At 36.4% G+C, this 72089-nt stretch overlaps 3 protein-coding genes and 1 long non-coding RNA gene across 4 annotated transcripts; all 4 read right to left on the minus strand.

Annotated features, from left to right (window-relative positions):
• Window positions 1–15757: 15757 nt before the first annotated feature.
• LOC147475916 (uncharacterized) lies at window positions 15758–16117 on the minus strand. Its single transcript, XM_086585574.1, has one exon. The coding sequence runs from the start codon at window positions 16115–16117 to the stop codon at window positions 15758–15760; it is 360 nt and encodes a 119-aa protein (XP_086441700.1).
• A 169-nt stretch (window positions 16118–16286) lies between these two features.
• On the minus strand, window positions 16287–17484 carry LOC147475917 (uncharacterized). Its single transcript, XM_086585575.1, has 3 exons — window positions 17050–17484; window positions 16940–16961; window positions 16287–16813 (listed from the first exon to the last, which is right to left on the minus strand). The coding sequence occupies exons 1-3, from the start codon at window positions 17482–17484 to the stop codon at window positions 16287–16289; spliced, it is 984 nt and encodes a 327-aa protein (XP_086441701.1).
• Window positions 17485–24386: 6902 nt separating this feature from the next.
• On the minus strand, window positions 24387–28190 carry ABCG9 (ABC-2 type transporter family protein). The gene is made up of 4 exons (XM_086582493.1): window positions 27994–28190; window positions 26033–26825; window positions 25503–25819; window positions 24387–25378 (listed from the first exon to the last, which is right to left on the minus strand). The coding sequence occupies exons 1-4, from the start codon at window positions 28084–28086 to the stop codon at window positions 24725–24727; spliced, it is 1857 nt and encodes a 618-aa protein (XP_086438619.1). The 5' UTR covers window positions 28087–28190; the 3' UTR covers window positions 24387–24724.
• A 19749-nt stretch (window positions 28191–47939) lies between these two features.
• On the minus strand, window positions 47940–51187 carry LOC147475919 (uncharacterized). The gene is made up of 3 exons (XR_015208452.1): window positions 49614–51187; window positions 49193–49362; window positions 47940–48815 (listed from the first exon to the last, which is right to left on the minus strand). It is a non-coding gene; the product is annotated as an uncharacterized LOC147475919 (long non-coding RNA).
• Between the last annotated feature and the right edge of the window lie 20902 nt (window positions 51188–72089).

Consider the following 72089-nt stretch of genomic DNA (forward strand, 5'->3'; position numbering starts at 1 on the left):
CCCCAAAAATGTTGATTTATGAAAAGTTTGTTAATCCAATATAAAAATGTTGATTTAAAAGAGTACCCTATTCGGCTGAAGGAGAAGAAGTTACGAATCACGAAGAGAAGTAGAGAAATAGGGGTCTATTCGGCTTCTCAGTTTTTCTTCAAGTTAGGCTTTGTTTTGGTGGGGGGTGTATTGGCTCTTGGTAGTGCCCAACAAAATTACAGGCCCCAAGTTGGGCCGAGCTGGCCAGGGCTGCGCAACACAATTGTGAGGGTGTCAATAATATGACCCTACATAAATCGTTGTCCCTCATTCCTAATCTTACAGGAACGCTGTGGCTTTGGGTTTGACTTCCGGGTCTAGCTCAGATTTTTAATTTGTGGAAACTTGACTTGGTTATGCATCTCACTTTCAATCCCTTGCCACGACTTGACTTCCACACAAGGAAGAGAGTCTAATGGAACTTCAACCCTTTGTTCATCTCCCTATTGTTGAGGTCCCTCACCATTTAGCTAGAATGACCTCATGGGATTGGCTTTGAGGAGCTTGATCGGTCTACATGTGTTGGTTGAAGAAATACTTATGGAATTTCAGTTCTCCCACGATCTGCTCACATCGGTTGAACTAATGCTCCTAAAATTTTGGCTCCCGAATGATCTGACCACAACGAACTAAAAGAAAGTAACTCTATGTCAGGGCGTCGAATGGAAGCCGATATCTCGACACCACCATGTCAAATGGAATTGAGATTTTGCAGCTCATCAAAATTTCATAATACTATAAATACAAATTTAGGTTTTTGACCTAAAGAAGTTTTTTAGATAAACCAATTTTGAGTATGTGCAACCAAAATTGAGAAAAAACCCTTGCAAAGAGAGAAAAGGCTTGTAAGTTGAGAGATAAATGAGGAGAAATCTAGTAAGTGTTGGAGATACTTAAGAGGAGTGATTGTAATCTAACTTCTCATATTTATAAAAGGATTGGCCCTTATAGACGTAGGCATAATTGGCTGAACGACGATAAATCTTGTCTCATTGACGTAGGCATAATTGGTTGAACCACAATAAATCTTGTCTCATTGTGTTATGTTTTTACTTTACTTTGCTATTGCTTGTTCTGTGATAGTTATTAATTCCATTGCTTATAATAGAGGGTGTTGGTTATAGTGAAAACTTAGATTTCGATTGGAGTTTAGAGTGTCTATATACAAACTATCATAGTGGGGATCGATTGGTATTGTTTTCCCTAACACCCATGCTTATCGATTGTTGTCCTAAGAATGTTCCCTACTTTCCCTTCCCGGCCGATCACCAACTTCAATAGTTAAATAAATACAGGAGGCGCACTAGGAGTGGCCAGGAGTTCTTATTGGAATATAATTTCTGCAACAAGAACAAACTATGAATACAAGATGGCTGAGGCATGAATCAGTACGCTCTCTTTAATGTTATTTCGCATATGTTCTTCTCTATGCAGACAGACCACGTCAACCTCCAGGATACAACAGCCAATTATTACTCTTCTCGGTTTACTACACACAAACCAAAGAAGAAAAGGACAAACAACGAGACTGATATTTTGACTGCCCAAAAATGTAGTTTAGAAAATAAGGTTTTGCAGATATTGTATAGGCTGCTGGTATAGGAGTATATATAAAGGGGAAAAACGTGGAGCACTAGTAAATCCAAAATTATAAGGAACTGCTTCAGTTTCCCGATAAGGATTGGAGTTCACTACGTTTTTGTTTCGCAATCCATATCCAATTCTGTTTCCAAACCTATCAGGAAATAGTTTTACCAAAAAGAATATAAGGGATCAAAAAGCCCAAGCCCAAGCCTCAAACAACAAGCCACTTGTTTTATACAAAATAAAACAACAATCCCCCACTTATTTTTGATAAAAACAAAATATAAAATATATTTAAGGGCAATCTATATCAGTTTCAACATGTTATGCATAGATGAAGGTGTTTAAGACTTAAACTTTTATGTAGTGAAAATTACTCAAAGTATAAGAGCCATAAGTGACGAAGTCTTAAACTTAGGTCTTGAGTATACAATAAGTTAGAATCACACATAACACATCCAGTGTTCTCCTTTCATGTCCTACACATTAAAGGTCATGTGCTCTCTTCCTGGATTCGTGAATGATCTAGATAATCAGCCCTCATTCTCATAGAAAGCGGCCTGTACTTTCACATTCACTAAGTGAGTCTATCAAGAGTGCTCCTCTAGCTATGCACTCCACCCATAAGGACCATAGAACTTCATTAAAAGTTTTTCCCAGAAAACCTCAACCTTTATTATCGCTTTAGGATCTTATACATTTTACTATCCAACTACAGGACAGAGAAGTAACAATGTATGTCTCACAACCAACATTCTATGACTTGTTCTTCCCTTTGAACCTAGTTCTTGGGATCTCCAGTCCTTAGATTAGGTTACTATCATAGATGTTCATCTTTCAATTAGCTTCAATCCCATGCTAGTAAAGCAGCCCACATTGTATCTCTGGCCAGAGCTTTGGTTTGTGAATCTGCAAGGTTATCTTTAGATCTCACAAAATCAAAATAATATGGACTCTCCCAGTAATAGCTGTAATGTTATCAACAAAGTATCATTGTAACAAATACCGTCTATCTTAGACTAGTATATGAGTAAGAAGACCTTGTACTCAGCTAGCTTCTTCACTTATACTAGCCAAAGAAATAATTTTAGACTCCATAGCATACTATGCTATAATGGTCTGTTTCTTGGACTTCCAAGATACAACACCTCTACCAATGCTAAACACATAGCCACTGGTGACCTCATAGTCTTCTGAAAGGATGTTCCAATCCGAATCTATTGTCTGCTAGTGTACCTGCAAATAACACCTACTGCATAGGCAATGTCAGGTCTTATACAATTTGTAGCATATCTCAAACTTCAAATGATACTTGCATGTTTCTTCTGATTCACAGGTTCACCATTATTCACAAATAATTTAACACAGGGATCAAAAGGAGTACTCACAATCACGCAATCGAAGTAGTTGTACTTCTTCAACATTTTTTCAATGTAGTGTGACTGATCCAACCATATGCCATCAGATGATCTTGTAATTTTGATTCCCAACTTACATCAGCCTCACCTAAGTCCTTCATATCAAAGTTAGAAGACAACATGTTCCTAGTCTCTTTCATAACATATAAATTAGAACCAAAGATTAGTAGATCATCAACATATACGCATATGATGACACATATATTCCATCAAAATACTTATAATAAATGCACTTGTCACTTTCATTTATCTTGAACTCACTGGTAATGATAAAGTTATCAAACTTCTCATGCCACTATTTAGGTGCCTATTTTAACCCATAAAGTGACTTAAGTAATATGCATACCTTTTTACCAGTACCTGGTTCCACGAAACCTATTGGCTGATCCATGTAAATCTCCTCTTCTAAATCCCCATTTAGAAAGGCTATCTTAACATCCATCTGATGAATAACAAGATTATGAACAACAGCAACAGAAAATAATACTCTAATGCATGTTACCCGTGTAACAGGTGAATATGTGTTAAAGAAATCAAAGTTCTCTCTCTGTCTAAAGCCCTTGATAACAAGCCTTGCTTTAAATTTGTCCACTAAACCATCGGTTTTAAACTTCCTTCTTAAAACCCATTTGATTCCTATAGTTTTATAACCAATAGGCAAATCAACAAGTTTGCAAGTTTTTTTTTCCATGAGAGAATCAATCTCACTCAAATGACTTCTCTCCAAAACTCGAAATCAAAATATATGAGAGCTTCTTCAATGGAAGAGGGATCTCCTTCCAAAATGTAGTGACAAAGTCAAGTCCCAAGACCTTACTGACCCTAAGCTCTTTTATATCATCTAGGTTCATCTTCTATGTCCATGATTCTATCATGCAATCTAGATATGTCAGTGTCAGAAACATCAATATTAGGGAGCTTGGAGGATAATACTCCCACAAGCACCCCACTATTTCTAGATAAATATGGAAATCTATTTTCAAGAAACTCAACATAAGATGATCAACAAAAGACATTACTCTTCATATCTAGGAAAAAAAAATAAGCATTTCTATCCATAGTATTGCCTAAAAAGAGACTCAAAAGCATTACTCTTAAGCTTTGAGATTTTGGGATCATGTTTTTACAAAAGCCAGACATTCCCATGTTCTAGAATAACTCAAAGTAGGTTTCATGTTCTTCCATAGCTCATAAGGTGTAACCTTTGTTTTAGAATTAATAATCCTATCCAACACATATATAGCCTACAATCAAAACAACTTCCCCCACAAATTTGAGAGTGCTCCAGAAATAAGCAACATAGCAACAATTAATCCCTTAAAGTGCTCTTTTATTACATTCAGCTACTCCATTCATTTCAGATGAATAAGGAGCTGTCGTCTCATGAATAATACCATGTGATTGCAATAAAAAGATTAAAATCATTATAACCATATTCAGTACCTCAATCACTTTGAATTACTTTAATGTTTCTATCATGCTGATTTTGAACATCAAGCACATAAGCTTTAAAAGCATAAAAAACACCACTTTTATTTTTCAGCAAATAAACATATGTAAGTTTCGAACAACCATCAATGAATGTAATAAAATATATTTTACCACCTTTAGTCAGAACACATTCAAGCTCACAAATATCAGTGTATACCAAGTCTAAACAGATTTGTACTTCTTTCAACTGACTTGTGAGGCTTCTTTGTGATTTTGGTCTTAGTGCAAGATTCACTGTATACAAAATTATCATCATTCAAATTAAGAATTAAACCAAGTATGCTCATGTTCTTAATATATTTCCTGTTAATATGACATAGTCTACCATGACAAACATTAACAGAACAATAAATCATGTAAGTAGATGTATAAGATTATTAAGATCAACAATATCCAATTCGGTTCATACACCTAACAATCTCTACCTTGGACCGAAATAGGTCTAACTGAACCATCGGCTTTGTCTCACTAGTCAGGCATGACTAGGGCCAAGCCTAAGGACCATATATGGTACCCTCACAGATAGGGCTGTCAATGGATCGGTTTGGGTCGGGTTTTGGAAAATCCGAACCCGAACCGATAAGAAAATTGGGAACCCGAAACCAAATCGAATCGATAATATTATGTTTAATCCGAAACCGAACCAAACCGATAAGATATATTGCAAACCGAACCCGAACCGACCTGAACCGAAAACTATAAAATTAATTAAATTTTAAATTAAATTAATTAATTTTAACCACACAATTGATAAACATATACAAAATTAATCATAAATATTACTAAAATGATATCTTATCGGTTCGGGTTCATATCGGTTCGGTGGAGAGCAAACCCAAACTAAACCAATATCTTATCTGTTCGGTTCGGTTTCGGGTCGGTAGAGGGAAAACTAAATTATCAAAATCCAAACCGTTTTTTATCGGTTTGGTTCGGATCGGTTATCGGGTTATCGAAACCCATTGACAGCCCTACTCGCAGATCTCTCACTCAAGACTGATGTTGTCCCCAACCTTAGCCATCACTTGGCCTAATTCTCAGTTGGAACTCATCTAAGGTGTGGGGTTCTATATCAATAGAAGTGTAGCTCCATTACTATTTGATGTGGGATCAACAAACTTCAAAATCTCCTTACATGCATATCCCTTACCAATAAAGACACCAAACTTGGTGATCATATATGTAAAAAAGATAAATTAATCTCAAACAATTAAATCTAGTCAATGAAAAAACTTTCAATGCATGTTAATCAACACCCAGTGCCACAACATATTGACAAGATAAATAATTAGAACATATAGTCTTAGGTTTTAAAACTTTCTTAAATTAAAAACCCTAGAATGTAATTCTAAGTTTCAAATTATCTCACAATATAAAACAAATAATTACATGTATATGGTAAAGAGTACGATACCCTATCCGATTGAAAATTCGGATTATCACGTTTCGTTATTCGGCTGAAAACTGGCCCATAAAGAACTGTAAAACTAAATAAGTTCTAGATGAATTATGCTTCAAGCCATACACCGTTTGAAACATCTCTGAGTTAGCTTTGTAACGAAAAAAACAGTTTGCAAATCCGACGCTTGAGAAGAAAGTTATGGCCATTTTCGTTGAGCCTGTCATAGCAATACGAATTTCAAAGTTGAACATATCACATAAACATCAGCACCTTATTTACTTTCATTGAATTCTTCTTTTCTAATAAGAAAGAACCTACACGCTTAAAAATCATGGAGTTGCAGCAACTGTTGGGATATTTGGCTTTTACAAAGCCAATGAACATTTATTATTTATACATGATGATTAAATACACAAATCTTATTATTATGCATATAGGTGAACTAATATCATATGATGAAATCATAAGTTCCATAGGTAATAGAATTAGGATAATCAAGCATATGAAGAGTCATGTGCGGGAGATTTGATTGTATCTATTTACCTAGAATGCTCACAGTTAGGGGTGAAGTCGGACGCTTCAGTTATAAGACTATAATATACATAACTGTTATATGATAGGATGATGATATCTCAATTATTTGAGTATGACTCTAAGTTTGTATATTGGTGTAGTCATATAACTGACACTGAGGGGATCAAAGTGAGAACACACTATAAATTCACTGTTAAGGTTAGTGTGCAAATCTCACTCTACCAATTAGTCCCTGGACTTGAGGAATTGTGAAAATTCATTGTCTCAAATTTATTACTTTGAGACATTAAAAAGTAATGTCTATTCATAGACTAGACTTGACGTTTTGGGTAATGAATGTAGGACGTCTTGAATCACGAATTCTAATAAAGGATCCACCACTCTACGGAGTTATGTATTAGGAAATTGTGACATAACTAATTGAGCTCAAACCTGGTCGGTATAAGAAATAGTTTCTTAATGCTCGATTGATGTTAAATGTCACATTGGGTCAATTAGACATGGGTGTGACAATGAAGAACAAATTCCCAATGGTCTAATTGTCAATACAAGTAAGGTGGAGGGACTTAGATATAATTAATGGTAGGAAAGGACTTTCTTGAAATTTCCAAGGGTCTTATTGTAAATATGGATTTGTTAATAGGCACTTTCCATATTAAAGAGATATATATTAAAAGTTTGTTAGTATATCAATTATAAGTACTTGTATGACAAGGAGTTGTCCTTTTAAGATAAGGCTTGGAATCCTAAGTGGATCCCACTACACACACACTTACGTATTCTCAAAGTTTCTCTATATAAGAGAATGACTTTTTGGATAAAGGAACCATTAGTCTTTCCAGGAAAGTACAACTAAAAGTAGGAGAAAAGCAAAAATGTTTTGTGGTGTGTTGTGTGGTAAATACTACTAGAAGGCTGAAGACTAAGTGATTTGGATTCAGCTTTGGAAAGTTTATCTTTACTGTCAATCTCTAATTCCGGCTTTAAAGGTATTTTTCTTTGAATTTCTTTTTTGATCAATAATATATTAGCATGTCAAAGATGTAGGATTAAAGTAATCCCAACAATTGGTACCGGAGCGGGTCATGTTATTATCTATTTTTTATTTGCTTTTAAAAAGAATAATCACATCTAAAAATTTTATATGAGATATATGATAATTTCATATCTGTATGTTCTAATTAATAAAATTGTTTTTTTAAGGGTTTTTTAGACTTTGGTCCTACGCATAGTTGGTTTATTAGACTTTAGTCCAAAAAAGCTTGAATATTAGACTTTAGTCCTAGTTCTGTTTGTTCACCGTTAGTCAACTCAGTTGACTAACAGTCAACATGGTCAATTTTCTTACATACGACTGAGTTGACTGTTAGTTAACTAAGTTGACTAACGGTGAACAAACAGAACTAGGACTAAAGTCTAATATTCAAGCTTTTATGGACCAAAGTCTAATAAACCAACTATGCGTAAGACCAAAGTCTAAAAAGCCATTTTTTTAAGTATTGATACATACTATAAAATAAAAGAGGGTGACATATATCACATACTGAATAGTGTATGCAATATTAGTAATATATGATTGCTTCCGTTGGGTATTATTATTTTCATGTAATTCAGTTACGTGATAAAAAAAAAATTTATTGTTAAAGTGGTACTGTAGTTGGAATCTAGAGGATCAAAAGTCTGATTTCGATTGAAGTACCAATTTACTTGTTGATGTAAAGCATATATAATATGCAATAAAGGACAAAACTACTATTCACTAAAAGATGGATACAATTGTTTCATACAGTTTGTTTTGGGCCGCCAGTAATAGTAATCTATATGCCTAGTCTTGTTTTGTCCTATTATTACACATGATATCTTTGCACTAAATACAAGGATGATGCATAAGGACTTGACACGTGGCATGCAATGTTTCTTTTCCAGCACATGTACATGCATACAAAGTGTACTAATTATTAGTAAAGGAATAAAGCAATAGTAAGTAATTACGTTTGTGTTTGTGAGGGAGAATTGACATGTAATAGTACTGACAAGGACCTCTTTTAAACGTTAAGCAAAAAGTTTTCATACACTGTTTCACATGCATACAAAGTGTACTAATTCTTAGTAAAGGAAAAAACACAAAGATGGAAATAGTGATTAGTTAGTAGACTATTTGGTCAACACACTTTTATCTACTAACATATGCAGGAGATGCTTGTAAGGCTTCTAAGATTTGTACAGTAAACATGACTAACATTTTTTTTCGTTATTGAGATAACTGAATATGCTTTTATCAATATATTAACGATAAAGTAACAGTTGGAATTCATGTGCTATGGTATGCTACTATTAGCAATGTTAAGGTACACAAATTGCATGCTAATTAATCTGATGTTTCGGTAAGATGCATACATGATCTGTACCAGAGGATTTCAACATGTATATGATTCTGGCGGTTAGCTAATCCACTATTGATTTAGTATCACAATGATATATTTACACTTATTTATTGTTGGCATGAGATGCATGGTCCTTTAAATAGGTAGTATATCATTGTTAATTAGTGACATATACATAATGTTACATTCATATTAAGAGTTGTCGATATATGTTGATCATTAATTGTTAATACCCTCGGTTTATATAAAGCAAGTGGTAAAGGCATTTAATTTATGAATTGAATCCCTTGCTACACCATTATCAATTCAATAGGAATTATATTTTTAGATGTGATTAATATGATCCCTACAGATAAATTAATTGCATGCTAAAATATTTTTGTCTATTGTCTATTCTTAAGAAGAAAAATTCATATATGGCTAGTGAGAGTGTTTTCCCTTACGGATTCATTATCTCGAAGTTACATTAATGAATTATGATGATGGTACACTTGGTTGAAATATAGTTGACAGCCCTACGCAGTTTGTGCAATTATGTTTTAGTAGCAAAAGGAATAATAATGGAAATCATATTATATGTATGTAAAATTGATGGGTCTAGTAGAACTCGCCTGATTAAGTTGAATAATTTTGATGCCCTACAGATAAGAGATTATTCATAAATATTAGGTTTCTATTGCTTATATTTGTCTTATTGATACAACATGGAGGGTGTTGTATTTTTATTATATAAGTGGGTAATTGGTTTATTAAATTCCCAAAACCAATATTAAATGTATTATAATAATTTTTATGTATATATAAATGTTCCAGATATGTCTTAATCCCTTAGCATCTATCTTGACTGCTAAAAGTTGGGCTAAAACAAAGGGTAATTGTTACCATTGTGAAAAGCCTGGTCATTGGAAACGGAACTGTAGGGAGTATTTTTTTTTTTTTTTTTTTTTTAAACAAATAGATAAAGAATGTATGCAATCCTTTATTCTTGAAACCAATTTGTTGGTTTTTCTTTCTGACACCTGGTGTGTAGACTCAGGGGCCACTAACCACGTTTGTAATATGTTACACGAGTTTTTTAAAAAAAAAAAAGGTGAATGAATGAGAGGTGTACTTAACACTAGGTACAGAGGCAAAGGTTGTCGCAATATCAATTTATTGTTTAGCATTAGGTGAGAAAGTGTTGGTTTTAGAAAATTGTTACTATGTTCCAGAGATAAGGAGAAATTTGGTTTCTATTTATGCACTTAATAAGTCAGGATATTCCATTTCGTTTGATTCAAAAGTTGTAATCATACTAAATGGAAAAATTTATTGACTCTAGTACTTTAGTAAATGGTCTCTATATACTTTCTCTTATGCAAGAAATAAATGATACTGTTATTGGTAATTCATCAAAGGTCTTGCCTCAAAAGAGGAAGTCAACTTCTTTTAATCCAATGTACTTATGGCATTTAAAAATTAATCATATCAATCTAAACAAGATTGATAGGTTGGTGAAAGATGGAGTTTTAAATTCACTCTCTTTAGAACCTTTCCCAACTTGTGAGTCTTGCTTAGAAAGAAAGATGACTAAGAGATCCTTTAAAGCTAAAAGGTCAAGAGCCACAGAGTTATTGGAGTTAGTATATACCGATGTATGTGGACCCATTAATGTGAAAGCAAGAGGTAACTTTGTATATTTTATCACTTTTACTGATGACTATTCAAGGTATGGTTATGTGTATTTGATGCACAAAAAGTCTGAATCTTTTGAAAAGTTCAAAGAATTCAAAGCAGAAGCTAAAAAGCAAACTGGTAAACCAATTAAAACACTTCGATCGGATTGAGGTGGCCGGTGAATACCTCTCAGATGAGTTCAAATAGTATTTAATGCAAAATGGGATTTTGTCTCAATTAAGTGCACCAAGAACTCCACAACATAATAGGGTTGCTGAAAGAAGGAATAGAACCTTATTGGATATGGCTCGGTCCATGATGAGTTATTCCACTCTACCTATATCTTTTTGGGGATATGCCTTAGAAACAACGATATATATTTTGAACTTGGTTCCTTCTAAGTCAGTTCCTATAACTCTTAGGGAGTTATGGTCAAGGCGACAACCTAGTTTACACCACATACATGTATGGGGTTGTCCTGCGCATGTACTAAGAGGAAAGACTGACAAGTTAGAATCAAGAACCGAAGTATGTTTGTTTATTGGGTATCCAAAAGAAACTCGAGGTGGTTTATTTTATAATCCAAGAGAAAAAACAGTGTTTGTGAGTACAAATGTTAAGTATTTTGAGGAAGATTATATTGGGAAACGAAAACCTCGTAGTGCAATGGTCATTGATGAAATGACGGCAGATATTCTTGATCATGTTCAATCAGAATTAACTCCTAGTTTAGATGAAAACCTTCCAAATGAAGTTTCGAGAATTAATTACCTGGACCTAATTCAGTACTTCGTCGTAGTGGGAGGACAATTAGACCTCCAGAAAAGTTAACCCTATTATTAAGGGAAACTTTATATGTTATATCATATGACAAAGATGTAGATCCTATAAACTACGAAGAAGCAATTTCTGACATTGAGTTGAGTAAATGGCTTGAATCAATGAGATGATAAATGGAGTCCTTATATTTCAACAATGTCTGGGAACTTGTTGATCCATTGCCAAATATTAAGCCTATTAAGAATAAGTAGTTATTCAAAAGTTAAAGAGGAGCTGTTAGAAAGGTAGAGACTTTTAATGCGAGACTGGTGGAGAAAATGTTTACTCAAAAAGAGGGTATCGATTATGAGATAACTTTTTCGCCAGTAGCCATGAAAAGTTCATTAGAGTCCTTCTAGTGATTGCTGCTCATTATGACTATATGATTTGGCAAATGGATGTAAAGACCGCTTTTAAAACCTGGAGGCTTTACAATTCCTACAAGCTTTAAGGAGTTGGAATGTAAATTTTGATCAAACAATCAAATCGTTTGGTTTTGATCAAATGTAAGGAAGGAACTTGTGTTTTACAAAAAGGTTGAAGGTAAGATGGCTATGTTTTTGGTATCATATATATATGATACACTATTCATTATGAATGATATAGTCTATGAGGACCAAATACTATATATATTAGTATATATGTATGTGCAGATCCTTATATAAATATTATGGGTCTTAGAATAGTTACTAAATGGCTTTGAAAGCCAGTGGGAGATTGTTGGGATATTTGGCCTGTACAAAGCCAATGAACATTTATTATTTATACATGCTGATTAAATACACAAATTTTATTATTATGCATATGGGTGAACTAATATCATATAATGAAACCATAAGTTCCATAGATAATAGAATTAGAACAATCAAGCATATGAAGAGTCATGTGCGGGAGATTTGATTGTATCTATTTACCTAGAATGCTCACAGTTAGGGGTGAAGTCGGACGCTTCACTTATAAGACTGTAATATACATAATTGCTATATGATAGGATGATAATATCTTAATCATTTGAGTATAACTCTAAGTTTGTATATTGGTGTAGTCATATGACTGACACTGAGGGGATCAAAGTGAGAACACATTATAAATTCATTGTTAAGGTTAGTGTGCAAATCTCACTTTACCAATTAATCCCTGGACTTGAGGAATTATGAAAATTCATTGTGTCTCAAATTTATTACTTTGAGACGTTAAAAAGTAATGTCTATTCATAGACTAAACTTGACATTTTGGGTAATAAATGTAGGACGTCTTGAATCACGAATTCTAATAAAGGATCCACCACTCTACGGAGTTATGTATTAGGAAATTGTGACATAACTAATTGAGCTCAAACCCGGCCGGTATAAGAAATAGTTTCTTAATGCTCAATTGATGTTAAATGTCACATTGGGTCAATTAGACATGGGTGTGACAGTGAAGAACAAATTCCCAATGGTTTAATTGTCAATACAAGTAAGGTGGAGGGACTTAGATATAATTAATGGTAGGAAAAGACTTTCTTGAAAGTTCCAAGGGCCTTATTGTAAATATGGATTTGTTAATGGGCACTTTCCATATTAAAGAGATATATATTAAAAGTGTTTTAGTATATCAAGTACAAGTACTTGTATGACAAGGACTTGTCCTCTTAAGATAAGACTTGACTTTTTGGAGAAAGGAACCATTAGTCTAGGAAAAGTACAACTAAAAGTAGGAGAAAAGCAAAAGTGTTTTGTGGTTTGTTATGTGGTGAATACTACTAGAAGGCTGAAGACTAAGTGATTTGGATTCAGCTTGGAAAGTTTATTTTACTGTCAATCTCCAATTCCGGCTTTAAAGGTATTTTTCTTTTAATTCCTTTTTTTATCAATAATAGATTAGCATGTCAAAGATGTAGGATTAAAGTAATCCCAACAGCAACTTCACACATAAAAATAAGCAATTTATTATGGTGTTCACAAGGTGGTCAGGAAGCATCTCAGCATGTGCATCAAAACTTTTGCTACACTTTATTCTACTTGAATAAAGAGATTCAAAAGCAAGAGCTAGCCCAACTAATTAATAGTCGAACACGATGTTTTATATGTTTTTTAGTCATCTGGGACAATTTACCTTATGATAATGTATTTGTGAACAACTAACTATATTATCTGTCCTTTAAACAATTATACTTATCATCAGTGTTCTAAAAAATGCTAGGCGGTAGTCGAGTGGTGGGAGAGCGCCTACCGCGTAGACCTTCTAGGCAGTGCCTAGATGGGCTAGGCGCTAGGCGATTTTTTTTTCCTAATATATAGTAATACACACCTATACTATAAGAAATGAAGAAAATCATTTACCATAACTCAAAAAATAAACACAAACAAATATACTTATTACAAAAATGCGTAATAGTTAAAGAATATCGACTTCATATAAAAACATACTCTTTGTTATAGTGGCATATAATTTACATTAGACTTTAAGGTGTGTTTGTTAACTGGCAAACTTCTAGTGGGAAAATATAAGATTTGCCAGTATTTTCCCACTATAGATTTGCCAGGCTAATTTGTAGTGGGAAAATTTCAGTTTGCCAGTGTTTGTTTGCAAAAATTTCTAGTGGGAAAATATGGGATTTGCCAGTTTTGCCCATGTTTGTTTACATGGTTTTTTTTCCCGTGGCAAATAACTTTTCAACTTTTTGGAAATATTTTTTTTTTGTTTTCAAACTCAATAGAAATAGAGTCTTAAAAAAACTAGAAATAAAATACAAAATAAAGATAATTTAAGACAATACAACTCAACATTAATAGTAATAGTGTCTTTTGAAACAACCATAAAATCAAGTTCAATTATTTTCCCATTCCTGTGATCATATTTGACAAGTTGGACTAATCTGTTATTGATGATTTTAAAACAAAATTTGATCATTGTCTAACGCTAGGACCATTCACCCTCGATCACCTCCACATCAGTATCTAGTAATGATCCTTACGGCTGCCTTTCTTGGCTGGATAGTAAGAAACCTATGTTCGTGGTCTATCTTAGCTTTGGGACCGATCCACTCATCCACCACCCGCTAAACTGGTGGCCTTAGCTGAAGCTCTACAAAAGAGTGGAGTGTCATTTTTGTGGTCCCTCAAAGATGGTCTAAAAGCTAACCTGCCAGAGGGGAGTTCTACTGAGAATATCAATACGTTGTTAGAGATGGTCTTTAAAAGCTAAGTACAATTGAAAGGTTAAGGATTTTTTTCAGCTATCAAATAATTTCATCAACAAATGGAGTCATGGAGAGATTTGTTAACACATTATCTGTTATGAATGAGGTGCATATATAAGAGATTTGTTAACATATTATATGTTATGAATGAGGTGCATATGTTTTTGTTTAAGCTAGGCAAAAGGATAATGAATGTTATTTAGACTGCACCATTTGGTTGAAGGACAAATTGATCGAATGTGTCTACTTTATAGCATAGTCAGAAGCTCATGTCTGCATCCACAAATGGGTAGCACATGCATTTTCTACCAACACTTCAAAGTTTCTCTATAAAAGGGTAAAGGAGATGCACCAAGGGATAGGTGATGAAGCAAGTGTTGCAACCAATGCACAGCAGCAGCACCAGCAGTAGCAGCAGCACACCACCACCACTCCACCACAACTTAACAATAATATATCGGTCCACCACTTAACAGCAATGCCACAAAAGCATATAGTTCAAACAAAGAAATAAACCAAAAATAATGTGGCATCAACGCCCTACTTGTTCTAGCCTCCTAAACAACCATGAAGCCTTGATATCCTCTTTAAGGCCCAAGAAGACCTTAATAAGCCTATCATTCTCGACCAGCAAGTCAAGCGACCTTAAGAAAAGCTCAGGATTCATATCAGGAAGAGATTGCAAAGCATCCTTCAACAAATCTATTTGGTCTACTTCTTCTTCTTGTGGTTCTGGTTTGAGGGCCTCGGCAATTTTCGCCACCGCTTCAGTTAACACCTTAAACGAAGGGGGTTCGGGTATATCCTCAAAGAATCAAGACTTCCTAGTCTTCTTAGAAGTTGGTGTAGTGCTTCTAGGACCACTCTCGGTTTGAGAAGTATCCCCACTAGCATCTGAGGGAGCACCAAAAGCAGAGGACTCACCAGCATCAGAATCGTCACCCCCATCTCCTTGGGTTTGCCTAGAATCATCTAAACAAAAAGTTGAAACAAAAAGTTAATTTCAAAACTAGTTAGACACACAAAATTCAACTCTATTTACATCTAATCAACTTACCTCCATCCACCATGTCATCATCGAACCCACTATTGCCCCCTTCTCCAATTGCATAATCTGTCCCAAAAATGAGACAACATTCGTCATAGTAAGGAAACGATTTCTGCCTGAGAGTTTTTGCCAACGGATGAGCCTAAATCCCACAATATACCAATTAATATGACATCCAAAACCAAATCCTAATAAAAAAAAATGAGATTATTTTATTACCTTTACATAACTCTCCCATGCATTCTCATCTACATCAATTCTCTTGGTCTCTTTGTTGAAAGACAAACCAAACCCACTAGCATCAACTGCATGTTTCGCAACTTGCCAAGCAAGTCTCATTGTTTTCAACCTTGACCTGACATTGTCTAAAACCAAATTCATTCCAAGTCGCGTATTGATCTCATCAGCAGTACGCTTCAAGCTCTCTTTCCTCCACCCATTATCTGCCCTCTTGCCCCCAGTAGCTAACTTCTCTAACAACACCTCTACCAAGATGGCTTCCATGTTGGGATACCATCTAACTTGGGGCGATCTTGTTTTCACAACTTCTTTTTGTTTTCCAGCCATACCAAAGAACATAGCATAGTAACATATCAAGGTAACAAATAAGAAAGATTGCATATGAATAAAACATTATAAGTAGTTGAAACATAATAGTGTCTATTACAAAAACAGTCTAATAAAATCATAAGTCTACTACAAAAATATCACTCATATAATCATAATATCTATTACATCACTCGTTATCTGCCCACATTGCAATTGACAACTCATCCCTAAAATTAGTCCACCTAATGCTTGGCTGCATATCAATATTCATATTTGGAGCATTCAGAGAGTTGTAAGCCTCTTCCTCATCATCAGTGAGCTCCTCATCACTTAATGTATTATCAGGATCTTCTTCTCGCAAGAAGTTGTGCAATGCACAACAGGCAAGGATAACCTTTGTGTGTGTTTTGACATCGTGGAAAACTGCATGCCTTAGATAGGCAAATCGCTTCTTCAAGAGACCGATTGTCCATTCAACAACAGTACGCAAAGATGAATGGCGAAAGTTATATTGTTCTTTATGATTTTGAGGTTGAACTTCACCGATCTCTCTAAGATGGTACCGTACACCACGGTAAGGCGTGAGGAACCCTGGCACTAAAGCAAATCTAGCATCCGCAAGATAGTACTTGCCATTTGGAACAATAAGCTTATGCCCAGGACGAGCCACAGCACTCCTCAACAACCGTCCATCATGTGATGATCCCTCCCACCCTGCTAGCACGTATGTGAACCTCATGTCAAATGTGCAAGCTACTAACACATTTTGGGTCACGACACCTTTCCTCTTACGATACCTAGCCTATTGCGCTAGTGGTAAATTGGTTGGAAAGTGTGTACCATCAACCGCACCCACAGCATCCTAACATAAAAAACTTCATAAATATTTATTGAACTATTAAACATTGAAATCAGAATGATCCTATCCATTTTCTAAAAAGTTGACTGACCTTGAAATAACAATGCCAATAATGTGTGTTGGTACACTCGCGAGGAGAGTTATCAGCGGTAGCATTTGTTACTAACTCTCTGAATAAACAAAGGATTGCATCTAACACAAGATGGAAATAACGGTGAACTGTTTCTCCTGAACGGAAGAATTGAAATGTTTCATTCCGATTACGCATGTCATGCCCAACAGTGTTAAGAAATAGAGCAACTTGCTCTTCCAATGTAACATGTCTGCTTTCACGTAGACCATGACCATGCAAACGAGTGCACAAGCAACGAAACATTGATCGCCTCATCCTTAATTGCTCGTGGCAAAATCTGTCAGTGCTTGTATACATCCTACCCAATACAGTTCTCCTCACTTGATCCCAATTCCTACGAAGACCTCTAATAAGAGCGGGGGGAGCCCTACGCCTAGGCCTATACCTCCCCATATACATTCTCCTATACCACCATGTCATCATCATATATGCACTTATAACTATAAGTAGAAATGTCACTAACCTACGCTGACGTTCGGTAATCATTCTACAATATCTCAAAATGAAAAAAAAAATTAATGAAGTATACAAATTCATGTACTCAATTAACGAAACAAACAAATTGATACAAACATACATGCATGAACAATGTAGAGGAAATATTATAGGGGACGAATGCAGGTAACAGTAATCTACTGAATCATAAAGGAGAACTAACGAGGTTATTACTCATAAAACAAATTGAACCAATTCTGAGTCTCAAATGTCATTCCACTAGAACAAATTATTCTTTTTCTGTGCAAGTGTGCAACACGAAATTTACCAATCTGTCTATCAGATTGTATGGTACTGAAGGTGCAGATAAGTGCGCAAGTAAAAACATATAAGCACACATGTATGGTGAAACTTCTACTGAGTATATGCTATAGTTGTGGTTTATGACTTTCTATAATTCTATAAACTATTACCGATTTCTTTAATCATTCTGGACCCACTGAATGATCCAAAAGGTCTAGTTTTTCTTGTTTTGAATTTAGGTGGAAACTTGAAGATATTTCTATTAGATTAAGATTAGTTAATATCTTTTGTGGTATTATTGTTCATTGCGAACCAAGTTTAGCTGAGGCCAAATCAACTAAACAAACAGTAGCACTATTGTTAGCCGGGTGGACACTTATAATTTGTTGCTGCTACAATACCAATCTATGGTGATAGTGGTGGCTGTGACACGGTCGGAAATAGCAATGAAGTCAGGGGGACTGACATTTGTGTCCAAGTGTCCATGTGAAAGCTGTTTTCACCATTGGAACACAATTTGGACATGCACCATATGCATTTATTACATGCATGATTTCACTAAGGTTGAAGGTCCAAGCCCTTTCTTAGTGCCGTATGTATATCAATAACAAATGCATGATTCCAACAAAGGGGAGTTTGTAAATCATGGTGCTATATCTGGATTGGGAATCATCAAAGTTTTGAGGGTGCAAATGAATGTTTTCTTAGGATATATAATTTGTTCTTGTAGTATTTGTTACAAATTGTTATTACAGTTGCTATCATGTTAGGAACCAGTAAAGAGAATAAATATTATCAACTCTTGGACTTGTATATCACAAAGCTTTCTATTTTCTTCGGTAGGGGAAATGTTTGTTGCGAAACAAACAGATAAGAGAAAGAAAAAGAAGTTGAAGAAGGTTGAAGACAGGACTATCACTTCTCATTCAGTGATATGTTGAAGAAGGTTGAAGACAGGACTATCACTTCTCATTCGGTGATATGTCATGGTTCTCCTGGAGATTGTTCTACTTGCATCAATCTTTAAAGTGGCTCTAGTTCGTGAAAAAGAAGTCTGCTCTCTCAGACCAAAGTGCAAAATGACTAAACGAAATGACTCGACTCCATATACATTGAAGAAATGACTAAACGAAGTCCCAAAAATCACTGATAAAAAAAAATCCAAAAATCAAACAAGAACCAAAAACAACACCCACTAATCAATTAATAGTGAAAAAAGAGATTGAGAGAAGAGAGATAAAAGATAAGAGATAAGAGATAAGAGATAAGAGATGAGAGCGAGAGAGTATACCTGAAAAGAGAGCGAGCTGATGAGAGGCGGTAGTGAGAAAGAGAGAAGAAAAATCGAGTGGGAAAATTGTTTCTATTGGCAGTGAGAAAGAGAGAAGAGAGATCGAGAGGGAGAGTTGTTTCTATTTTCCTACCATAGTGGGAAAATACCGGGTGACTAATTCAACTTTGGGGGGAGGTGTTTTCTATTTTTCCACTTCTAGTGGGATAATTTGATTTGCCGGCTAATTCTAAATAGTGTTTGCTAGGGCCCTTAAATACACCCAAACACTGGCAAATGGTACTTCTAGTGGGAAAATACAATTAGCCACCCTCATTTGCCAGTTAACAAACACACCTTTAGTATTTTAAACTCATTCAAATCTTAACCCTACACGAGCCTTTAATTTTCGACATTTAATCATTCAAAAAGAAAAAAAACTTGACTCGACCGCCTAGACCTACCTAGCCCCGCCTAATTGGTCCGCCTAGGTCCGCCTAGTCAGCCCACCGATTTTTTAAACGACTTGGGCCTAGGCGAGTCGGTTGGGCACCACCTAGCGCCTAGAGGCCGCCTAGACCGATTTTTAGAACAGTGATTATCAGCCGACAAAGAAACTTTTTCGCTAACGAACAAAGATCATCACCAAGTAATGACATTTATAGTTTTCACATGCAACAATATGGATGGTCAAAAGTAATAAACTTTGATTACAATACTTATCACCGTCCACAACAGTTAGTAGTAAAACAATATTAAACGATAACATATAGTATGCTCAATAATCTCGTAATCATAACGAAATCACATATCTCGTAATCGCTTACCCATTAATAAAAAAACTATGAAACAAACCTTAACCATTCTTCGTAATCATTGTCGAACAACTTTAAAATTATTGGAATATAATTTCTTCAACAAGAACAAATTATGAATATAAGATGGCTGAGGCACGGATCGGTACGCTCTCTTTAAGGTTGTTTCGCATCTGTTCTTCTCTATGCAGATAGACCACGTCAACCTCCAAGATACAACAGCCAGTTATTACTCTTCTCTGTTTACTACTGCACACAAACCAAAGAAGAAAAGGACGAACAAGTGAACAACGAGACTGATATTTTGACTGCCCAAAACGTAGTTTAGAAAATAAGATTTTGCAGATACTATATAGGCTGCTGGTATAGGAATATATATAGAGAGTAAAATGTGGAGTACTAGTAGATCTGAAATTGTAGGAACTGCTTCAGTTTCCCGAATTGGAGTCCACTACGTTTCTATTTTCCAATCCATATCCAATTCTCTTTCCAAACCTATCAGGAAACAGTTTTACCAAAAAGAAGATAAAGGATCAAATAGCCCAAGCCTCAAACCACAAGCCACTTGTTTTATACAAAATAACACAACAGGTCTGATCAAAAATCCCTTTTGCATTAGATTCTTGGTTTTCATTCACAGTATTTAGCACCTCAAATCTGTTATGGGATAGCATAAGCTGCCCCTCGATTGATTCACTTGAGAATTGCTTCCATATCCTCCGTTTGTGCTGCGTGTGTCCTAAATACTCTTTTAGTGGTTTGGTGATATGTCACCTCCACCTTCCCTATTATGCCCGAAGCCTGGTGGGATGGTGAAAGATGGCGTAGCGCAGACATTGGCAACAACCTGGGCATACGATGCATGTGCAGTTTGGCGTATATCTCTTTGCGGACTTTTAGTACTTATCGCCAAAATTCTTCGAGTAGCTGGGATCTGAGATTTGTCACCCTCATATTTCTCCACCTCGATAATCATTGGGAATCGATATCCTCTTTCCTGAATGCTTACCAATCTGGGAATCTCTTCGAGCTTTGCTTTAGGGAGGTGAATTCTTATCATGGAACACCCAACAGCCAGTGTTGATTCTTCAACTTGGTAGTCAGAGCTGCACAGTTTGGCAATCTTCTCAACCACCTCCATGGTTTTCAAGTGAAGGGGAACTCCATATATTTTAAGGGGCACGGTATTGGCACCCCCATAAATGAGACTAGCACCCCTTTGGCAAAAAGTAAAATAATAATGGTTATTTCTTATATGTCTTTTTACACCCCACATGCCCATAGTTCTATGGCATCGGGTTGCCGTGAGATCTCATATCCCACGGCAGGCAGTTACCGCGAGATCGCACAATCCACGGCATCAGGTTGCCGCGAGATCCCATATCCCACGGCGGGCAATTGCCGCGACATATATTTTTTTTTGTGTTTTGTTTTTTTTACTTCAAATTTTGCGTATTTAACACACACGACATATGGATATCTCATTTTCTTCTTTAAAGTTTATTTATACATTCCAAGAACAACACCAAAACCATAACAAAAAAAATGTACAATCGAGCCATAATTTTGCTATCTCACGGCAAATATTTTCATATGCTATAAGAAAATTTTGTGATCAAATTAATAAATAAAAGTTTTGATAATTAACACAAGCAAAGACTCTATTTTAGTAAACACAATCATCTCGCGGCAACTAACTTTTTTTTACGGTGACTATTAAAAAAAATATATAAGAAAAAAGAACCCACGACAACCACCTTCCGTGGGATATGGGATCTCGCGGCAACCCGATGCCGTGGATTGTACGTTCTCACGGCAACTGCTTGCCGTCAATGTTTTTTGTGTGATTAATAGAAGGATGCTAGTACCTTTGAATTGGTCAAAGGGGTGCTAGTCCCATTTATGGGGGTGTCAATACCGCGACCCTACTTTAATCCCCAAGGTCTTTTATCAAACAGAAGAAAACATCTGGTCTCCAACCTTTAAATTCCACCGGTGGATAAGGATTTCAATGGCGGCAAATTTGTTACTTTTAGTACTTCTGCCTCATATTCAAAAAAGACCACTACTCATTGCTAAATCACCTGAAGGTCTGGGGACGTGAAATATTCGTTGAGGTTGTTTTCCACCCACTTCCAATTGGCATCCCCTAAAACTGCCTCGCACACCACTGCTTTAATCCACCTAGTGGCATTGTTGACCATCCATGTGGAGTTAACGATCACCGCTTTTCTGTTCAATGCACATTTATTAAAATGTTCATTCTTAGAACAATAATTATAGGGCGACATTAATTTTGGCATGGTTTAGTGACATAGATGACGTGGCAAGCTATTTCTAATTCTTTAACCTCTTTCCCACATGACAAAAAAATTAAAAAACCGAAAATAGCCCCCAATCCCTTCCTTTGTAATTGTACGTATTAGGTAACATTGACTCCCAACTCTCCTTCTCTCTTCCACTAGTGACATTGAACAAGACCAATTTTTGGTTTTTAAAAAAAAAGGAGAGAGGATGGTATCTTTATGTTCTGATTAGAGACAAAATCTTTTACAAGTGCAAAACTTGTGAAAACCATTTTTCATTAATAAATTTTTGGAATCATCTTTTCTAGCAAACCCAGTTCTCAAATAAAATTTTCTTCTAATTTTATGTTCTTTAGTGATGAGGAATTTCAATTTAATTTACAGGGTCTAAGGGTATAAAACATTATTGCAAAATCTAACAGGTGTACTCTCACATCTGGGCCACTCATCAGGCAAGGGTGCATGTGTATTGCTCCAAGATGTACTGCAATCAAGGTACGAGATGACTGCGCACCCATACATCCCATGTACTCTAAAAGCTCTAAAACATTATTAGATGAGAAATTGGGAATAAGAAGGGTAGTAGAGTAATTTTGTTTTCTTTGTTTGTTTGAGTAGTAGATTTGAGATAGTAGTAGAAAATTGCCAAACACGTCAGCCAGTCACTAAACCGGGCCAAAATGTCTGTCTCCGTAGAATTACTCTTCTTGAGAGAATGTTCCTCGTTAGGGCATCTCCAATGGAGAGTGTATATATACACCTCCACATAGGTGCCATTAGGATTTTATGGCCCCTCCTACACATTAATAGTTTCCACATCCAAAATGGTATCCAATACAACAAAGTTTAAGAGTTTGTAAAATTAAAAAACTGAGAAAAACCGACGGTCAAAGTCTGTCGCAAGGGGTTTAACCAAAAAAAATAAAATGCACGTCACTTTGAGTAACGTCCGTAGTTTATTAAAACTGGGTCAACCAATAAATGATGGTCTTTACCCGTCGCAAACGTTACAATTCTAAAAAAAATAAAACAAATGTGAGTTTAAGTGACGTCCGAGTTCTTTTTAATTGGGATGTTACTTCAAGTGACGCCCGAGATGTTTATTAACTAATAGCCGGATGGGGAATTTTCCACCCCCTCTATTAGCTATTAGTTTATCACCTGGGATTGACACCCCCATTGGAAACATGTTTTTGACATTTAGAGTGTAAATTTTACACTTTAAACAATTTACCTCTTCCATTGGAGATTCCCTTATTAGTATGAACGGTATTCGTAGTCATTACTTGTATCCTGAGACACGTGAATTAATTATTGGACATATCCGACATAGTATAAAGAGACTAATATACCTCCTTAATAACTAAAAAAAAAATGATCAAGACATCTGATTTGATGGCGACGATTGAATTATAAACAATTAATCTGGATAAAAAAAGAGTGAATGCGCGATCAAATAATGCATGAAAGCATTTTTTTTTTTTTTATGAATGAGCTAACTTTTTACTTTTGTATTGATAAGAAAAGGAGGTGGGCTATTTACAACATTGTGTTAACGTATTTATGTGCAAAGAAATACATACAACACTAATCAAATCTGGGGTAAACACGAATCAAATCAAGAGGTGATTGCATCTTGATAAACGCACAACCACCTTGGAAACAAGTAATCAGAGGGAGGAAACTAAAGGTAGCCCAGCAGCTTCTTACTTTGTTTCATTTCTCTCACCGGTTTTCTCTAATTACATCGTGGGGTTTGATTTGTTGGTGGGAAGTTTTCAATGGATAAATTAGTTTTAGTAGGCGATTTAAACTCTTCATTTTGTAGGAACTTTGCACAACGACGTCTGTGTCTGATTTCCTGTAAACTCTAGTACTGAAAAATGTTTGCCACATAAACGCGGCTTCTAACCATTATATAATTGAAAAATGTGGGAAGATTATAGTCTTTGTTTGTAAAGAAAGTATAGCAGTTAGTTTCATTTGTTGGATCATTTACTCTAACAAATACATTGTGTACTTCTTTAATTTGGAGTACATGATCTCGTCAAAAGAAATTAACATGGTTCTTTAAAGAAGAGAATGCCATAGACGGAAGATTTATGGACAATTTGGTGGTTGGATATAAGATCCTAATTCTGTGATGACGAATTTAACTACTAATCAGTGAACAAATTCTTAATCAATCCAAAATGCTCTGAAATAACCAAAATTGACAGTCACATGGATGTTCTAGTTACATGGCACATCACACGCAGATGTCTATCTATGCTTTTTGAAATGCGCTATAGAATAGGTTATCGACTCTTGTACGTTCTGAAGCCACAACGAAATCTGAAACGTCTTAAAAGTACCAAGTCCAAAGATAATGAAAATCCCCATTCTGGAGAATTTTAGGAGTTTTCAGGATTATCAGAGGACTCTGCGTACTTCACCTTCTTTTTTTAAGTATCACGATTGAACTCCCGTTCGAATTTTAAGCTGTACTGAAGCTACATCACTTTTCAATGCGGTACTCCAATCCTCATGAGGGCAAGATAAGCTATGAGCCTGTAGCCCACAAGCATTATGGCCAAAGCCATAAGAGCAATGCCCTTGTTATCAAGACCGACCAATTTTATCATTGGATAGCTTCCAACAGTGCAACTGACATTTGGGCCACACGAGTAAGTTTCGTTGGGAGTATATTGTGCCATCAAGAAGAGCTTGTACGTGTAATGGCTAAGAGAAATGTATTTTGTCCATGCTATAAAGCCTGGGACATGCTGCACATAGTATCCTCCAGCAAGAAGGAACGTCAACATAATCACTGATCCAAGCGTTGTTGCAGACTTGAGATCCATTACCATCGCACCAATAGCAAGCCCGAGGCCTTGAGCAACCATTACGCTGAATAGGAGAACAAACAGTGTCTCAAAGAAGTGTCCGGCTGTGAGTTTCAGCCCAGCCATGAAGTAAGTTATTATCACAAATATGGTTGGGAGTACAAGCTCCATTGGAAGGTCACCCACGATCCTAGCCATAAAATAGGACGAGAGCCTATACATGCCCGACGATCTCTCTTTTGTAAGCATCATATGCTCTTGGGGGAAGGTGAAGATTGCTTGAAATAGCGGGAAGAAGCCCCAAAAACCTGAGTAAAAGAAAAGCAACCCAACCTACACAGAGATAAAACCAGATCATGATTTTGCCAAATTGGAAAATCTTCCTCCTTGAGCAATTAGCTGAAAAAGTCTCTTTATAATAACCAAAGCAAGAAAATTCTATATAAAAGGGACATACCTGATCTTGGACGTTAGAAATATCAGACTGCCACCATAGAAGTCCACAAAGTATAGAAACAACTATTACTTGACCAATCTTGAGGCCAGAAAAGGACTCATGCCTCCTTTCTTTTAAACCTCTTTCGAGCAACACCGAGAATTGTTGCCACCAAGTTGTGCACCATCGTCCAAATCGCTTATCTTCTACAGTGTCTGGAAGTTGATTGTCTATTTCCTTGATCGTTGTATTCACTCTGTCTGCTTTGCTCTTGTAAGCAGAGATGAGGGATTGCTTCACAGATTTTTGGTCTTCCTCTGATTCACCTGAATAAATACCTACACAACGATAACTTCCAAATAAGCAAGTTGAAACATCTTTGATCATAGTGCAATATATCACACTGTATTGTAAGGTTTCCTACAAAAAGAATCAAGTTCCTGCTTTCAAGTTAGGACTTTATTCAATTGATGTTTATTACACTAAATGTAGACACAATAAACCATCACAAATGTTCTTTTACTTGTACAATACGTATTTTTCATACTTACCATTTGCAAGATCCAATAGGAAATCTGCAGGATTCATTGCCACAGCGGGTGTGTAGCCAATACTGGAAAAATAATTCATTACTTCAGCTCCATTTCCAAAATACAAGGGGTTACCATCCGAAAGCAGTATCACCTTATGAAACATGTAGAACAGCCTACTAGAGGGCTGGTGTATTGTCATCACCACTGTTCTTCCACCTCTTGCAAGCTCCCACAATGTCGACACAATTTTCTGTGCTGTTGTTGAGTCCAGGCCCGATGTGGGTTCATCAAGAAAGAGTAGACTTGGGTTGATCAACATCTCTTGCCCAATACTAACCCTCTTTCTTTCTCCTCCCGAAACACCTCTTTTAAACGGCCCGCCAATAATACTGTTCTTGCACTTTTCAAGACCAAGTTGAGTTAACACTTCTTCAGCATGTGCAACCTTCTCTTCTTTAGTGACTGTGTTAGGCAATCGTAGAAGAGCAGTATAGACTAATGTCTCCGTGACACTGAGATGAGGATAGAGAACGTCATCCTGGGTAACAAAACCCATGTTTCGCTTCATTTGATTAGAAAAAGGCTTGTCATTGTAAGTGATGCTTCCTTTGAGCTTCCCACCTAGTCGACCACCCAACGCAGTTAGAAGAGTTGTTTTGCCACTTCCAGATGGGCCTAGCATGGCTAACATCTCTCCAGGCAACACTTCCCCTGTTATTCCGTTCAAGATTATTTTCTCTTCTGATTTAGAACTTTTGCCACCAAGGCATCCTTCCTTCTTGATTTCAACCTTGTACACAACATCTTCAAACTGCAACCAATAACACAACCCATTTGCGTCATCAAAACATTCCTTTCAGCTTAAACTACAAGAACAGGAATTGTAATATATATGGTATCATAAACACAACTCAACACTTACTTTTATAATCATTTTCTATGGATTCTTTACCTTTAAATTCTCATTCTTTGAATTGGATACTAAACAGCAAATAGTGTAACAACAAATACATTGTACGACAAAAATTAGGAGAAAGTTTAGTAAGCAATCTATAACCCTGGCATGGTACCAATTCTGTCTAAGATATATAATACTTAGACTCTGCTTTTCTATATTCATCAACTTGAATGCTTTACTTAGCTTAATAAATAATTAAACAATGGGAGTACAGAGTACTGGCAAACCGTCCTGAAAAACCTGCATAGCCAATGCTAGCCATTGTGTTTTTCATTAATGAAAAAACAAGATTGACAAATAAACATATGGTAAACCACAAACAAATTGATCATTAATCATACTGGAAGAAAGGCCCTTATTCTACTCAGAAGAATTTCAATCACATTTTTCGCAGAACGAACTTGCTTAGCCAATAATTTCTGAAATACTAAATTGGATCGCTGTTTCCTCTGGTAGTCAAACTAGTAGCACCCAAACAATACAGGAATCCACTATTTCAGAACATTCTCAATTCCTAGTAAGTAACTGAACTTGCATTGATCACAAACTTGTGTTATTTTACTTTCTGTAGACTGGTCGAGTACAAGCACTATCATTAGATCCTTTATTTAAAAAGCGGAAACAAACAAAAAACCAAAATCCCAAATCTGGGCCCTCTAATAACCAAAAGGTGAGGGTGTATTGCCCCCACAAAGTCTATAACCAAGGGATGAGATGTGAGCGCACCCATACATCCCGTGTACTCTAGAACTGCTATAATGACTAGATTAAAAAGGTTACTAATGTACAAAACAAATCATCATCTTGCATCATCAAATTCCAATTCCCACAGGATAAGAAACAAACAAAAGGAAACAACCCTTCACCTTTAAAGACAAAAAAATAAATAAATAAATAAATAACTTGTTTTTATCCTGTTATATAGGAAAAGGTAGGGGTTTATAACAACATGCATGCTTGTTCGTCAACCTTCACAACCATACGTCCATACAAACGAAAAAAAAATGCAGAAAAATCATACCTTGAGAATAACAGGATGATTGGCTTTCTTGTATATAGCTGGAGATTCTTGATGATCAGTTTGAGATTCCACATCAATCATTTCAGTTCCCATACGTGTCTTTAACCAAAACAAATAAAGCAAAGTGTTTGTTTCTTTTCTATAAAAGACCCTATATATTCCGTGATGACATTAAAGATTTTTTTTCCTTTGATGTATTCAGAGAGAGAGATATAAAAAGGCAGAGAGTGAGAAAGAGACGGCAGCTATTACATGCAAAAAAAATATGAGAGGAGGAGAAGGGCGGTTTGAAGTAAATACTAAATACAGGTGTTATAGTTTCCCGGCTCTTTTAAAGCCCTTTCTTGTTAAGATACTCCGCGTTTTTTCCAAATTTCGCTCTCCCATTCAATTGAGCTCAGTATCTACCTGATTTTACTTTGTTATCCTATCGATATATCAAAAATCTTATAACTCACCTAGTTTCTATTTAGTCGACTTTTTACAAAATAAAAAATGGGGACCTTTATTTTTTATGGAAATTCTGTTTTTACAGGTAATCACATATTTTCACCTTATAGAAGGATATCACAAATAAATATATAGCATTTATCCGATATATTTTGTATTGTTTTACATTTTTATTGAATACTATCAGTAATTTCACGTATCAATCTATCATATCTCGACAAGTAATGATTGTAGACTGAAAGGCTGGAAGGCAAAACTTTCAGCATGTGTTATGTTATCGTATGTATGATTTTGGGAGTGATTTTTTGCTCCCTAGCGGGATTTGCCCCAAGAGCTCCAAGCGAAACACGAACCAACCACGTGTCTACTAAAAAGAGATTGACAGGTATCAAATTCCTTCCTTAGAACAAACTTCCTGATTTGCCCCCACTAAAAATAGAAAAAATAAAAAGAAAAAAAATTAAAAAAATCTCATTGTAAAATGTATAGGAGTTCTTCCCATTATTAGTTAAAGATTTTTTTTTTTTTTTTTTAGTTTGAAAGAAGTGTCACTAGTTAAGCACTTCAAGTTTTTTATTTATTTATTTTTTCCAACAATTAAGACCAAAAACTAGATTTTGTAACTGGTTAAGTTTTGTTCTTTTATTTTTTTAAGGTTGGGGTAAATCAGGAAGCATATATTAAAGTGGAAATTTGATAACTGTTTTTGATAAATCAGTGGACACTTGGTTGGTTCCTGTTTCCCTTGGAGCTCTTGGAGCAAATCCCGTTGGGAGCAAAAAATCACTCTGATTTTGGAAGTTATAGTAATATATTATACCAATTTTTTACTTGAAATTTAAAGTTTATTTTATAATTAATCTTTGGATTTAAATATGCTAAATGTGTGATATGGACTTTGATGTAACTCTCTTCAATGGACTAAAAAAAATTACTACAAAACGGTAAAATTAACTAAATTTGCACTTAGGTGCAGGATAATACATCTCCTCGTAAAAGAGAATCTTGTCACAAATATCTGGGACACGCGACCCTACGTCTACTTCGTGTGACAATTAATGCTTGGGATCACATACATCTCTAGTAGACAAAACGTTTGCTTCATCTCTGCAGAAAACATTTATTCCTCTTAATTGTGACATTAATCTCCTATTAATTGCTAACTAAGAGCACTGAACAATTCAACATGCATGGCCATTTTCCCAGAAAACTCTTGCGATGGGTTGAAAACCAGCACGTGCAATACCGAAAGCCTGCATTCAGTGATGAGTGATGAAGCAGGGGTTCGAAACATTTCGAAATTCCTGAGCGCACATTCCGAAAATCTCTCTGGTCAAATTTGGGCCCTGCCTTTAGTGAATCACTAATTATATTGAAGCAGCAGGTAAGGGTGGGATTTGAGCCGAGGGCTCGGAGCTCGGCTTGGGCTTGGCTTGTTTAAGCTCGGCTCGAACTCGCTCATTTACTATATGAGCCGAGCTCGAGCTCAAATAAAAGCTCGTGTAACAAATGAGCTTGATGAAACTCGGCTCGTTTAGTTCAAATAACATATTTATAGTATAAAATAACCGAGGGCTCGGAGCTCGGCTTGGGCTTGGCTCGTTTAAGCTTGGCTCGAGCTCACTCGTTTAACTATATGAGCCGAGCTCGAGCTCGAGCTCAATTTAAAGCTCGTATAATTAGCGAGCCGAGTTTGAGCATGATAAAGCTCGGCTTGTTTAGCTCGAATTCCACCCTTAGAAGCAGGTGTTATAAAATCCGTTGGATATATGGATGCCCACTATTAAGCCCATATGGAACGTTTATCCGGGTAATATTTTATTTTGGTGTTTATCCTGGTAATCCTTTATTTTTGAATGGAGGTTATATAGTTATATATAAAGGTAACTTCCTTCTATTTAGACTGAACTCAATTAATAAGATTTCTCTGTATCTCATTCTCTCCATAATTCAATATACTTAAGTTAGTGTGGTGTTCTCTCTAACTATATTTAATTCTAACACGTTATCAGCACGATAGTCTCTAGCTTTGGATTAAATGTATGTGTTTTACTTACGATTAATGGTATGTGTTTAATTTGTGATTAAATCATAATTGATATTGTTGATACCATATTAAATTCGTTACTATCGAATTTAATTCTACTGTAGAATTTTTTTTTTCGTCATCGGTACGTTATTAAGAGATATTAGTGTACTGTGTATCACTATCTCACGTTTCATGTGTATCGGTATATGTCTGTTCCATCTATTTCATTGATTACTCTTACATGTTGGTTAATGGATGAAGTTTAGATTCATTTAGCATGTTTTATTAATGGTAGCCGGTGCCCTTATTATTACTTGTTGTCGTCGGATTTCGGGCCTTATGATGACTGGTTACTGTGTTTTGCATCTGTTTAATTAGTTAAGTTAAGTATCCATGATTCCTTTAAAAGGTTCTAGTCGGTTTGTTCTAGTGGAGAAGATGACAATGACATAATCTCTTTTGTTAGCCGGGCCTAATAACTTTTAAAGGCCAACTCCCATATGTTTTATTGGTTCTGGGCCTTAAGTTAATAAAACCCAACTAACCCAGTTTGACCTTTAAGCCATTTTAAGTTATTTTGATGCACATAATTCATTATAACTCCGTTTTTAATACATAAATACTTGTTACGATAAGTGATATTTGGTGGTTGTTAACTTGTTATATATGTGACTCAAAATACTAGCCCAAATCTCGATCCAACGTAAAAATTTGATGCATAAATTTTATTTATTCTGTTACAGTTACTTAAAAGATGTCAAACCTTACTAAACTTGATTTTCAAGCTCTTTTAATTAGTGATGCTAAGATCTATTTACAATCTAAAAAACTTAGTGATGCTATTAAAGAAGGAAACAAAATGAGTCCAAAAGAAAATGCCACAGCTCTCATATTCCTACGTCATCATATTTATGATGAATTAAAAAATGAGTACTTAATAGAGAAAGATCACTACACCAAAACAGCTTTTTTGTGACACCAAAATGGCATCACAAATAATTTTAGTGACACCATTTTGGCGTCACAATTTGACGTCAATTATTTTTGTGACGCCATTTTAACGTCACAAATATTTGTGACACAATTTTGGCATCACGAATTTGTGATATCAAAATAACATCACTATATTTTGTGACCCATTTTGACATCACAAATTAGTGACGCCAAAATGGCATTACAAATATTTATAACGTCAAAATGGTGCACAAATTGTGACGTCGTTTTTGCATCACAAAATATATTTTAGAAAATAATAATAATAATAATTGGTTGCTATACAACCTTACAGTTTTGCACCCTGTAAAAGAACTCATTTAAAACACCGTCCACTCTATAAAATACAAAATTACACCATCAATCCCATTCAAGAATATATAGTATTCATTCCATCCCTTTCAAAATTATGAAATCACTTGCAAGACTAAATACTTATATTTCCCAAGTGAAAGTGCTATGCTACATTACATTGTGTTTACAACTAGCTACCTAGAAATAAAGTCCCCTGATCACCACTGCTTATGCCTTGACCCTAACACCATGTGAGAAAATGATTTCATGTCTAGCTTATCCATCCTTCCAGCCATCATAGCCTCGTTCTATTAAGTTCAATCTACAAAATAGAAAAACAAAAAACTAGTTAGATTCAATATATCGTAAAGCGACAAAATCCAATATAGCACAAAATGCAAATCTCAAATTCTTGAAATTTTTTGCACAATGTACAACCAACAAGGAAAAGATAGCTAGTCAGCTCGAGTAATTAGCAAGATAGCTGGATAGTTCTAGTTGAAGTTGTTTTATGTAGAAGGCTCGTACTTCAAGAATGGGGGTAACATGAGCTTTATTTGAGTAGTGAATACTAATTCTAATACATTTCCTTCAAACTTAACCTTTTATCTACCCACTTAAATTTTAAAAATGCAAAAGAAACCCTTACCTCTTTGTAAATAGTTGTCAGCCTAGGATGTGCATGACTAAACGGTTTGGGGAAAATACTGCCCTCGGCTTCAAATCTGGACTCAGCAGTAGATGTGTCACCTCCTTTCATCTGTTCCAACAGTAGGAATGATACCAGAAAATAGAAAGCTATTACAAAACGATGTATTGAAGATTAGTTCCAAAATGTATCTTGAAAGTCTTGATAAATTTAAAGGTCTTACCCCACTGTGATGTGGCTTACTATAAGCAATTATCGTTATGATCACTAATCACTTTGTTGGGAACTTTTACAATTTGTCTAACATATCGTGCTTCACCATTACTTAACCCTCAAAAATGAAAATCCGACAAAGAAAAAATTTACGAACAATACGTAAAAACACAATTGAAAGAATACTCACGAATCAAACTTAAGAGAAATGAAAGTTCCAAAACAAGGACGAACCTCTAATATCTTTGGGAACTTTCTAGGGACCTTTGTCGGACCTAAGGCAGCCACCCGATGCCTTGCAGTGCACAGTGATAAAACATAAAAATGATCGTTTACCTACGAAATGAACGATGAAACTCAAAACGTAAGTAAACTAAAACTAATTTTATGTGCCTAATATTTATCAAAGATTTCTACTCTCAATCGAGATATAGTAGAGTAGATGATTCGTTCCACTCCTAGTCCTTCCGCATGCTGTGCTCTCTACGTATAATTACTCTTAACTAAAGTCTAATGAGAGATTTACGAATGGCAACTAGACTACGATGCAACTACCCACAAGATGCAACTAGTCGACTATTAGAACAACTATGGGAATGCTACGTAGATTCTATGATAAGGAGTTGAGGGGGATTGATTCCACCTTAACTCGACTTAAACCTACTAACGACGAATCGTCGTAATCCGAAATGAACTGCCTTCAATATAACAATGCAGTTACTCCTAATCCCTAATTACACATGGCATTTCTACCAATTCATAACTAGTATGTGAACGATTACACCCATTCTCATGGTGAACTAATCATTTCTAGAGTGGAAAGGAAATTACGACGACTCTACAATAATCGGGATCAAGCTTTCATCAAGGCTTCTCAACCCCCTCAAATGGAGGTTTAGCCGAGAATCATCACGCTATCATTCCCAATGGAATTCAAACAAGACATGATATAAAGATTTGAACTTTACTTGTTTAAACTCAATTCAAAACTACTCATGCAATAATTGAATTAAACTAATACTGACAAATAATTAAATCTACGAATTGAAACTAAACAATTAATGGAAATGAAACTAGATTATGGATAACACTATTTTATTAATTTAATGAATAATAAAACTATGATTCAAATACTAAATTAATAATCTAACTAATCTAGGTCTAGCTTTCTACGTAATAAGGGAATTTAGATCTAAACAATTGTAAATGACAAGAATCGAAATTGACAAACTAGCTATTTTATTTATCAAACTAATGAAGAACAATGATTCTAAAGATTAATCTAAAACCAGAATTGAACTGAAGCTAAACTAAATTAAAAACAATTAAATCTAGATCTAGAATTATCTATAGTTTTACGTCTAACTAGCTACCATTAACAAAGAGCTAAGCTTTGGTTTTTATATGTTCAGATCCAAATATCGTGTATGGGCTTGGATCCATGTTTTGGGCCAGAGAATCAGGCCCAAAACCCAATTCTTTCAGTCCAAAAAGGCCTTCTCAGCTGCAGTTGGCTTCAACAGACTTTTCGTCTACTTCTACTCCTCTGATGGGATCAAGGCTTAAACCATTGGAAATCTCTTTCCGAGTTGGTCGTTTTGACATAAGGTAGGCCCCATTCCGAGGTTTGAGTCCAAAGATCTGACCTTCGGAGTTCTCTCGACTTTGTGTCTTTGTTTTACGCCCGCGTCGACTTTTCAGCTTTTGGCCGGGCTTTAGAAAGGCTTTTGTCTTCTTGAATCTTGGCCTTTAATCACGGAGCTCCTTAGTAACCGACCTTTGCTCCTTTATCTCGCTAAAGTGGCACATTTCTGCATAATAATGGATTTTGAAGCCCGAAATGCATAAAACACGTGTCGGTGTTAACTCTTAATTATTACTCACATAATTGGTCTACAAGTATGGTATTCGGGGTTAAAACTACAGTTTTGGGCTCTTATCAAACCACCCCAAACAGCATTTTGCTTGTCCTCAAGCAAATATGAGAAATTAGAATAAGTGACCAAAAATGGAGTTCTAACTACTCTCGTTTATTTGAGTCGCGATTGCATTGACCATATCGCAACAAGGCCTTAAACCACTAGGAATTCCCTAGTGGACGAGTTATAGCCTCGTGAGAGTTTTCCCAGTGAAGGTACTCACAAACTTTATCTATACTACAACGACTAAGAAATAAAACTATTGTTTCCTTATTCATGCTCTAAATTAACTATACCTCTCACTAGCAATGCATATAGAGTAATCAAGTCAAACCTAAGCTAATATATGCATAATAATCAATCATCTACAATAAACATATATACAATGAGTAATACTATGAAATGCCTAGCGGGTTAGTTTAAAACTTCGAATAAGCGTCCTTAAGTAGGTTCTCACAATAATAGTCAAGATACAACACTCTCGATTTTTTCCACTCAAGTTTATTTACTCCGATTAATGCGATGGGCACACTTTACCTTACAATCTCAATGACAACAAGGAAGCGAGTCGATCAAACACATCGCCACTTACTATCACACTAACCTATTCCTAATTGAGCTAGAGGTCTTTATTAGGTGTTCTTGGGGATTAGGAGATGGTTTAAGAAGGAAGGAAATGGATATTCAAAAGGACAAGTATGAGATAATAGAGTTTTCATATTATGTAACTAGAAAACCTTGTTATTTACTTTTGCTTCTACACTTTGTTTCCATTAAAAAAAAATATATATATATATATATATATATATATATATATATATATATATATATATATATATATATATTTTTTTTTTTTTTTTTTTTTTTTTTTTTTTTTTTCTTTTGACTCCTTTTATGCTATTTTTTTTTAGTTTTTATTTTATTTCTATTTCTATTTTTCTTTTCTTTGGATGGAAACTTCTTTTCTTTATTTTCTGAAGCAATTAACTAACTTTTGTTTACACAGGTTTTTCTCTTCTTCTTTCTTTCTCATTCTATTATCAGACTTATCTAAATTGGGTAGGTTGAATTTTTTATTTTGTTTTGTTTTGTAACGGGGTAAAGGATTTGTGGTTTATGGAAGGCTAAAGAAAGGCTCAGAGGGGCGACTAGCGGAAAATAATTCATAGGTTTGAATTTCTGGCTATATCGATCCAAAGAGGGCCTAAATTCTCACTTAGGATATGGCATAGTGATCAAGTAAGTGGACGTGTGATTTCTCTATCCGGATTTTACTTCTCCCTTGTATCATTTCTCAAATGTTTCGCTCATATAAGGCTTTAGGCTATATTCTCACAGGATTTGTAGAATAAGTACTCTAGCCTAGATTTGAAACTTATCGCTAACAATCATAGATACTCATGTAATATATTTATAGATAGATGCAAAGATTATTACCTACATATTAACCTAAGTTTCTAAAAATTATTCTAATGTAAAAGCTACGTGAGACTTCTAGATTATTAAGAGCATAGAGAAGGAAAACAATACCAATATTCCTAAGTGTATAGCATGAACTTATTTATTTATATTTTTGAATTTTTGAAATTTTAACTAGAAAACAAATGCATATTATACCTATCTATATCCTAACAGATGCCTTAATTACACGTGTTTCTATGCCCCCCCCAAACAAGAATCATGCTTTGTCCTCAAAGCATTTAAATAAATAGGGTAGGAAAAATACCATTGAAGTGCGTGAAATTTAGGAACATCTGCAAAACAAGGTTAGAACGTACTAATATAGGAAATAAAAACTGACGCAACTTTATAAGAGTTCCACCCATTATGGGGTTAACAAGAATCAAATTGCTTGGGACATAAGCAGACACTAACTAGAATTAAAACTTACCTTATCTCCCGCTTTATTCATCATCCTCCTCATCCTTTTCTTCTATAAAGAAGTGAGGTTCCTTTGCGTCCTGCCATGCCATGACAATTTGCCAGGCTTCCCACCATTTATCATCTATTATTGCTAACCTATTAAAGCCGCCACTTGGTGCGGCGGGTGTAGGGTGCAACCTCGATGAGGTTGTATCCTCCACCCTTTGCCAAGTCATTACGCGGAAAGATCGAATAATACTATTGGTGGGTCGCCTGAATGTCGAATCGTAATCCAATCCGTGAAACGTGTACAAAAAACAGGAAAGAAACATAGCATAATATGGGAAATTAGAACAGGCATAAGAAGGTACTTATGCCTCATGCTATGGGCTCGTGCTAAACTAGACATCAAGGTTCTGGGAAGGTCATGGCACATACGTTCCGTGGCTAAAGCAAGGAAGACGCTGCAAGTGGCATCATTCACAGAAGAAAAACGCTATTCCCCTAAAATGTTTAGCATGATCCAAAACATAACAGTTCCTATGTTCATGGATAGGCTACCAAAGGCGACGTTATAGTCCCCTTGGTCCTCGATACGGAAAATGCCTGCCCCATACGACTCATGCAAAAACTCATAAGTGTAGACATACATATTATCTACCCAATAGCACCATGGGTCTTGTATTTCAGTGAGCATAGCAAGTCCAAGAACAAATGCTAGCAAGAACCTAGTAATTTCCATTGGTTCATCATCAATGTTGATGGAGAACACTTGTTCTCCATCTGGTCTCTCAAATAAAATGTAGTTATCGTAAAAATAAGATGCTAGTGTTGGAGAATAAAGTGCATCAGGTCTTACCATAAGCGGTTCCCAGCCTACGTATGTGATCGCCTCGTGAAACCAAACACCATAAGTAGTTCTTTGGAACAAATCTTCGAAAGACTGTTCCGGTATCAATGTAAGAGATGTCATCTCTAAATTACGCTCTGGAATAGCTGCGAATGACCCGGCAACAACCCACAGAAAACTGGAATTTTTCTGGTCCACGGAAGTCGGTAGTCGAAAGTCCACTCCACTTGGAAAAAGTCGCTCGATGATTTTGGAATTCCAGTGTTTAAGCGTGAGTCGCTCACTTTTACGAAAAGAAGTCTGCACAAAATTCGACAAATGTGTAGAGCGCGATTAGCGCTTCCTCAGGCTCAAAGCCCCAGGTGTCTTGAAGATCGAAAAATAAGACGAAATGTGGGAGTGAAAGGTGAGTGATGGATGTTTGGTGTAGTGTGGGTTGTGAGTGTAGAATGAATGAAGTTTATATAGGTTTTAAATTGCTAAAAGCGGATCGGGGAAGTTGCCAAAAAGTTTTCTGGCGGTTTAGAAATACTAAAATTTCCAATCCCGAAAACGGAAACAACTCATTTTCTTGATTCTAAAACAAACCTAGTATCTTTTAGGTTGAATTTAGGATAGAATCTACCTATTTTATCGAGATTTCATCCTACCATGATACTTATTCATAGATATGCCTAATCGGCCATATTCTCACCCTGACTCCGCAATAACTTCTAAAACAAGGGTCATATAAAAATCATGCTGGAATAGATAACACCACCCCCAAACAATTTGGGAAGGTGGGATCAACATTAAACAACCACGCACAATGAAAATAATGACATTATATTAATATTGGCATTAAATGCCTTTTTACTACAAAATTCAAATTACGGAATTAAACTTACATTAAAATAACTAACAATACTAAAACTACAAAAAATAACATCAAGCTATACTATCCCTAACCACTTCGGTACTGGTAGCGGAGGGCACACGCTCAGGAGATGGCTCCTGAGCTCCCGATGGGCCAGCACCATTCGTCTTTCGGCGACGACGCTCATGCCTCGATGGTGTGTCCTCAGAAGGAGAATCCCCGTGAGGTGGGAATCGTGCAAGCATGTCGGCCCGGAACTGGCGCTGAGCTTCTAGCTCAGTCATCATCTGTTCCCACCGCTCATCCTCCCGACTGGGATCGGATCTCGAAGTTATGATGGATAGTAGCATGTCGAGTCCGGAGGTCTTCGCAGATAGTGTTGAGTGAATGCATGCCATGATGAATTACAGCCATGCGTTCTGCATCTGACCAACACCTCTCCAAGGCATCAGCATCAAAACAAGTCAAGTCCTCCTCATCCTCCGAGGCATTCTCATTTCCACCATCCTCCTCATCCTCTTCCCTATCCTCAGGCAACCTCCAAACTCGTTGGACACAATCCTTATAGATACGAGGATTTCGGTGCGGTGAGGGTAAATCCTATCGACGAGTCGCTCTCAACTTCAAAGATGATCTTGGTTATCAACACGGGGGAGAGGTGCAACGGACTTCCCTACTCCCCTAATCATGTTAAGCATAAACTCCAAGATATAGAACTCGTACTTCTGCTCCTGGAGTATCCATAAAATGTGGAGGCAGTTCAGACCGATGTCGCTGACCTTTTCCTTTCCTAGGACGTTCCGACCAATCCATCGAGCCGCGGCCGGTTGGTTGGTTCTAAAGGGATGCTGGCGAACACAATCTTTTTTAGGTGAAGCTCGCATTGTAGTTCCTTTCGATGCTCGCCATCCGCGTTCATCAACGGCTCTACCCCATTATATTGGGACTCCTGTAACGTGACATCTAAATGGATTCTAGGTAGAATGCCTAGAATCTCAGCCAACAACCCAGTAGTTAATTCCTTCCTCCTCTTCGCCACCATAACAAAAATTCTACTCCCCTCCAACTCCCTCGTGTTGTAGAACCGTCGGACTAAGTCTTCGTGGTAAAAGGCTTCGGTCGAGTACCACAAGCTATTCCAGTCTCTACTAATCATTTTGTCACCATAAAACGGCGCGAAGTGGTCGCCAGTAAATGCTTGCTCCGGCAAAATTCGACGTTGTTGAGCCATTGGAGTGTTAGGAATGTAGTGGGGGTTTAAATGGGATGTGGGGTTGGAATTTAAGTCAACCGAATGAAACAAACAGTGGTGGTGGCACGGTGGTGGCGCGACAGCTTGAATTTGTAAATTTCGGTGGTTTTTGGTGATGTAAGTTGGTGGATTTGGTGGTTGTTTTGTTTTAGAGAAGATTTGAAGTGGATTTTTGATGGTTGGCGTGGGTTAGTTTAGGTTTCTTTTTAATTTACATTTTTTTTTAGGTTTTGAAGCTTTGGTGGTCATTAATGGCGGGTTGGAAGTGAAGAACGCGACTGTTGGTGCAAAGGTAAGAAAAGGCCGGCGGTAAGCATCGGTTGGGTTGGCCCAAGCCCAATTCGAAATTTTCGATTTTTCGCGCAACTTCAAACTAAAATTTCCACTTCGTTACCAGTCCGATTTTTGCGAATGAGATATGGAAATGATTAGGAGAGAATTTCCAATCCAATGATCCATAAAACACTCCATTCCGACCGTGGATGACATATAAGATAGTGGAAAATGTCTCGAAGTGTGTGCATGACATACGTTATGTGAACGAATGAACTATAAATTCATAGAATATGTCAACCCGAATCGAATTACAATTAAACAGCCTAGACAACTTTAATGGGACATAAAACATTCTAGGATGGAAACACGACCACCCCACCCCCAAACAAAAATTTTTTTTTTACAATAAAGTTTAGAAAATTTGTTTTTTTTTAAGTGGGTCTTTTAAAGTCAGATTCCCGAGACTTCTTAGATTACTATGTTTATTCTTTAATATAATATATATATATATATATATATATATATATATTTACTTTTATAATGAAAAACAATAAGCAAGAAAAGACATAATTCACCCCATAGAGAAACATGACTCAAAAAATCCGAAAAACATGCAAGAGTGGAAAACGTGAATTATGTTAAACGTGGACTTAGGATCCGGTAGTTACAGCCACACACTTCATAGGGAGGGCCCGGTTACCTTAATGGTGCACTCACCAATATCTGGAAATAAAAGGAATGCACCAAACACAACAAATTGAGTCATTTATAGTCAGATACTCGAGACTTCATCTAAACATATGTATGAACATGCAGTTTATCATATATCAACAACCAAAATAGTTGTGGATCATTCCATAAATAAATATCACAGAAAACATATCCAAACACAATCAAGCACCAAGATTTCCTATGACACAACCTAGTGAACTGAAAGGGAAGTCGGATAACCCTATAACGTAACCTAGCATGCACCTTCTTTTTCATTTTTGAACGAGAGGGTGTTCTAGTGAATAAGTGTGGAAAAATGAATGGTTGTGTAAAAAATAGTGGATATGGATAAGTTGTAGAAGGAAAGCATGTAAACAATGAGGATGTGGGTTTAGCACAAAACTCATTCATGGTGTAGGTAGGGACTGTTTCAAGTCTGAAAATGAAGGTGTCAAATGCTTTGTTCTTCTGAAGTATTTGTTTACTAGGTGGATTTAAAAATTATGAAGCACGTAAAAACAAAAGGATCGAGTGCAAACTCGAGATTCCTTTGAAAGGGTGGAAGGAGGGGAGTCGAGGTGGATGTTGTGCAAAGTAGTTCTTCATAGGGTGAATCATCACCTGCTCTAAGAAACTTCTTGAATTCCTCATCTAGATTGGTCATATCCACATTACTATGGTAGTCCACTATATCTTTGAGAAAGTCATCTATCTCGTCCTCATACATAATATGTATATCGACTAGTGTAGGAATGAAAATGTTGGAGTCTGAACTTCCAAAGGAAAGAAATTTGGGCATATGATTATCAGGGAACGTGTTGTTGAAATAATCTCGAGCGAAGCTCTCGATCATGCTAACCTCTCCATCCATAGATCTAATCGGGTAAATGTGTCTTTGTTTTAAAACATTTACTTCAACAAAGAAGATGGCCAAAAGACATGGACATTGAACCATCAAGCTGCAATTAATGAGCCGCATTGGCGGTTGCCAAGAAAAGACGCATCCTAAGATGATCGGACAGTTTGTTAGCGACTTCTCAGATCGAGGATTACAAAATCAGCCGGATAGTAGAAATCCCTGAATTTTTACCAAAGACATTTTTCGACCACACCCTTAGGATACTTAATAGACCGATCGGCTAATTGCAACGCCATTTTAGTGGGTTGCATCTCGTCTAGACCTATTTGTCTATACAAATAAAACGGGAGTAAGTTAACACTAGCCCCCGTGTCTAATAACGTGGTCGTCGTTATAAGAATCTCCTAAGGTGCATTGTGACATAGGGGATCTACCGGGTCCTTGTACTTAACAATTCCATTATGTTCAGATAGAGTTGGGAATTGTTCTGTTAAAAAGGCGTCTTTTGGTATATTGGTCTTACGCCTAGTAGTACACAAATCCTTAAGAAATTTAGCATGGTGTGGTAGCTTTTTAATAGCTTCGAGAAAGGGAAGGTTTATAGTTAGATTATTGAAAATGTCCCTAATCTCCTCATAATTAGTATCCCTGGTTAACATGACTAATTTTTGTGGAAACGGTGGTTTCTCTCTATATTTAGCAATTGTATCACCTGGATGTTTAACCTTGGCTTTCTGTTTCTTAGGTTGTGTTGTAACTGGTACCTCTATAGTGGTAGGCTCTTCGGTTTCTATTTGGTATCTAGTAAAGTAGCGGTGTAGTAGGGACTCTTGGTGGGGTAATTATAGGTATAGTTACTTTGTTATCAACCACTCTGCCCGAGAGTGGTGATGGCCTTTAGCTCACCTACATTTTCATATTCATTACTAGTATTATCGGTTACCTCAAAGGCTGTGTTTGTTATTTTAGGATTAGGTATTGCGTGACCTGAAAACACACCTACCTTTGGGTTGGGCTTTATCTTGGGCCAACTGTTGGCTTAAATTATTAACGGATTGTAGAAGATGTTGGTTAGATTGAGCCATGGTTTGGAAAAGTTTTTGGCTCACTTGTATGAAGGTGTCAAGACGATCCGGTTGTGTGGGTGTAGTAGTCACGGGTGGTGTGACTGGAACTATCTCGCGTGAATTATTTATGGGCGGATTTTGATAGTTATTATTTACTAGGACGATACCTCTATTAGCATTATAATTATTATAACTACCTTGATCTAGTACTTGACCTTGTCGAGGTTGCACTTGGTTGTTGTAATTATTAAAATTACCCCGACCACGCCCTTGTCGTGGTAGAGCTTGGATAAACCGTGCGTTGGCCTAACATATTGATTATTGTACCACGGAGGTGTGGCGTGTTGGTTATTTCTCCAACCGGGTTGGGATTTGTCTCAAGGGGCGTTAGGTTCACTATTAATGGAACAAGGCTTTCATAGGCTATAGGACGCTGGAAGTCGGGATGCTCGTGGGGCTCCAACAAACTACATGGATTTGAATTTACATTCATGATGGGGATAGGCTTTTGTTGAACGTAGATGGCCTCTACCTTTTAGTGAGTGATTCGATTAGAGTTTTAAGCTTGGGATCGTGTTTAATTTCAAACATACCGCGGCCTTAACTATATTAGAAGAACTAGCGGAGCGGTGGATATCGCCACTACCCCCAGTTGTTATTTAAACTTTAGTTTGATCCTCTAAAAATTTATAAGCCTCCGAGGCTCCTTTACTTAAGAAACTACCCCATTCATTATGTCAAGGACTTCTTTTATGGTGGTGTAGAAGTCCTTTGAAAAAGGCACGAACTAACGTGTCTTTAAACTAAGTTATGATGTGGACACTCTATAAGGAGATCGGTGAAATGATTCCAAGCCTCTGAAAATGATTCATGAGGATTTTGTCGAAAAGAAATGAATCTTGGAAAGCATCTCATCCGTCTTTAGGGGTGGCTAAAATGTTCCATAAACAAATGAACAAGTTTAGCCCACGAGTCCACGAATTAGGGCGTTTGGGCGCTTAACCAAGACGCCTCCTTATCGGCTAAGGTGAAAGGGAATCCCTTAGTTTAATTTGTTCCGCACTAACCGTAGGATGATGGAATGTTGTAAGGACTTGTTTAATCCTACGCATGTGTTGATAAGGTTTTTCATGGTCTAAACCATGAAAAACGGGTAACAAATTAAAATTATTTGGGGGGATTCGGAAATCCTCCACTGGGTCTGCTAGAACGATGCAAGATTTGGGGCTATCACTCAAGGCTTTATAAAAGTCCGAGAGAGGAGTCTCTCCTTCGTCGGGCATTGTGTCAGGTAGAGTATGTGGAATAGTAGCTAGAGGTGCAATGAGTGGTATACTAGATAGGCGTGATTGTTGATGTTGCTGTGTAATTATGCTCGGTGTTTTTGTTCGACCAGATCTTAATCTCATACAAGGCTAAGACCAAACTTAGCTAATTACGTCAACACTCCAAACAATCCCCGATACTAGTATAAACCTCTAACGAGAGATGCGAGGTGTGGAAGAAAGGAATACCTGATTGCGTCCTTGCTTCGCTTATGAATAACGCCTTGTTTACGGCGTGTTGATGTATATAACTAGTTAGAACACTGAAAAACTTGAAAAATCAAAGTTCGAATCAAACCTGTGGAAATCCGGCAAAATTTAGCTCAGGGCGCGGGTGCGCTCACTTTAGGCGTGGGTCCGGTCGATTAATGGCCTCAAATTGAGGTGTTTGGTCCGCGGATCGATCGCTTCCAATAACTTGAGTGTGTCGCGATCCTTTGGGCTGAGTGCGCTCCGTGCAAATTTTTCTCGTAAGTTTTCAATGTTGAAACGGACAACCACAGTATGAATCAAACAAGTGTGGGTGGGTTTAATGGGACTTTAAGAAGAGTACTTATACTACGAAAACAATGCGAAAGTGAAACTAAGATGGCAGCTGCGCCATTTGATAAAACATAAAAATGATCGTTTACCTACGAAATGAACGATGAAACTCAAAACGTAAGTAAACTAAAACTAATTTTATGTGCCTAAGATTTATCAAAGATTTCTACTCTCAATCCTATGAGATATAGTGGAGTAGATGATCCATTCCACTCCTAGTCCTTCCGCATGCTGTGCTCTCTACGTATAATTACTCTTAACTAAAGTCTAATGAGAGATTTACGAAATGGCAACTAGACTACGATGCAACTACCCACAAGATGCAACTAGTCGACTATTAGAACAACTATGGGAATGCTACGTCGATTCTATGATAAGGAGTTGAGGGGGATTGATTCCACCTTAACTCGACTTAAACCTACTAATGACGAATCGTCGTAATCCGAATTGAACTGCTTCGCAGAACAATCTGGTTACTCCTAATCCCTAATTACACATGGCATTTCTACCAATTCATAACTAGCATGTGAACGATTACACCCATTCTCATGGTGAACTAATCATTTCTAGAGTGGAAAGGAAATTACGACAACTTTACGATAATCGGGATCAAGCTTTTATCAAGGCTTCTCAACCCCCCTCAAATGGAGGTTTAGCCGAGAATCATCACGCTATCATTCCCAATGGAATTCAAACAAGACATGATATAAAGATTTGAACTTTACTTGTTTAAACTCAATTCAAAACTACTCATGCAATAATTGAATTAAACTAATACTGACAAATAATTGAATCTACGAATTGAAACTAAACAATTAATGGAAATGAAACTAGATTATGGATAACACTATTTTATTAATCTAATGAATAATAAAACTATGATTCAAATACTAAATTAATAATCTAACTAATCTAGGTCTAGCTTTCTACGTAATAAGGGAATTTAGATCTAAACAATTGTAAATGACAAGAATCGAAATTGACAAACTAGCTATTTTATTTATCAAACTAATGAAGAACAATGATTCTAAAGATTAATCTAAAACCAGAATTGAACTGAAGCTAAACTAAATTAAAAACAATTAAATCTAGATCTAGAATTATCTATAGTTTTAGATCTAACTAGCTACCATTAACAAAGAGCTAAGCTTTGGTTTTTATATGTTCAGATCCAAAAATCGTGCATGGGCTTGGATCCATGTTTTGGGCCAGAGAATCAGGCCCAAAACCCAATTCTTTCAGTCCAAAAAGGCCTCTTCAACTGCAGTTGGCTTCAACAGAATTTTCATCCACTTCTACTCCTCTGATTGGATCAAGGCTTAGACCATTGGAAAGCTCTTTCCGAGCCGGTCGTTTTGACATAAGGTAGGCCCCATTCCGAGGTCTGAGTCCAAAGATACACCCTTCGGAAGTTCTGCTGACTTTGTGTGCTGTTTCTGCCCGCGTCGACTTTTCACCTTTTGACCGGGCTTTAGAAAGGCTTTGTCTTCTTGAATCTTGGCCTTTAATCACGGAACTCCTTAGTAACCGACCTTTGCTCCTTTATCTCGCTAAAGTGGCACATTTCTGCACATAATGGACTTTGAAGCCTGAAATGCATAAAAACACGTAATCAGTGTTAACTCTTAATTATTACTCACATAATTGGTCTAAAAGTATGACTGTTACAGGGTTAAAACTACAGTTTTGGGCTCTTATCAACAGGTACCCCCATAAATTTGGGTAACTCACTGGGGAAGTTCCAAGGTCTATCAGAAGTTTATACATTTTAAATATATAAAATGAGATACATATTCCTAATCTTTGACATCTACCAAATTCAAGTCAGAATCATATACCTCACATAAATTATCTCCTGGTACTTGTTTCCAAGAACCTGTTAAAGCAATTCACAATCAACTGTTATATGTCCCAAAATATAACACTGACCATAATGCCAAAAATTATTACAAGAAACCATAACATATAGAGTAGTGTTCTAGCAAACATGAATCTTGGAAGTTGTCTTGGGTCTAGATAACAAACCATCACCCCACCCATCCATTCACACTGAACTTCAATTCAACTTAGCTTAATTATGTTACAATACACTACCGCTACATTCTTCATACCACAAAACTTCGCATTAGTCCAACCTTACTATCATACTTCATTCAAAATGTAGTATCTATTTCAATAATTGTCATTCCAAATCCCAAATCAGTACCTACACTAGTTAAAACTAGACAAGCTAACAAACCACATCACAAAAAAAAATAACCAAACCACTCTAAACTTAAAGAAAAAAAATGTACCTTCAAAGTACATGGAGACACCATTGATGTAGTGGCATTGCGATGCTTTTAGTCCAACAGGATCAACACCATTCAAAGAAACATCTGTGAAGAACAAAAGAAAAGTCGTCAATAGCAGTCGCACATACTAATTATATTGACGTTCAGCTTATTATATTGACATCAGCCTTAACTATAACTCTAGAAGTTACCTCATTTACAATAAAAAAAAAGTAAGCCAAATTTAAACATTTTCTATGAGACACAAATCTCATTATATACCTCGTGAACATAATCTGCATATATATCATGAAACAAGGACAATCGAAGAAAAACGATATACCTCTAGGACCTAGGGTAACCCACACGGCATCAACAAGCTTATCAAATGTTGATAGTAATGTTGCAAGTTAGCTAAAATTTGTAGTTTTACACTATAAAATGACACAAAAGCATGTGATATCCTATAATCAATAACATTTTATAGAAAAAATGTTACAAATGTTTATCTGTGTAACGTTCCCCACAAAATGTTGCAAAAAGGCATGTTACAAAAGCCCATATTTGTTATAGTGATAGTATCCTCATAAAATCCAACAACTTTCCCAGACATTTATGCAATACATAGTTTAAACTCATTTAATTTGCTAATTTTGAAAAACTGGTCATGAGACAGTAAACCTTGTCTTTCCGCCTCACCATGAGGTTTAATCATGTGCATGAACTTATATCTGGATAATCTACACACTCTTCGTATACTTCCAACGAATTGTGCCCATTAAAAAATTAGACTAACCAATGCATGTGTCTATCAAAATGCATACGGTGTTGATACAAAAACCATCTCTCATAAAACAGAATTGATTTGAGGGACTCCTCCCAAGACTGACATCGCCTAATAGGTCATGCTCCACTTAATTAAAAAACAATAGAACTAAGCCTAAACATCAAGACTATGCAAATAAACTATGGTTATCATGTGATCCTGACTAAAGAATTGGGGCTTCACTATACAGGTTCATAACTGTAAATTAGATAACCTAGGAACTCACCACAGAAGTTTTATACATTTGATTCAGGAAGCTTCAAAGCTTTAATCCAGAGGGACCCTACATAGTATGGGTAGCTCTTGACAGTACAACTAGTAGAGGTTTATGCAATCAAGTTATGCACTTGGATTCTTCGCAAAAAATTTCAATTCATAACACACTTCAATTCAAACACAATAACAAAATCAGGAGTTCGCAAACAATAAGGGTCTTCCTTCCAACAACACAAATGGGCAGATCAACACCAACACCCCAGCAAGCGTGCACCCAAAGAACGACACCACCACCACCAGGCGAAATGTGCACCAAGAAATGGCACACCCGAAAGCAACAACAACACCCAAGCAGCAGCAGCAAGCACCACCACTACCGCACACACACACACACACACACCAGCTAGCGGTACACTCACATTACCATATGCACACACTCACACACTAGCTAGCAAAGACACTCTCACATCACCACCGCACACACTCATGCACCGAGATCCTCAAGGAGATTTCCTTGATTTAAAATGAATTCTAAGGGGCTTATCTTGCAATAGCCCATGAGGGGTGATAAAATACATTCATATTGGAATCATGTTTGGTTTCTAGTGCCAGTCTCTAGTTTCGTGTAATTTCCTTCGGTGAAGGGAATTTATAAAATCAAAAGGTATTACAAGACTTATCAGCTAGGACAGTTTTAAGTGTCAGAATACCAGTGCTCATGCTACAAGTATCAATCCATGAAAAGTTAAGGCAAATTGACTGAGATGTTGGCTATGTACTGGCTATGCAGCTGACAGCATTAATTAGTTGTACGGACTATAAAGTTCTACCCAAGAAAGAGATATTGGAAAGATGAAATAAACTATGATCATGTGAACAAACATGGAAATAATTGAGCTGCAAAATGCTATAGAAAGGGAAAATTTGGGAGAAATAGGCTTTACTCAGCATAAGTAAATCATCAGAGAGAAATAATTCAGGGATAAAGGTTATGAGTATTAGCCCATTCGGAGAGCATTCCAAAAATAAAATCAAACTCTAATAACCGCTTGGAAGTTGCGTTGGTTGTAGCTAAGCACATTTCTATCTTTTTATTGATCCGTAAAATGTCTATTCCCTCAAGTAAGATTGTTGTTACATATGTAGGAGGGTGAAACCTGTCATGCATGAATTTGGTGCATTATGAATCAGAAGATATATGTAAAAGAACGATACTTACCTACAAATTTATTAGCTCTTTCCAGAAATGTTTCAACACGAAGTGTATGTATGACTGAAGCATCAAGAAATTCGGTCCATTCCAAATCCGGTCTTAAAACTTCTGAGATAACCCAAGGATCCATCTCGACAAAGTGAGCCTACAAGCAAATAATTCATGTGTCAGAGTAGGCCAAATGTCAAGGACCGAAGCAAACATCCATATATTCTACACAAAAGTTATTATCAAATCAAATTACTCGAACTCTATTAACTCGCTTATGACATGAAGTGAAAAACTTCTACTTTGTAATTGGATTAACAAAGTAAAGCTTGTTAGAATCAAAGCAGAAGGGAACAGAAAAAAAATAGGGCAAGAAGCCCTGTTACAAAAGCAATAAGAAGAATAAAACTTGGAAGCAATAATAGCTAAATTGTTTCTTCAAGTGCTTGCTGAAATAAATATTTCATGAAAAAAAGTCTGAGCATGATAGGACTAAATAATAAAGAAGTTACTAATGTGGATTAAGGAAGACACCTCAGAACATCCCCTGCTGATCGCTTCAATTCCAATAGATCCCGTTTCACTATACAAGTCCAGCCAACGACCAAGCCTTAAAGAAGTAGGATTACCACCAGCTATATATGAATCATATGATTAAACATTGCCGCTGTTGTGTGAAACTCCAAATCAAGTGAAACCCAAAACTGACATGAAATTACAAACCCCAAAATCAGTGAATTAAAACCCCAAAATCAATTTGAGAGAACCAACAACTAATAAAAATAATAACCAAATTGAATGACACTTGTTTTTAATTTTCAGAGAAATTAAGGGATTTGAAATTAGGGATTTTAAAATTAGGGGTTGTAACCATACAAATTATTCTATGGCTTCAAAATTCAGATCAACCTGCGAACATGGGATAAATAAAAGAGATCGAGAGAGAGAGGCATACCGAACACTTTTGTGGATGTGAGTGTGAGTCCTCGCGAATGGAAAAGAAGATGAAGAACAATTTTGTGGGGGTGGGGGTGGTCTGGATTGCTTGTTGCTTATTATTCTTCAAGAAATTGGAGTTGACGAAAGAGATGAGATCGATAAAACTTTGTTACAAATTTACGAGAGCTGCCCTTTGAAATTGACACGTGCCTTATTTTTGTCGCCAACAAGCCGTCAATATCAAATACCATTAATACTGAGTAGTTGAGAATGCTCCCAGTGACCCACGTCAGCCCCTCTTTTTTCTCTCAGACTGACACATTAGATTTTACCTAAAAAAATGAATTCTACGCCCCTTTTTTTGCGATTTCAATTGTTTGTAGCCCAAAATACATAAAAACCCAAAATAGATAAGTAGATAAAAACTTCTTTCTTAAATCTTATCTCCAAGGAAACCCTAACTTACTGCAAGGATAGATTACAAACTTGAATTCATGACTCAAGATGAAATGAGGAATATATAAATCTGCAGACATTTGAATCTCTCTCTCTCTAGAATATATACTATTTAAATTTGGAGGATGTAGTTTAGGGGGATACTATTTATTCATGCTCAAGCTAATCTGATATCGATTTATTGTTTGTTAATGCAGTGAGCTTCCTCGCTGATCTTGATGGTCTCTATGCCACAAGTTTTACCATTTTCTTTTACTTTTTGATGCAAGTAAGTTATTTTTTCCAGTTGGTGGTGCCGAAACTCTGTTTCTTGGTCCAGCACTTGAGATTTACCATTTCCTGTCGAGCTCTCAACACTCCATTAGAGGTTCAAAATTTTCAAAACTTCATCACAAGCATCAGCCCACCCTTCATTGTCTTTCCTCGCCAAAAAACATAGTGTTTTGGCCCTCTTCGAACAAGATCTAAAGAAATAAAAAGAGAGCACCTGCAAGGAGTCGCCTCTATCATTATGTCTAAGTGTCTGACAGTTCCAATCAGATTCCAAGAGTCATCCAAGTTCCCCACCAAAGTTCCAACGTTGATCAAGACAAAGCAAATTACCCAACCAATTTCTCTTAACTTCTGATGTAGAGCAAACAAAAACTCCACCAAGACCTCTCTCTAGGATTCCCACCTCTTCTTTCTTGAGGATTTTCTCCACCACTCAAATTCAAAGGATTTACCTTCAATCACGGCAAACTATTCCTCCATAAGATCTTCCATCCACCATTGAGGAACCTCTTCCAGAGACGATGCAGTTCTTTCGTTTAGACTGCTTGCGAATTCACTCCACTTTCACTGATATGGAGTTTATTCGTACTTCACACAATAAAAGACAGCTTTAGTCTTAAGACTCTATCTATACAAAAAGGTATTAATACCAAATCCACTTTCACTATATGGAATTTTGTAATGAGGTGATCAATTGGGCTACAACAGGAATAAGAGATGCGATTGTAAACAAGAGAGATGCATGTCACGGAAAGAATAACATGCTACAGAAGATCTGAGTTGACGAAAAATTTGAATGATTAATTAGATCAATGGAGCGTTCATTCATAACATAATCAGTTAAAAAGAAGAAGCCTCTGCGAAAACATGCTGAAGAAGATCTGAACTCACAGAACAGTTAAATCATAATCAGTCCAACGGAGTCTTTATGCCAAAGTCAATATAAAGACTGGCATTTCTTGGACCAAGCCACAATAGTAGCTACGTAAAAAAATTCATAAGAATGGGTATATATTTAGGAGTACTCTTCTGAGATAGGAGTTGAAACTGTCATTTGAATCTCACATTTGGCTCTAAGTAATATTTGATTACCACTCAATCAACCAGATAACTACAAAACTTTCTGATCTTCTTAACATGGTTACTTTTGAATTGGAACAGCAGGACAGGTCAATATATATTTCCGGTATGCTCATTTTGCAGTAATTGATCAGAGGTGGACGTAGTGTTATATGTTAATGTTACTAACGAATAAACTAATCTCCTATAACTGGCTCTCTTGCTGCAGCCTCAAGATGTGGAACACAATCAGCCTATTCTGGATTTAAATTGTGCTCGGAGCATACAGGGTGAAGTTTTCAATTATTTTTGTTTTTCTTCCTTTTGTTCTTTTCTTGCCCAACACCGTTTGTTTGTGAATGTAAGTAAATTTGTGCAATGCGTTTCAAGCTTATGACTAATTTGATTAATTCTTTTGGTCGACTATGGTTTTGCTTTTATCGGTTTTCAAAACAAAGAAAATACTTTCAGTCCTTGGCGAAAGCAGCCAAGAGAAGCGTCATTGAAACCGAGCTTAGAGGGCCAAGAGAAGTGTTTATGAAGTTTTGAAGACATGAAAGAGGACGCCAGTTTCCATGTGAAGAAACTACTGACTGTGTACCCTATCCATAGAGGGAGAGGTTTTGACATGTCTGTAAGTACTGATAAACCTAAAATTGAATAGTCTACCTACGAAATGAACGATGAAACTCAAAACGTAAGTAAACTAAAACTAAATTATGTGTCTATATTTATCAAAGTTTCTACTCTCAATTCTATCGAGATAGAGTGGAGTAACAAATTCGTTCCACTCCTAGTGCTCTAGCATGGAATGTTTTCTAATCTAATTAGTCGGTCTTAAGTCTAATGAGAGTTTTACGAGGGGGAATTATACTACGATGCAATATGAAAAGCAATATGTTGAATGTCACTACGAAATATATGGAAATACTAATGTTCTTGAATCTAGATAAAGAATTAGAGGGAAATTGAATCCACCTCGAATCTAACTTAATCACCTAGAATAGATTGTTGTAATCCAATTCTTACGTTCTTACGGTAAGAATTGCTCGTTCTAATCCCTAATTAACATGACATTTCTACCAATTATAACTAGCATGTGAGGTCGTCCACCCATTCTCATGGCGAAACACGACCTTCTAGAATGGAATAGACTCTACAACGCTTCTACACTATACAACTAAGTTTTCATAAACCCCTCTAATGGAGGTTTTAGCCTTGATTCATCAAACCATCATTTCTCATTGAAATTGAATACAACATATTACAAAGATTCTAACTTTATGAAATTTAACTAAACAATAATCGAAATCTAATTAATAACTAAGAATTGAATGATAACAAGAATTGAAATTAGATCTAATAAATTGTAAATGACAAAAATCGAAATTGACAAGAATAACTATTTTATTTATCTAATCAATAAAGAACAATGATTTAAAGTTTTAATCTAAAACAGAAATGAAATTCTAAAACCGAGATCTAAAACTAATTAATGGAGGCTACTAATCTAATTTCTAATCTAGGTCTAACTATCTACCATTAACAAAGAGTGAAGCTTTGGTTTTTATACATTCAGATCCAAAAATCGTGCATGGGCTTGGAGCCATGTTTTGGGCCGAAGAATCGTGCCCAAAACCCATTCTTTCAAATCCAAAAGGCCTCTTCAGCTGCAGTTGGCTTCAATAGACTTTTTGTCTACTTATGCTCCTCTAATTGGGTCAAGGCTTGGACCATTGGAAAGCTCTTTCCGAGTCGGTCGTTTTGACATAAGGTAGGCCCCATTCCGAGGTCTGAGTCCAAAGATACGACCTTCTAAGTTCTCTATCGACTTGTGTGCTATTTCTGCCTCCCAGCCGACTTTTCAGCTTTTGACCGGCTTTTTAGAAAGGCTTTATCTTCTTGAATCTTGGCCTTTAATCATGGAACTCCTTAGTAACCGACCTTTGCTCCTTTATCTCACTAAAGTGGCACATTTCTGCACATAATGGACTTTGAAGCCCGAAATGCATAAAACACGTGTCAGTGTTAACTCTTAATTATTACTCACATAATTGGTCTAATAGTATGATCATTACAGGGGGTTAAAACTACAGTTTTGGGCTCTTATCAAACCACCCCCAAACAGCATTTTGCTTGTCCTCAAGCAAAGATGAGAAATTAGAATAAGTGACTAAAAATGGAGTTCTAACTACTCTCAAGCTTCGATGAGTCGCGATTGCATTGACCATATGCAACAAGGCCTTAAACCACTAGGAATTCCCTAGTGGACGAAGTTATAGTCTCGCGGAGAGTTTTCCAAAGAAGGTACTCACAAACTTCATCTATACTACAACGACTAAGAAATAAAACTATTGTTTCCTTATTTATGTCTCAATTATCTATACATCTCACTAGCAATGAATACAGAATAATCATGTCGAAACTTAAGCTAATATATGCATAATAATCAATCATCTACAAATAAACATATATACAATGAGTAATGCTATGAAATGTAGTAACAGGTCCGTTTTTGAAACTGTGGAATAGCGTCCTTAAGTAGGTTCTCACATAAAAGTCAAGACAAAAATCACTCTGATTTTTCTACTCAAGTTTTGCTATTCCAGTGTGCAGTGGGCATACTTTACCTTACAATCTCAATGACACACAAGGAAGCCGAAGTTGATCAAACACATCTGCCATTTACTATCCCACTAACCTATTCCTAATTAAGCTAGAGGTCTTTATTAGGTGTTGCGGGGATTAGGAGATGGTTTAAGAAGGAAGGAAATGGATATTCAAAAGGGACAAGTCTGAGATAATAGAGTCTTCATATTATGTAACTAGAGAAAACCTTGTTATTTACTTTTGCTTCTACACTTTGTTTCCATCCTTAGCCATATTTTTTTTCCTTTTTCTTTGGCTTTTTGACTCCTTTAATTCTATTTTTTTTTTTTTTTTTTTATTTTATTTCTATTTTTATTTTTCTTTTCTTTGGATGGAAACTTCTTTTCTTTATTTTTTGGAAGCAATTAACTAACTTTTGTTTACAGATGTTTTTCTCTTCTTCTTTCTTCCTTATTCTATTCTCAGACTTATCTAAATTGGGTAGGTTGAATTTTTTTTTATTTTGTTCTGTTTTGTAACAGGGTAAAGGATTTGTGGTTTATGAAAGGGCTAATGAAAGGCTTAGTGGGGCAACTAGCGGAAAATATACTTAGGTTTGAATTTCTGGCTATATCGATCCAAAGAGGGCCTAAATTCTCTCTTAGGACATGGTATAGTGGTCAAGCAAGTGGACGTGTGATTTCTCTATTCGGAATATACTTCTCCCTTATGTCATTTCTCAAATGTTTCACTCATATAAGGCTTTAGGCTATATTCTCACAAGATTTGTAGAATAAGTACTCTAGCCTAGACTTCAGAAACTTACTGCCAAACAATCTTAGATACTCATGTAATATATTTATAGATAGATGCAAAGATTATTACCTACATATTAACCTAAGTTTCTAAAAACAATTCTAATGCAAAAGCTACGTGAGACTTCTAGATTATTAAGAGCATAGAGAAAGAACCAATACCAATATTCCTAAGTGTATAGCATAAACTTTATATTTTTATTTTTATTTTTTTTAAGACAAATAATACGTAATATACAACCTAATATGTGCTTAACATTTACATCGTGTTTCTATACCACCCCCAAACAATTTGGGAGAAGGGGTTCATGAAACAATTCAATAGCACAATTAAATTATGTAACTAACTAATTTTTATAATTTTTAACATTTTATAAATAAAAGTGCGTAATTTTACATCCTAAAAGTGTCTAATTTTTGCAAATGTTTCTATCCCACCCCCAACAATCAACGCTTTGTCCTCAAAGTGTAAAGAGATAAGGAAAGAATTTACCATAGAAACGCGGCAAAAATTTGCGACTGACTGAATGAAATATTGTAAAGATGATATGATAATATAAAGCACAATTAAACCGGTATCGCATTTCTAACTAACACAAACTCTAATCGAGTAAACATGACAGGCTTAGGGGTGGCAACATGATTTGAAATGAATACCAAAATATTTGCACCCCCAAACAAAATTGGAAAACTCTTTTTAAGTTTGAAAATTTTTTGTTTGGCCTATACTCGAAAAGTTGGTATTGTACGAAAACTTGGGTCTTTTAAAGTCGATTCCTAGACTTATCTAAACATATGTATGAATATACAGTTTATCATATATCAACAACCTAAAAAAAGTTGTGGATCGCTCCATAAATAAATATCACAGAAAAACATATCCAAACACAATCAAGCACCAAGATTTCCTACGACGCACCTAGTGGAATGAAAGCCGGTCGGATAGACCTATAACATAACCGAAAGCATGCACCTTATGTTTCATCTTTGAACGAGAGGATGTCCTAGTGAATAAGTGTGGAAAAGTGAATGGTTGTGGAAAATATGGTGGATTGGGATAAGTTTTAGAGGGAAAGCATGGAAAAAATGAGGATGTGGGTTTAGCACAAAACTCATTCATGGTATAGTTAGGGACCGCCTCAAGTCTGAAAATGAAGGTGTCAAGTGGTTTATCCTTGGCAAGTATTTGTTTACTAGGTGGATTTAAAAATCATGAAGCACGGAGAAACTAAAGGATCGAAAGTGCAAACTCGAGGTTCCTTTGAAAAGGTGGAGGGTGGGGAATATTGGTGATGGAAGGTGAATAATTCTCAGCTAGAGCTCTAAAGTCCATATCATCAGAAATCTTGATATATGCAAGACATTCCTCAATAGGTGGGTCAAAAGGATCACTAGGATAAAGATTGAAAAATTCATCTTCCGTCATAGCATCAAGGGATGAATGGTTGTTGGCAAAGGGGGACTCGCGAAATGGTAAAGAAGCGGTGCAAAAAAGTTTCAGGAATTCTTCTTCGATTTCGTCTACTACCAGGGAGTCATTGTTAAAGTCGGAATTTCCGAAGGAAAGGAATTTGTTAATCTGTTTCTCCGGAAACATGTTTTTGAAGTAATCTTGAGCTAAGCTCTCGATCATGCTAACCTCCCCATTTGTAGATGAATCGATATCGGTGTCCTCGCTTTTGAAAACATTTACCTCAATAGAAAGATGGCCAAAGGATAAGGACATCGAACCATCGCTGCAGCTTTATGAGCCGTTGGCAGAGCCAAGAAGGGACGCCCTAAAATGATAGGTATAGAGTCGTTAGTGACTTCGTGTCGAGGATAACGGTCACCGGGTAGTAAAAATTTTGGACTTTAACCAAAGACGCTTTCAACCACACCCTTAGGATACTTAATAGACCGATCGCCTAATTGCAATGTCATTTTAGTAGGTTGCATCTCCTCTAGACCTATTTGTTTATACAAATAAAACGGGAGTAAAGTTAACACTAGCCCCCGTGTCTAGTAGCGGTCGTCGTGGTGAGAATCTCCTAAGGTGCATTGTACAAGAGGGGCGACCGTGGTCCTTGTACTTAACAATTCCATTATTTTCGGATAAAGTTGGGAACCGCTCAGCCAGAAAGGCGCCTTTAGGTATGTTGGTCTTACGCCTAGTAGTGCACAACTCCTTAAGAAACTTAGCGTGGTTAGGTAGCTTTTTATAGCTTTCGAAAAAGGAAGGTTTATCATTAGATTTTTGAAAACGCTCATAATCTCGTCAAAGTTAGTATCCCCGGTTAGCATGGCTAATTTCTCGAGGGAACGGTGGTTTCGCTTCTATATTTAGCGTATGGCTCGACTTGATGTGTAACCTTGGCTTTCTTTGCTTTTAGGTTGTGGTTTAACCGGTACCTCTACAAAGGGTAGGTTCTTGAGTTTCTATTTCGCATCTAGTTCGACATCCGGTGTGGAGTATCGATGGGGTAACTATAGGCATAGTTATTTTGTTATCAACCACTCTTCCGTAACGGAGAGTGGTGATGGCATTTAGCTCACCTATGGTTGTAGTTTCCGCATTAGTATTACCGCTTACCTCAAAGGCCGTGGTTTGCCGCTCTAGGGTTGGGTTTAAACGGCCTCGAAACACGCCTTTTGGTTGGGCTTTCTCTTGGGCTAACTGTTGGTTTAAATTATTAACGGATTGTAGAATGTGTTGGTTAGATTGAGCCATGGTTTGGAAAAGTTGTTGGCTCACTTGTATGAAGGTGTCAAGATGATCCGTTGTGTGGATGCGAGAGTCACGGGTGGTGGACCGAACTATCTCGTTGATTATTTATGGGCGGATTGTGATAGTTATTATTTACCGAAAGATACCTCTATTAGGATTATAATTATTTTAACTACATTGACCTTGTCGAGGTTGCTTTGGTTGTTATAATTATTATAATTACCCCGATCCCGTCCTTGTTGTGGTGGAGCTTGGTTATAACCGCGTTGGCCTAACATATTGATTATTGTACCACGTAGGTGTGACTTGTTGGTTATTTCTCCAACCGGTTGGGATTTTGTCTCCAAGGGCTTAGGTTCACTATTAATGGAACAAGAATGTTCATAGGCTATAGGAGGACGGAGGGAGTCGGATGCTCGTGACTCCAACAAAACTACATGGATTTGAATTTACATTCATGACGGGATAGGCTTTTGTTGTACGTAAATGGCCTCTACCTTTTGTGAGGGATTCAATTAGAGTTTTAAGCTCAGATCTGATTTAACCTCAAACATACCGGTAGCCTTAACTGTTGAAGAAGAATCCAGGAGCGAGTAGTCGCCACTACCCCCACCATTATTACGCTTTAGTCCGATCTTCCAAAAATTTATATGCCTCCGAGGCTCCTTTACTTAGGAAACTACCCCCATTCATTATGTCTAGGACTTCTTTATGGTGGTGTAGAAGTCCTTTGAAAAGGCACCGAACTAACGGTCTTTTGCTAGGTGATGGTGTGGACACTCTATAAGGAGATCGCTGAAATGATTCCAAGCCTCGAAAATGATTCATGAGGATTCCGTCACGAAAAGAAGTGAATCTTGGAAAGCATTTCATCCGCCTTTTTAGGGGTGGGTAAAAATGTTCCATAAACAAATTTGAACAAGTTTGGCCCACGAAGTCCATTGCAATTAGGCGCTTTGGGCGCTTAACCAAGAAGCCGCCTTTATCAGCCTAAGCGAAAGGGAATACCCTCAATTTAATTTGTTCCGCACCAACCCTAGGATGGTGGAATGTTGTAAGGACTTGTTCAATCCTACGATGTTGCCGATAAGGTTTTTCATGGTCTAAACCATGAAAACGGGTAACAAATTAAATATATTTGGGGATGCGAAATCCCCAATCGGTCCGCTAGAACGATGCAAAATTTAGGGCTATCGGGGCAAGGCTTTATAAAAGTCCGAGAGGAGTCTCTCTTTCTTCACCATAATATCGGTGGTGTGTGTGAAATAGTAGCTAGAGGTGTAGTGGGTGGGAAACTAGATAGACTTGTTTGTTGACGCTTGCCGTAATTACGTTAGTTGTTTTTCTTTGACCGCACCTTAATCTCATGCAAGACTAAGTCGAACTTAACTAAACATGCAACACTCCAAACAATTCGATATACTAGTAGAAACCTCTAACCGAGATGCGGTGGTGTGGAAGAAAAGAATACCTGATTAGGCCCTTGCTTCGCTTTTATGAATAGCGCCTTGTTCACGCATGTTCGTGTATATAACACGCTAAAACACTGAAAAACTTGAAAAATCGAAATTCAAACAAACCCGTGGAAATCCGCAAATTTCAGCTTAGTGCGGTCGCTTTGAAGCGGTCGCCATCCGTGTTCCAAAGAACTTAGCTGGTCACGCTTCGGTATGGGGGCTGGTCGCTCCGGTTCCAAAGAACTTAGCTGGTCGCGCTCGTATGGGCGTCGCCAGCTCCGTGTTCCAAAGAATCTTTAGCGCAGTCGTCGTTTCGGGTATGGGCGCCGTCGCTCGTCGGTAATTTTTGCGAACTTTTCAATGCTGAAATGAACAACCACAGTATGAATCAAACAAGGGTGGGTGGGTGAAATGGGACTTAAAAAAAAGTACTTACACTATGAAAACAATGCGAAAGTGAAACTAAGATGGCAGCGGCGCCATTTGATAAACATAAAATTGAATAGTCTACCTACGAAATGAACGATGAAACTCAAAACGTAAGTAAACTAAAACTAAATTATGTGTCTATATTTATCAAAGTTTCTACTCTCAATTCTATCGAGATAGAGTGGAGTAACGAATTCGTTCCACTCCTAGTGCTCTAGCATAGAATGTTTTCTGATCTAATTAGTCGGTCTTAAGTCTAATGAGAGTTTTACGAGGGGGAATTATACTACGATGCAATATGAAAAGCAATATGTTGAATGTCACTACGAAATATATGGAAATACTAATGTTCTTGAATCTAGATAAAGAATTAGAGGGGAATTGAATCCACCTCGAATCCAACTTAATCACCTAGAATAGATCAAGTTGTAATCCAATTCTTACGCTTCTTACGGTAGAATTGCTCGCTCTAATCCCTAATTAACATGACATTTCTACCAATTATAACTAGCATGTGAGGTCGTCCACCCATTCTCATGGCGAAACACGACCTTCTAGAATAGAATAGACTCTACAACGCTTCTACACTATACAACTAAGTTTTCATCAACCCCTCTAATGGAGGTTTTAGCCTTGATTCATCAAACCATCATTTCCCATTGAAATTGAATACAACATATTACAAAGATTCTAACTTTATGAAATTTAACTAAACAATAATTGAAATCTAATTAATAACTAAGAATTGAATGATAACAAGAATTGAAATTAGATCTAATAAATTGTAAATGACAAAAATTGAAATTGACAAGAATAACTATTTTATTTATCTAATCAATAAAGAACAATGATTTAAAGTTTTATTCTAAAACAGGGAATGAAATTCTAAAACTGAGATCTAAAACTAATTAATGGAGGCTACTAATCTAATTTCTAATCTAGGTCTAACTATCTACCATTAACAAAGAGTGAAGCTTTGGTTTTTATACATTCAGATCCAAAAATCGTGCATGGGCTTGGAGCCATGTTTTGGGCCAAAGAATCAGGCCCAAAACCCAATTCTTTCAGTCCAAAAAGGCCTCTTCAGCTGCAGTTGGCTTCAATAAACTTTTCGTCTACTTCTGCTCCTCTAATTGGGTCAAAGCTTGGACCATTGGAAAGCTCTTTCCGAGTCGGTCGTTTTGACATAAGGTAGGCCCCATTCCGAGGTCTGAGTCCAAAGATACGACCTTTGGAAGTTCTGCTGACTTGTGTGCTGTTTCTGCCCGCGTTGACTTTTTAGCTTTTGACCGGGCTTTAGAAAGGCTTTATCTTCTTGAATCTTGGCCTTTAATCACGGAACTCCTTAGTAACCGACCTTTGCTCCTTTATCTCGCTAAAGTGGCACATTTCTGCACATAATGGACTTTGAAGCTTGAAATCCATAAAAATACGTAATCAGTGTTAACTCTTAATTATTACTCACATAATTGGTCTAATAGTATGACTGTTACAGGGTTAAAACTACAGTTTTGGGCTCTTACCAAGTACCCAACCAACACGCATTTTATTTTTTTCTTGAATTTATATTGTTTTTTTTTATTTATTTTGGGGTTTAGACTATTTTATGAATGATTTTTATTTGTTAATGGGCATTTTATTCATGTTTTGTTGAATTTGAGTGATTTTATTGTAGGAATGCAAGTGTTTTATTTATTAATTTAAGTTGAATTATTTATTCCATATGCTGAAACGACTAAATTACATATGCCGATCGATCCTCTATATGTATTTCAACATAATTTTCCACGTATGTTAAATCAAACATGACTGACTTCACTAACACAGCTTACTGCCTCTTAGTATTCCTCATTTCCTTTGTCTTGGTTAGATATATCTTTAAAACAAGAGCGAACCGTTACAATAGCATCCGGAGTCCACCCAGTGCACCAGCTTTACCGATCATCGGACACCTTCACTTCATAGGCCCAATCTTGCATAGGTCCTTCCAAAATATATCACGACGATTTGGTCCACTTATACTTCTGATGGACATACTCTCATTTCTTTAGCCCCCAACCTCTTTGGCTCTGCCATCATAAGGCCTCCTCTAGCACTAAACTTTTTTTTTTTGTCATGGAGCCTCATTTCTATTTTGGTTCAATCTTCATCGTTTAGATTCAATCTATGCTAGATGATTGCTTTTTAGTTTGACATCATCTATGCTTAGTAGGCCTCATATTGATAAACTTCAACCACTATCACCATTTTTCATCATTTAATTTCAAATATTAAGGTCAAATTCTTCCCCTAATGTTTTTTACTCTTTCTAAGTGCGAAAGTACAGGTTCAAGAAGCTACGCCATGAAGATAGTGTGTTGCAAAACATTAGAAGTCGAAAAGAAAGCTAAAAATGTTGGGATAAGGTGCTTATTTTTACTTATAAATTAATAGTGAAACTTTGTTGTTTATTAAACCAAAGTTAAGGGAATAATCTTACTACATTGTGATAAACAATAAAAGAATTATATTACTATATTGTTTTGATAAGAATGAAGAGAGATATTATTATGTTAGTTTCAGTCTATCTTCCTCTGTTTGATGGTAGTTACAAAAATCTTTCATTTTCTTCTTTGACAACCATATAGATTGCATGTCTGCTCAATCAGGCTTTATGGATAACTGGTTGGAACCTCAAACTTCATCAACTAAAAGACCAAAAAGAAATTATTCTACAACAAGTACTTTGCCTTCTAGCACATTTAATGCACGTGTTCCAACTCGAGGAAGGATATAAGAAGACAACCTAGAGAGAGCCTCTTCAATATTCTCACAAACAGAAATGAGGACAACTCTCATTCTTTCTTCCTCACTATGGCATCTTCTCTTTATTGCAGCATTGCATCATCATAAATTGGACTATGCAGCCGGAGGGGGCCAATGGACGCTTTTACAGAACAACATTGGGATAGCAACACTGCATATGCAGCTGCTAAACAACAACCGCGTGGTTATCTTTGATCGAACTAATTTTGGCCTGTCAAATATTTCGTTGCCCAATGGCAAGTGTCGAAATGATTCTAATGAAAAGCAGTTATCATATATCTACTTTAATTTATAACCAAATGGGATATCATATTGTGTCGTATCTGGTCTAATTGACCTTAAAGTTGGGAGCAACATTAGCCATCGCGGATTATGTTTTCTTGGTTGTCAAGATTAATGTGATTATGTGAAAGAGATGGCTTCACTAATAAAAATAATAAGAATAGGAAGAAGAATGAAAAAGCATGTGGAACTCTGTAATTGGGTTTTGGTTTTCATATTTAAATCTAAGCAAATTTAAATATGAAAACAAACTAATTTGGTTGAACATGCCTTACTTTGAAGAGATGGGAATAAGTAGTCATAATGATACAGTCCCAAGTGGAGAATTCTAATGAAGAGTTATACAGAAAAGTCACATGTCGGTTTTCAAAACCAAATTAGCTATGGAGTTATAGAGAACAATATCTGGTTAGGGATTTTGATCATACAAGTTTTGGGAATAATCCATTATATTATGGTGGAGGTGAGAGTGAAATTGTGGATGAGTTTGGTGAGGATAGCAAGTTCGTTAAGGGTGTTTGATTTCATTATAGATACTTTGATTTGTTTGAGTTCTCAAAGGGAGTTGCATTTGGATATTTAATTTAGATTTGTAATGTTGTGATTGGATATAGAGTTGATAATCACACTAACATGCACACTTTTGTAGATGTGTCAGTAAATAATCATGGTTACCTTACTTTGTAATCCAACTAATTCATAGTAATTGTGCTACAGGTATGGAACAAAGACATTATAGTAATTGTGCTACAGTTACAAAGACATAATCACAATATAGGAGATTACGCTGCTTTTGTATTGAATGTTTTATTGTAAAATGTGTGTTGAGACTTGGGATTCTGCTCTCAAATATATCTTTTATAAATTGTAAATTTATATATACATCTAGGTAACTAAAGAGTCATTACGAGTTTACTGATTTTCATTATTTCTATGTATAGAACTCCGAATGTAAATAAATGTCATTAAATCATTGATTGTCGTCACAACACAAACAATTGTGTATTAACTTCTGTTTAGTTTGTTTAATGATTAAAATAGGATCTCGATTCTTATTTATAACTATTATGATGCATTAGTATGTAGGAGTATCCGCGATTACATAATTGAAATGTCGTTAGCCATTTGTTTTTAAGAGCAATCGTGGCATATCACTTATATGCCCACTTGCTCAGTTTCCCTTGAATAGTTCTTTGTATGTTATTCCCTACTCCGTTGGTCCTCTAAATGATCTTCTGTTGAGTGGACCTTGGAAGAAGTCAATTTTAGATACAAGTAGTGGTTCGATATAGTTCTAAGATTGATATCCGGATTTACAGTCACAAAACTTGGTAGGCAACTCATCCATACATCAATTGGGACTGGAAATCCAATTTATTTGCATATCAAACATACTATAAAATGTGTTCCTGAAGATTGACCTCTCAATAAATCGACTCTTTTGGCTATCGATTGGTCGGTCAACATTGTAGGAAAACACGATCCTTTCTTGGGTGGGGAGGACTTTGACAATGTCATAGTGGAGTATTTGGTGAGTGAGATCAAATGGATTCATGGGATTGATGCTACAATATAATCGCCAAGTTAGCTGTCCAAATGCTTCGTCAAGCAACTGAGAAAACTAAGGTAGGACTCTCATCTAGATTTGAAATTGACATCGATTTGTCTTTCGCTACTGTTGATGTATAAGCTAGAAAAGATATATGTACGCTTTACACTTACTAGATCAAGGTTTGAGAGCTTGCAATCCCCTTAAAAAAATATTAGAAAAACATAAACCCTTCAAACAAAGTATGCAATGAATCATTAGCTATCAATATACATATATTATTTATTCAAGTGGACTTTAGGTTTTTGAGTAATTAGCTATCTATGTAGCAAGTCCAGCCATAAGCCGAGCCAAATGGCTAGTGTTTTAGAATAGACTAGATTTTGAACTCGGCATATGCCCAACATTTTTTAGGTATATTTCGTGACGTAAAAGAAATATTTTATTATGATAGTTTTTATATTTAAAAAATTTATGGTCTAATTCAAGCACAAAATGTGTTTGGTTTTTTCACGTAAGGCTCCTAAGAGTATAAGCAACTAACCCAACCAATGAGGCAGTGACCCACTACTAATTTTACTATCATCACTTGAAGTTTCCAAGTTGAAGTAGAGTTTACAAAAAAAAACTTTATGCTTATTCTTGTGACTTGCATTGTTTGGAAAGATAGTATGCAGCTAGATATGTCATCCCTCCAAACCCTAAAAACATTGCACGTATATACTGCCAACTTGTTTCATATGTTTGAATTGAGATACTATTGAAAATCATACCGGATTCGACTTATATATAAACCGATATTAATAGATGGTACTTTAATGGGTTTTGGGCTTGGCTATTGTAATTGGTCCAAACTTAGTTGTTATTAGAGTTAAGAGTGTGTGTCTTTTGAGTTAGAGCATGTGTCATGGTGTCTCCTATTTCGACCTTTTTTCGTGAAACCCGTGTCCAATTTTTTAGTTGAAACTTGAAACCGAGAATGAAGTTATTACTTCATTTCTCTTTGGATTAATTTGAAGTTATTATATTCTTTTTAGATTTTTAAATTATTTTTATGTTCTTCATCAGTTGCATTCGTCTCCTTCAACAGTTCTTCTTCATTCTTGAGAGTGTTATTGCAGGTATTTATTTGATATATTTGTTTTTAAATACATTTTTTAGTGCAATGAGTAAATCCATTCTAGAGAATTGGTAATTGATTAAATCTGTAGTAATGTATAGTATATTGTTGCATTGTTTATTGTTTCATTGGAAATATACTACTTCATTGACCATCCCACCTCAGCGACCTCTTTAACCTGTCCAGCATTTTAGTTCACAATAATGTGATATAGGTAACAGTTTGGTTGTTGAATTGTTTAAGTAACATTGATGCCATGGGATGTTCTGAGAAGCCTATCTTTTTTTGTTGAGATTTTTAAACTAATAGGCCAGATAAGTTGTTTATGTTCTAGAGAAAGAAATTTTTGTTCTCCAATATTTATTGTACTTGGTCATTTGTAATTGTGTATCACTGTATTAGTGAATATCATTGTATATTTACATGTATGTTGCTTTGAGTAATCAGTATACATGCTCCAGTTTCTATATCCAAAATAAGGTCAAATCATTAATGATGTCTTATTCTCACATTTTAATGAGTCAACTACATTGTCTAGATAATTTAGATATATATCTCAATCCCTGTCTAGATGTTGTTCTTAAAACCGCCACATACAATTGTCCATGTGTGAAAACTATAATAGATTCACATGAATTTCTAACCTGAATTTCCTAGTACCTTGGAAAGCAGTGGAGGGTCTTTATGATTTTGGCAAGTCTCGTACTATTGGTATTAGAATTTTTTTGTCAAAAATGTTGGGATCGGAGAGCTTTTGGAAGTTTCAAGTGTCCTTGCTGCTGTCAAACAGGTGGAATGCCATCCAGCTTGGCAACATTCTTAGTTGCGTGCCTTTTGCCAATTGAACGAAGTACACCTATCTGTGAGTTATAAGTTTTAAGGAACTTAAGCTTCTGACTTTAATATTATACCCCTCTTTGCAGAGCTTTTTTCCATATCTCATGGCCTTCACTTTGCAGGGATATTAACCATTATGTTCCCCTAGTTCAGCATGGCTAAAGAGTATTGTACGTAAGCATATAAGATTAAGTATGGTGTCAGAGAAATTGTTGAAGACTCCTACACAAATTGCTCTTAGTTGGAGACTCCAAATGGGTAACAATGTGCTGCCTAAGAGGCATGGATGATGGAGAATCTTTACTGCTTTGATTGGTGATCGATTCCTAAGGACTCTTTTGTGAAGTTCTCTGAAATTAAATAAGCAATAACTGATCTCTTGTAATACTTTTCTTGAATTATAGGTAGATTTTGTTCTTTGCGTGCTCTGACTACACTTAATCAATCATTGCATGTTGTCCACTTATGCATCTGAACCCATTTATTATTTCTTGTTATTTAGAAAATAGGATCCCAACATGTTAGTTATTCACTTGTGCTTATTGACTCATCTTCTACTTGTTTGCTTGTGCTTTTGGTGGTGTTGTTCATAAAATTAATCTATAATTTCTAGATATCAAAATTGCGTACGTATGTCATAATAGGTATATAGTATTATTTTATGTCTTGATGTGGTGGTCAAACACTATATATTAACTTTGTTTTTTGTACTAAATTTGGGAGAGCTGTACTAAAATAGTATGTTTTGTTAAATGGCTAATGTTGATATTTAATTCCAACATTCAAGAAAAATCTATACGTGCATAATTTGGGGGGGGTAATAAGACCATGTTTCATATTTTTTAGGAAATAATTAATATATTCTTTATACATACGGAATTTGTGTGGAAATTTCTTTCCTATTTATGAGAAAATAATTGCTAGTTAAACATAATTATGTTTGTGGAATTTGTAGGGACTAATTTGAATTGCACTTAAGTTGGGAGAGTTGTACTAAAATTAAACATAATTATGTTTGCGAATTTATGGGGACTAATTTGAATTGCACTTAAGTTGGAAGAGTTGTCCTAAAATAGGAAACCATGTTGTAGAGCTATATTAATCGTAAGTAGACACTCTTTTGGAAAGTGGAAATTGAATCAAACTCTCTAAAGAGTCCACGTGGCATGGTATAAAGGAAAGCATTGTAGAAAGCCACGTAGAAGAGAGAAAAAATTATCTCTCATATTAGAGTGCCACATAGGAGAGAAAAATCTCTCTGAGAGGTCTCTGCTTTAGTATATAGATAGTAGATGCCAAAATTAAATCACGTAAATTTATGTATTTTTCTGATGGTAATTATTAATTTTTGACGCCAAAACATCGTCACAAAATTTCTGACGCCAATATGGCGTCACAATTAGAAAATTCCCAGTGCCACAAATATGTTGTTATGTTGTAGTGCTTGCAAGGATCGCTGATAAACAATGCGGTTTTTCCGGTTGTATTCGCCGTAAAGGATATATAGTTGCAAATATTAGATGCATTATATTGTCGAATGGTGAATCCTGAATGTGTACCCCCAGGGTTCGTTATGGGAATTTGAAGTACCTCGGAGATGATTTTTGGAGTCAATTCGCGCTTGCATCCATTTGCACGGACAAAGAATTGCCTGTTTTGGAAATAACCGTGTGTATAGAATTGCAGAACCAACTCTCTGGAATAAACTACCTCCTTATGATGTAATAGAGGGAACCATCTGCGACGTAAAATTTCAGTGTCAAAATATGGTTGAAATAGACCGCTCTGAAAATTTTCCATAAAGTTTTGCTCGGGTACGAAAATTCGAGTAAGGGCCATTGAAGATGGAAGGAATGGAGTGGTGAAGATAATTCAGTGAAAAAGGGAAGACTGGATTTTAGAGGTGTCAAGCCCAGCTATAAATAGGCACCAATCCGAAAGTTTAGAAAATACGGATGAAAGTATCACAGGGTAGTTAGACCACGTGTATCTTCTAAAATAATTCTATCAAGGTGCTTGCCCAAAAGATTGTTTAAAGTCAGATCCCTGAGACTGTGAGTCAAACGTGGGAAGAGATAGAATATACGATATAATGTTTCACAGGGTAGTTTGGCCAACTTGTATATTCATAAATCAATAAAGCAAAACACAAAAATTGATGTAGTGTGGAGGGGAACAAATAGGGCACGTGATTACAAGGAGTGGCGCACTCTGCCTAATCTATTCCCTTCTTTTTAGCAAGATCTCTAGACATAACCTAAGTAGAAGAACAAGTAATACGAATATGTAGATAAGATCTTACATTAAGTTGTAACAATGTATAGGGATGTGAAAACACAACATAATGACAACAGAAAAAAAAAATACAGATCTAGATATTAGATATGACTATATGCTACATCAACAACATTACAATAATAAAACTAACGAGCATGAAGATGTGAGTAGCATATTCAATTTGTTGTTGCTCGAACATTTAAAGTGCATCCATGAAGCTAAAGATTGGTAAGAACTTAAAAAGCGTAATTGGAATTAAAGAAAAAGTGTAGAGGGGAGAAGAGGAAAGGAGTGAATGTGAAGGATGTGGTGAACTTTCTATTTATAGAAAAGAAATGGAGCCGTTTTCTGACCGTTGTGGTGGCGGTTTTATGACCGTTGTAGATCGTTAGTTGACAGTAAAACTTGTCGTTATGTGTGACGTCAACTGTTATATATATATATTGGAGATATATAAGATCTATTTTAATACTTGACAAAGCAGAATTTTGTGGAAAATGTAGGAAATATAAGACATACGTAGATAGAAAATTAAAATGGAAACACGTAAATAAAATATCCGACATAAATAAAATACAAGTCTAGGAAAATAAAACGTCTACTGTAAATCCTCAGGGGCTGCTGAAAAAGAACCATGATTCCTGCGACGGCGTGCAGGACGAGCTCCCATGGAGACTAACTGCTCCTGGATATCGCCTAGAGTATGCATCACCTCGGCTTGAAACTGGCGCTAGTTTTCCATGAGCATTCGCTGGAACTGGTTCTGGCGAGTACTTAGCTGATCCTGAAATGCATCCATGGAAGTGCGCATTTCTTGCTGAAATGCGCCCATGGGTGGTGTCGGTCAGTAAATTGTGGCGAGTGCGCATATCTTCCCTAAATTTGCCCATGTAACATTCCATCGATACTTGGCGAGTATACATGTCTCGCATGCCACTGTTCATAGTGCGTATGACATCTATAGGACGGCTCATCTGGCTCATAGCATCCTCATCAAAGAAAGGTGGAGGGGATGGGGGACGTGGAGTCACGTTATCGTGTTCTGCTGTCATGCATGTTGTGGGTTCCCATGGGAATTGTATGCACTTATTGAAAACATGCATATTCTCATATTGCAGGATAGGAACTAAAGATGTAGCAGACAGGAAACTCAAATTTATCATAACTTGCGTGACAAGAACGGCAAGAGGAGCTGACCTGAGTGTGGTATGAGTAATGATGTCGAATAGAAATGTCACAATGCAGAAGTTTCCCTTTCGCTCCTGGAGGACCCAGAGTAGGTGGAGAAATGTCTTGTTAATGTCAGATGGCTTAGAGGTGCCAATGACATTCTGACCCAGCCATTGAGTCACTGCAAGTTGGTTTCGTCACAGAAAATGTTGATAAGGGCATTTTCCATCAATATTATAATCACCCTCGATTAACGTGTTGAGCATTAGGTCATAAGTCCATGGATACACAGACTATTGTTTAGCCCATGGTCGACTAGAGGTATGCTAGTGATCCCGGAGATCAAGGCGGGTGTGACTTGGCGGGGCACGTCATCGATGGTGGCCTAAAAATGGTCGCCATTAAAACCGCTATTGTTGTAGAACTTCAACACCAAATCCGTCGAATAAAGACCGCCATTGGCATACAACAGATACTCCCAACCTTGAGATTGAATTTCAGTATAAAAAAATGGGGAAAACATCCCATTTTCAAAGAGTGATCCAAAATTCCTTTCTATGAAATTCGCCTATTTTCGGCTATTTGAGGATCTGAGGAAGAGGACAATGATTGTTTTGAGATGAGAGGAAGAATTTGAAGTTTGCGGCGGAACATAAATTGAAACGGGGTTATGGTGGTCTCGTGCGAGACTGGAGTTGAATTGGGGGCTATCTCGTGCGAGACTTGAATAGAGGGGAGCGAGATCCGGTTTTTGTGAGAGAAGAAATAAGGGAATGGTGACCCGTGGCGATGTGTCTCGGGTTATAAATGGTCGAGAATCATGAGATTTGGTCGGGCCCAATTTTTTTCCTAATCCCAAATCAAACCTGAAAAATGTAAACGCGCACACATGACTTGTTTAGACTCTAAATTGGATAAATGAGCTGCCAAAATGACCGGCATGAAAAATGGCATCCAATTTTAGGTGGCATGCTCAAAGGCCAAAGGAATTTTTAAAAAGAATGAGGGATGTTTTATTTATAAACAATGCTTTTTTATATATGGTTTTATTTATATATAAGGGGGATTAATGTGAACAACACTGGATGGCCAGAAGACTCTCCATTTAAACTCTCAAGCAACTGTCATGTTGGCTCTAGAGCAAACCTAATCCAGCCAAACTGTGGCTTCACCTTTATGTATTGTGGGTCTAGGGTGCAGGACGATACCATCCTTTATCGTGTGCACTACGGTCTAATAATATTACCCTGCTTATTACATATGGTTAGCCTCAAACCGCCCCAAAGGGAACTCAAAGTAGCTATTTAGATTTAGTTCCAAGTTCATTTGTAGAAGATGTAAAGAAAATTATACATGAGGATGCGAGAGGCAAAATGTATGTGAGAAACATGTGACAATGTAACAAACTTTAACCTTATTTTCTAATAAAAGGGCTAGGGGACCTCTCTAAAACCTAAACTTACCGACCAAAAAAAAAAAAAATATATATATATATATATATATATATATATATATATATATATATATATATATATATATAATAATAATAATAATATATATATATATATATAGGGGTTGGCAGGGTGGAATCAATTGCCCGTGTCCCAAGTAGGCAACAACCGAGGTTGAACACGAATCTCTTTGTGCACAACGTTAATGCAAGGGGAATTTTAAAAGACATCAATATATATATATATATATATATATACAAGGTAAGTCTTTTAACGTTTGATCCTCAAGACGAATCCCAACCTGTGGGAGGAACGACCTTGCGAAGTTGATCTCGACCAAGCGGCTGAAGACCAGGGTAGTTAGGGGTTTGACAATACATACACCACCCCATTCTGCAGGCACGTCGGCGACGAGCACAAGTACTGTGACCTTGTCCAATTCGAGAAGGGTGAGACTTTGTCCAAATTACAATTTGAACGTGGGCACGAAGAGAGTAGAAAAGAGTGGAGAAAGAAGAGAGAGATATTTTAAGAACCTATCGTTTAACAGTAGGAACGTTTGCTCGCGTTTCAGAATACATTTATACTCAATTCTGAAATAGAGTTTTTGTGGACTACGGTTCCGGCGCTTGCAACCACATACTTCAAAGTAATTTTAAGATTATAAAATAGAAGATGGGCCAGCTACCAAAATGACGTACCCTCTACAGAAAAACAAGATTAAATATGCCAAACGAAACATCTAGTCTATGTAGACCGGATCCTGAAGAAGAGTCTGTTCAATAGTTGGGGAGCGTAACTCGTGATAATATTTGAGGCGTTGGCCATTTACTTGAAATTTGCTGTTATCTTGTGGATTAAGCAAAGAGATTGCCCCATAATGGGTCACAGCTGGCACAATGAAAGGAGACCATCGTGTTTTCAATTTACCAGGAAAAATGTGTAATATGGAGTTGTAAAGTAAAACTTTTTTGCCAATTTTGAAATCTTTACACAAAATGTGCTTGTCATGCACTCTTTTCATATTAGCTTTGTAGGATTTCGAAGATCATATGCATCACTCCAAATCTCCTCAAGCTCATTTAATTACAGTTTTCGCTTTTCCGCATTGATATTATAATTGAGGCTTTTGATGGCCCATAGAGCATGATGCTCAAGTTCAACCGACAGATGACAAGGTTTTCCAAAAATGATGCGGTAAGGAGACATCCCTATA

Source organism: Coptis chinensis, chromosome 9 (genome assembly GCF_015680905.1).
Source record: "Coptis chinensis isolate HL-2020 chromosome 9, ASM1568090v1, whole genome shotgun sequence".
Taxonomy (NCBI): domain Eukaryota; kingdom Viridiplantae; phylum Streptophyta; class Magnoliopsida; order Ranunculales; family Ranunculaceae; genus Coptis; species Coptis chinensis.

Bases quoted from the DNA above. Each gene is read 5' to 3' on its own strand.
- ABCG9 (XM_086582493.1), bottom strand. From the start codon at position 28,086: ATGGGAACTGAAATGATTGATGTGGAATCTCAAACTGATCATCAAGAA. The intron at 26,826-27,993 runs GTATGATTTTTC...TATTGGTTGCAG, and splicing joins ATCATCCTGTTATTCTCAAG to TTTGAAGATGTTGTGTACAA. The intron at 25,820-26,032 runs GTAAGTATGAAA...ATCGTTGTGTAG, and splicing joins CCTATTGGATCTTGCAAATG to GTATTTATTCAGGTGAATCA.
- LOC147475917 (XM_086585575.1), bottom strand. From the start codon at position 17,484: ATGGGGAGGTATAGGCCTAGGCGTAGGGCTCCCCCCGCTCTTATTAGA. The intron at 16,962-17,049 runs GTCAGTCAACTT...TTTTTATGTTAG, and splicing joins ATTGGCATTGTTATTTCAAG to GATGCTGTGGGTGCGGTTGA. The intron at 16,814-16,939 runs GTACACACTTTC...ACGTGCTAGCAG, and splicing joins TGCTGTGGGTGCGGTTGATG to GGTGGGAGGGATCATCACAT.
- LOC147475916 (XM_086585574.1), bottom strand. From the start codon at position 16,117: ATGGCTGGAAAACAAAAAGAAGTTGTGAAAACAAGATCGCCCCAAGTT.